General features: G+C 37.3%; 2 protein-coding genes and 1 pseudogene across 4 annotated transcripts in view; 2 read left to right on the top strand and 1 right to left on the bottom strand.

Annotated features, from left to right (window-relative positions):
- Window positions 1-21,011: 21,011 nt before the first annotated feature.
- Window positions 21,012-49,790, bottom strand: LOC129262462 (uncharacterized). Of its 2 annotated transcripts, XR_010293614.1 has the most exons (7): window positions 49,684-49,767; window positions 42,431-43,926; window positions 41,230-41,340; window positions 39,108-39,191; window positions 38,260-38,367; window positions 22,737-23,950; window positions 21,518-21,910 (listed from the first exon to the last, which is right to left on the bottom strand). XR_010293614.1 is itself a non-coding variant. In XM_064099764.1 (6 exons), the coding sequence occupies exons 2-5, from the start codon at window positions 43,821-43,823 to the stop codon at window positions 38,294-38,296; spliced, it is 1,662 nt and encodes a 553-aa protein (XP_063955834.1). In that variant the 5' UTR covers window positions 43,824-43,926; window positions 49,684-49,790; the 3' UTR covers window positions 21,012-23,950; window positions 38,260-38,293. The 2 variants fall into 2 exon arrangements, 1 of the variants encoding a protein (XP_063955834.1); XM_064099764.1 differs by having other exon boundaries at window positions 21,012-23,950; window positions 49,684-49,790.
- A 2,100-nt stretch (window positions 49,791-51,890) lies between these two features.
- On the top strand, window positions 51,891-52,870 carry LOC129261834 (uncharacterized; annotated as a pseudogene).
- A 13,515-nt stretch (window positions 52,871-66,385) lies between these two features.
- The window catches only part of LOC129281729 (uncharacterized), an 8,845-nt gene continuing 3,141 nt past the window's right edge, over window positions 66,386-72,089 (top strand). For both annotated transcript variants that reach the window (XR_010293613.1, XM_064099763.1), the window contains exons 1-2: window positions 66,386-66,994; window positions 67,607-72,089. The exon at window positions 67,607-72,089 is cut by the window's right edge. Coding sequence is in view for 1 of the 2 variants with exons in the window: in XM_064099763.1 (XP_063955833.1) it covers window positions 67,885-72,089 (4,205 nt within the window). In the remaining variant the exon portion in view is untranslated. The remainder of the gene's footprint in view (window positions 66,995-67,606) is intronic.

Here is a 72,089-nt window from a genome sequence, read left to right as displayed (position 1 = left end):
ATATATATTTTTCAAACGCATATTTCTAGCTGCTGATTAGCATATTGATACGTTACTCTTCATTAATTTTTATAAACAGTTCTGAAATACATATTTTTTCTGGTTAAATTGTTAAGGGCTCTCATCACGCGTTGATTTGATAGAGGAGATACAAACACTCTTCATTCATTTTTACAATCAAACATTTGTAAGAAAGTTGAATATGGAGGATGTGTTTGAAATCTAAAATGACCCCCTTTTCAATATAAAAATCTATTTAAAAAATGTTTAATATCAAATATATTATTTTATAACTACATTGCTTATTTGAACTCATATTTCGAATTTTGTAAAATAAATTAATATCAAATTACATTTTCAAGTTTTTAAGGAAATTATTACCATTCGTTAATTGACAGAAAGATATATTTTCATGATTAAGAGTCAACATTGTATTTTAAGTTTTAATTAAGATCCCTTTTCAAGCCATATACGATATCATTCTGAAAACGGAAAGTGATGTAATGATTAGCCTATATAGTAATGATTGATTTATGATGATACTTATAAACCAATCAATATATGTTATCATTAACGATTATGAATATGATGAGTGGTTGAAAGCGAAGGTCATGAGGATTTCCTGGAAGGCTGGTTCCACTTTCTTTATCAGATGATTGTGAAGAGGACAGGGTTGTCAAAAATCTACAAGTGGCTGTCAGAGACGGCTGACATGCAAATTTGGGGTAGAGTAGTAGTGGAGGGGGCGTTTGGGGCATGTACACTGCATGATGGGATGGCTGAATGGTGATAGAGAGAGAGAGTGGGAGAGGGGGGGGGGTTGAGGATGTGCATGGAAAGGAGGGGAATGGAGGTGCCGTGGTCGAAAGCACATGCCATTAGACGCTTGCAAGTCCGGGTTCGATCCCCGGCCCGTGTTCAAGCATTTAATCGACAGAGCTCTTGCAGTGTCTTGTATCCATTTATCAAGTAAATGGAAATGCTTTAAGCGTTCTTGCTAACTAATTGTGCACTTGTTTTTTGTTAATACAAAGCATTTAATTATGTTCACAATGACGCCGTTTTAATAAACAATTGGAATACATTATGAATTTATAGGTTTAAAAACCATGATGGTCATTTTGATCCATATTGAAAAGCAGAGAGAACTGGAAGCATACTAAATTCATATTACTTTAGTTTCTTTGCACAATGTTGTGGTACAAATGTGTAGGGTATTATTCTAGAGGGCATATATCACAGAAACGTAATGGACAAAATGTTGCAATGCATCCTGGTTAATTAATTTGAGCAGTTAAGGTCTCGAGATAGCTCTGGTTCTGAGTGGCCCATGCTTCGTAGTTAAAGTACTAGTATATGAAAGCTTTGGGAACTGGAAGGCTATATTTTTTGTTGTCTTTCTTGAAAGCAGAATTGAAAGAGGTTGAAGTACTTTCTTGTTTCATCTAAGTCTGCGTGCAAGGATGTGGAGAGTACAAGTATATAACGTTTAATAATTGATGTTCAAAAGTTTTTTCCTGGAATTTTCATTCCATCTAGTTTTGAAACTCCATCGTAACTATCAAAACTTGACGAGTATTCAAGAAATCTGACACATCACAAGCAAGCATCTCTAATGTTATCACGGAATGAAAGAGAGTTGGGCAGTTCAGTGGCGGATCCAGCCCCCCCCCCTTCCCCTTTGAGAGGCACCCATTTTATTTTTTCAAAATATGTCATTCATCGGCGTGATGACCTTTTTTTTGCTTGTCAAATTGTTCATGGAGCAAAATGACATCGATTAGGTAGTGAATACTTTTTTGGGGGGTTGTCAAAATTTTCGGGTAAAAATCCCCCCCCCCTCCTTTGGAAAATCCTGGATCCGCCCGTGGAGTTGGATTAATGACTTTTTAAATGACTTCTCTTATGATTATAGAGTGCTTTAAAGATATATTTAAAGGAGGCATTGCAAAGGTAAAGGGGGCACAGACAGGCTGATAAAGTTACATTGAAACAGAATATGCATGGCTGTATGTACAAATACAATATGAAGTGCTAAAATGATTTTTTTTTAAATTTGACAATATTCTAATACTTTCATCTAAAATGCTTTACATTGGCAATGTGTGTTAATAATATGAACATCAGCAAATTTCAACTGATGGATTTGTGATTAAATACGATTGATACGCCGAATTGGCTTGCCATATTTCAGTCTATTGCAAAGTCACTCACAACTTTACCAAAATTTGTGTGAAACAGACCCCTGGTTACAATGCAATGACATGAACTTAACCATGTTAAAGGAGGGTTCACCCTGAAGAAAAGTTTGTTGTGAAAATGGCAGAAAAAAAAAATATTGGTGAAGGCTTTGAGGAAAATCCATTAAATATTAAATTATTAGAATGTCAAGTTTTGGATTTGTGACGTCATAAATGAGCAGCTAACCCATATGTTATGTAATATAAAATGCATTTCAATTTTTTAATGATTTATGATGACTTATTTTTGTTTTCGTTGTAAGAACGGGTATGAAATGATTTGTCTATTGATATACTGAAGGTATACAGTAAAAACCTTTTTCAATTTTCTGAGAAAATGACATTTCATGGATTTTTTTACCATACGATATGAAGAAAAGCTGCTCGCATATGACGTCAAAAATCAAATAATAAGAATTCAAATAAATTTTCTTTGATGGAATTTTCTCAAACCTTTGGCAATAATTTCATTATTTTTTCTATTTTTACAATCACCTTTTTATCAGGGTGAACTTCTCCTTTAACACCTCTTTGACTTTCTCTCAAGTATTCACACACAAAAATGCAATCATCACAAGTTCTGATAAATATGCAATACAAGAGAAAATGACAAATAAAAAACCAAACAAACTTAATTCACTTTGAGGATTTGTGCACAGACACAAATATCATATTTAGTATAAAACCCAACTACTATTGACTAAGATCCATTCCAAAAAGCGCACAAATTTCAGACATATTGTAGGTAGGGTAACAGAAGATTAATCACGAGTGATATTGAAATGGGACGGTACATTGATACAGCACAGACAAGCACATGTAAAATAAAAATAGGAATTTATAATATTACCAAATATATACAATCCACCACATACATAATGCTATGTTTATACAATGTAAAAAGCTATAAATATAGTAATCAAACATCACAAAAAACAGAAGTATTCACATTTTATTTAAAAAATAAGGATTAATTTCAATACTAGGTTTAACAAAAACATTTTTTTTCTTTATTTGAAGATTGTTCAAATGTGTAATGCCTTCATAGTTCATTGGAAACTGTTGTTCTGGCTTTGCATACAAAAATACTGGACCTGAATACATTTGCAAATCATGCACATAAAATACAGCCAAACAATAGAATCACAAGGGATATCATCCTATTTGATAAACCTATTATGTTGAGTAGGCGTAATAATATAATAATCCTCCGTGAAGGCTCGAGAATCAATGGCTTTAAAGTCATTATAAAATGGTCAGGCATAACATTATTATAATGACTCATAGCAATTAAGAAGTAGAATGAGGTGAAAGAAGATGAGGGAGGAGAAATGAAGGATAAGAGGGAGAATAACAAAGAGATAAAACTGATCAAAGGGGAAAGTAGCATGTGTGAAACACCCCCCCCCCCCCATGCACACACACATACAGAGTTACTATTTCCAGAAATGAAATAACTAATCATAACATTTCATGAAAATTTCCTTGCATTGTATTTTTGGTAAATTAGGACATATTACACGAGTCTGTGCATGGTTAACCAAAACTATTCAACCACAACTATTTCTTCTTTGTTAAAATATTGACACACATCACAATACCAGTACATAGATCAATCTAATTATTGTGTATACAATGACAAGCTGTTGTTCAATATTACAGCTAGAATATCCATCGATTCTACTTGAAAGTTTCCATGACGACTTTTTACACAACCCTATGTAGGGGCAGTGATTTTCCGTTTCAAATAATGGTCTGTTTTTTTTCTGAAAACCTGTAATTTTGTTTCAGACTAGAGGAGAGCTAAAATTGAATTTCAGATTTGACATCCAAAATGTAGGCAGCAAAAAAAAAATAAATGTCATGAAATTCAAAGAAATTTTACATGAATAGTAAAGAACCAAAACAGATTTTCAATTTTGATATACATGTATATTAAAAGAAATGTAATCCCTTAAATCAACACTGGATAACCCCCCCCCCCCCGGAAAAAAAAATACATACACTCATTCATTAATGTTATTCTGCAGGCACATAACCTTGGTTTTCGCAATCTCGCATAGTGCATAATGCAGAGTCTGAATTAGTGAGACTAGATCCCCTATGTACTGTGGCTGGCTCTACAAAGGTCCCCCTCTCACGTCCCTGTTTGACCACACAGAAAACTTGGGCATCTAGTCTTCACTCCAGACATGGTATAATTGGTTTGAGTGTCAAATACAAGTCTGTGCTTACTTGATGAAATGAGTATCGTAGAAATTCTTGAAATCTTTGGGCCTTGGGGTAACCTGCACCCTACTTCAGCGAACATTAACCTCTACTTATCCCCAGATCTCTGTCTTAGTTTCAAAGAAACCATTAATCCATCAACAAAGATGATACCTCGGTCCTTCCAAGTAGGAGGATGAATCAGAGACACTTCTCATTACAGTCATAAAATCTAATGGTTCAGGAAACCAGTTTGGAAAATCGCTTTGCTAGCGTTCCATTTGATCACCCAAAAGTGTTTTTCAAAACTATTTCACGGAAAGTGACCTTGTTGCTATCGGTACACTCTCAGTTTCGCGCGAAATTTGAACCGCAGCGTAGGCATTCTACACACAACAGGTGCGAAGATCGCTTCCCGAAGAACGGTTGTGTCCTCACGCTAAAACCAGGCAAACAAGGTTTAACGAGGCAAAGTGATCTTTAAAAATACATCGCAAGGTGGTTTTCCAAACCGGTTTGGAAGATTGCTTCAAAGACCGCTTCGACCATTCTCATTACACGTTAAACTGGTTTCCAGTATTATTAGTTTTAAGTCGCATATTGCCTTATTCTGAGCACAACATATGCCATGGGAAAATATAATTCACACCACATATGTCAAGGTCAGGAGGAGATGTGAAATGCTGTAAAATAAAGGGGAAATTCTAAAAATTTGTGTACAAAACAAATAGAGGGTTGTCCACAAAAGATCAGCCATTTTGAAGTATGTTTGCCAATTTGAGGAACCCCATAGAAAGTACAAGACTTTTCAAACATCCATATAACTTGCCTATTTCATAACCGATTTTGATGAAACTTGTTTTAAATTGTTCCTTTTGTTTTACTCTTTCCAATAAGATTGCTTCTCTTCTTTTTGGGTTTTGGTTTCCTTTAACAGGCGCTAAAGCGTTCATTCACCTCACTTGGGTCGAGTGCAGCACAATGTGGATAAATTTCTTGATGAAGGAATTTATGCCATGGCTAGGATTCAAACCCAAAACCCTCTGTTTCAAAGTCCGGAGACTAATCCACTGGGCCACAACGCTCCACATTTGTGACATTGTAACCTGTATTTTGAAAGATGGCAAGGATTTATGTATCTGCGCTCATCTCAGCAAAAGTCTACTTGAATTTCCATTTTAATGATAGCACATATTAGACAGGGTTTTGATTTACGGTACTACACATCACCACTATGATGAATTTCTTTGAACTAGGTGTGCATTTCACCAAGAAGAAGATTCACTTACATTGCATCAACCTATATAAGGCCACCAATTCCATATTTGAATTCATGTATATGGATTTCACTCTCATCTCCCCCCCCCCCTCTCTCTTTATCTCTCGATCTCAATGAAGTGGTGACCAAATAAAAGTCTCAAGTTAACAGAATTAACCCTTTCGATGAAATATTTATACAATAAACTATGGGGGATTTTTTTATGAATCTTCCTTTTTTTTCTCAGTCTTACTGATACCATTGGCATGCCATACTTACTGGACATGTCACTGCAATTTGGATCTATTTTGTTTATCTTATTCTTTTTTTTTACACCCCAATCTATGTGGTATCCACATGAAATGATAAAAGTACTGATTCATTAGACTTACAATTTCTTATCAACAAATCTACATGTACATACTACAAAATCTCTCTAGAATCATGAAGCAAAAGTCATCTGCATATCTTCCACTTTGTTCTGTTTACATTTCATTTGCACATAGTCAAACATTCTGCATTTCAAATGCTAGGACACTGACAGACTTGCTTTGTTCATTCAATTTTTCCACTTCTGGTAACATGTTTAACTGTAAGCATAAATGAACACGAAGCCATGATTGACTATACTGGCAGCACCTGAATCAGGATTTTCCATGAAAAACAACATGATGCTGACGAAGGGGGTTGTTCAACCTACATGTATGATTCTTAAAATAAAACACATTTCCAAATTGTGATGTTTATATCCTAATTAAAACTAAGTAAGAATGAATGGCTATTCCATTTTTCACATTATTTTTGTTATTTATGGATCTTTTTATTTATGCATTATAATGCCATTAAATAAATACCTCCACATTATTTCTAGTCAAAGGGAATTTGCTTTCAATATAAATAGTTAATATAGGTGTTACTTTCTTGAAGCATAATTCAAATATCAATCAACATTGAGAGAAATTCATTGAAGAATATTGAAGTATGAAATGGGTTCAGCCAATTCATTTCTTTCAATAAATTATATTTTCATCACTCTATAGGTCAAAATACGGCTATGAATATTGTCCAAGGCATAAGAAAATAATAAACTTTCAATATATTTAATGGGAAAAATCAATCTACTAATTGCCTTGACCCTATTTATCAGCTGTAAGTACAGCCCATTATCCTTTTACTAAACCTTGATAAGAACCCTGAACCAGTTACTAAAACAGTAGAACTGTAAATATGTAGAACTGCAGGTGGGCAATTCCATGAAATAAATCAACCTTTTACTATGTCCAACCCTAGCTTTTTTCTTTATTCTTACTTCATGATGTCATGATCATTCGAGAGGGAATCCATGACATTTGCTCTGGACAGTAAAAATTGCTCCGCTACAAATTCCACACCCCAATTGAACTAACTTCAATCCTATACCCTACCCTAAAGTTCTTTAATCCCAACCCTAACCTAAACATAAAACCCTATTACAAGCCTAACCCAAACCCTACATTTTGGTCAAAACACAGCCCAGAGCCCAAGAGTTGCAACTGTTGTAACTTTGCCATTATGGCAACTATATGGCAACTACCATGGTAACCTTGATTTTGATTGACTGCTGAGCCCTGTTGCCATGGTAGTTGCCATTATGGCAAAGTTACAACAGTTGTAATTCTTTATGAAACGGGGCCCCAGAGCAATTTGTGGCAGAAGAACATGTAATGTAGCCTTTGAGAGAATTACAGACTTTCATGTAAAGTAGAAAAAAAATATTTTTTTTTCTCTAGAAGGTCCCACAAATAGGGGTTGGGCACACATAATTCAGGGAATTGGCCAGGTGGTTCATTTTATTGCCAAACATACTTCTTACCACCTGTAATAAACATTTGCAATTAAAACAATATCGTAGTACAATAATCATTTTCCCTTTTCAATATATGGTGAAAAAAAACTACCTGCACTTTGGTGTTCTTAGATTGGTCAAGGCAAACTTATCAGAAGGTATCCTTGCTAATAAGTTGTAAAGTGAAATTGATCTGTTATGGCCACTCAGAGGAAACGTGCAAATTGGTCGTTAAAGACAGGTTGTCTTCATCTGTAACTATGAAGAAACTAGCACATCAATGATGTGGAGCTCATCCGGCATCGCCCAACGAAATTTAACACAATTTTGATTTCAGCCAAGTTGACACTGTAGTGAATTATATTGGTGACATAAATTGAGGATATAGAATTGAAATTGATGAAGAAATGACATACATGTAGAAGCATTTTTTGTGATCTATGAATAAATTTCATATATATTAAGCATAAATAATTTTCTAGTCAAAATTTCTAAACTCTGTGTAGGCTTGGTGAACTTCATGTAGCTCTCAGATGGAACAAAAATAATCAAAATCAATCAATAAATAAATAAGTATTTTTTGTGAGTTTTGAAAATATATGTATAAATTAGCATAATGAGTTTCAAAATTCTGTGTTGAAATTTTGTATCACCACCTCGAGCTATCAAGCATAAAAAAATTGAAATTGATCAACAAATGAAGAAGAAAAAACATTTTTTGTGATTTATGAATAAATTTTGCATAAATTAGCATAAATAATTTTCTAGACAAAATTTCAAAATTTTGTGTACAAGTTTGGTGAACCTCATGCAGCTCAACAAGATGGAAGAAAAAAAAATCAAAATTGGTCAACAAATAAATAAGAGGCATTTTATTTGATTTATGAATAAATTTCGCAAAATTTAGCATAAATAATTTTCTATTGAAAATTTCAAAATTCTGTTTAAAAGTTTGGTGAAACTTATGAAGCTCTACCAGATGGAAGCAAAAAATTCAAAATCGGTCAACAAATAAGAAGCATTTTTTGTGAATTTCGAAAAATTTGCATAAATTAGCATATTTAATGAGTTTCAAAATTCTGTGAAGAAGTTTTGAATCCCCACCTAGTGCTATCATATAAAGCAAACATAATTGAAATCGGACTTGAAATGGCGAAGAAGAAGCATTTTGAAATTGTGGACGAACAACAGACGACGAACGCCACGCCACGGCACAAGCTCATCTGGCCCGAGCTAAAAATATCAAGAGCAGCCTGCAAATTTGGATTTAATTACAATTTAATTACATGTAGATAGATAGGTGGGGCTAAAGGTAAAGTTTGACAGTAATATCGAGTGATGATATGAGTTGGATAGTCATATCTTTCTTTTTAAGATTTATAAAATTTGATTTTCATCTGCATCTTTCTTAACTACTCATACAGGTAGCTTTGCCTTAGTCGACTCAAATTTGTGGGGACCACTTAAATCTGTTCGTCTTTGGAAAAATTTGACTAAGAAGAAGAATATACCGAATGTTTTGCAGAATATGCTCGTATTCTGAACTCTTTGGCCCGTATTCTGAAGTCCGGTTTAATTTAAACCCTGATTTAAAGTTGTGGTTTAACTATGGACAGCCAATAGTTGCATAAATCTCTAACAATATAACATAAATGTATCAGGTCATATTTCCCTAAAATCATTTTTAACTGTTTCGGAAAGATAAACTTTCTTCACCATTCACGAGTTAGGAAAGAGCACAGTAAGCATAAGAAACATGTTATGTAAGGAAAATTTTGAAATGTTTGGCTTTCCATAATTTTAGCACAGAGTTAGACCAAGGTCTAAGTTAAACCTGACTTCAGAATACAAGCCCTAACATTTAAACTCCGGTCAACTATAGAGAGCCAATTGCAATATTAATCTCAAGCAAGTTACATTAAATTCATCATCTCATTTGACATGCTAGGCATTCATAACTGTCACGGAATGATATCTGCTGAAATAATTTTCTTGAATATTCACTATTAAAGCATAAGGAAAGAGCACAGTAAACATTAGACCAAAAGCTTCAGTCTCTGTACAATATTGGGTTGTTCCGCTAAACTACGCTGGCTGTCACAAATTGTTTTTAAAAAATCCCCAGAAAAGACGGCCATTCCTGTCTAAGTAAACATAAAGGTCCATATTCTGAAGTAGCATTTAACTTATACTCAGGTTTAAAGTTGTGGTTTAAGTATGGAGACCCAGTTGTTACATAAATCACTAACAGTAGAGATATAATATTTCAGCTTATTTGGCTCTCAAATCATTTATAATTGTGTAGGAAGTATAAATAGATTATTGTCTTCACCATCGATGAATAAGGAAAGAGCAAAGTAAACATAACAAACATACAACTTAATACAAATTTTGATACCTTTGGCTTCCCATAATTTTAGCACAGAGTTAGACCATGGTCTAAGTGGAACCTGACTTCAGAATACGAGCCCTAACATTTAAACTCCGGTCAACTATGGAGAGCCAATTGCAATATTAATCTCAAGCAAGTTACATTAAATTCATCATCTCATTTGACATGCCAGGCATTCATAACTGTCACGGAATGATATCTGCTGAAATAATTTTCTTGAATATTCACTATTAAAGCATAAGGGAAGAGCACAGTAAACATTAGACCAAAAACTTCAGTCTCTGTACAATATTGGGTTGTTCCGCTAAACTACGCTGGCTGTCAGAAATTGTTTTTAAAAAATCCCCAGAAAAGACGGCCATTCCTGTCTAAGTAAACATAAAGGTCCATATTCTGAAGTAGGATTTAACTTATACTCAGGTTTAAAGTTGTGGTTTAAGTATGGAGAGCCAGTTGTTACATAAATCACTAACAGTAGAGATATAATATTTCAGCTTATTTGGCTCTCAAATCATTTATAATTGTGTAGGAAGTATAAATAGATTATTGTCTTCACCATCGATGAATCAGGAAAGAGCACAGTAAACATAAGAAACATACAACTTAATACAAATTTTGATACCTTTGGCTTCCCATAATTTTAGCACAGAGTTAGACCATGGTTTAAGTTAAACCTGACTTCAGAATACGGTCCATAGAGACATATCATGTAAACAAGATTTTGACATTTCAGCTTTCCATAAGGTTAGCCCAGAGTTAGGCCATGGCAGAAGTTAAAGCATGGACCTACTATAGTATTCTAAGAGGTAGGTCCATGGTAAAACTGAACTGCAGAAATGGGGCCGAAGATTTTGACAAAGAATAGCTGTAGCTCCTCAAGGTTGCTTTCATGTTGTACTAGCTGCTGCCAATAAATCAACCTTTGAGGGACTTTTGTCTGCTAAAACGCATTAATATATGAGGGTACTTTGCCTCTATCGTTGGCACTAGACTCATCAAATTCCAAGAAACCTCGGTGGTATTCCCCCACGTCCTGGAGTCATGAATGATAAAAGGGTCATTAAACCAAAGGTTTATCTCTTCTTATTAAATAAACATTACTGATTTCATTTCTAAAATAATGGTCATGTTGATGTTTGGATGTATCATTGTGCTTTCAAACCCAACAGATAAAAACAATTTCCTGGTACTTTTCTGATCAAGAATTCCACCCATGTCAGGAGATACGAACCGTTGGGCAGTGTGAAAGCAAAGTGTTTGTAATATTGCTTGAGTTAAAGCAGATACGAACCAATAGCGCCATATCGAATCCTCATCTACTCATACCTGGCCAGTTTCCTGACCCATAATGCTAGTGTAGTCTAGTAATATAGACCCACTTGAATGATAACATGCTAATTAACTACTCAATACATTTATACTGCAATACTTGTGTTACGAAGTAGCAAATAATTACTTTTCCTCTCAAAACATTTTAGTTTCTCTATACAAATACAATTATAGGTCAATTTATTCTCTGTAGTATAAGTAGATATCTGAAAACGTATATTTTAAGACTAAGTATTTATAACACACAGTCAATGAGAGACCACACGCAGGAATATTAAAGGAATATACCTGCATGTTTTCTACACAACTGCCTACGTGTAAATATACCATGTTTTTGCATTTATTTATGATATTTAGTCACTGTTCATATGGTAGACCAATTGAGTATGTTTATTACATTTTCAATCAATAGTTACATGCTAAATACATATTTCCCCTGCATTGGTACATGTATCATTTATTATCTTTTAAAAGTCAAATACAGAGGCTACAGATTACTGTTGTTGATCAGTGGCGTATGCAGGCGGGGGTGGTTACAGGTGTTCAAACCCCCCTTAAATATTTTTGATACCCACCCCCCCCCCCTACAAAAATGTTGAGGACCTTTATCTTTTGGCTTGTCAAATTTGTATTGATTAGACGTGATATTTTCTTTTTTCATTGATTACCCACAATACATCTAGCATACTGATGAAAAATATACTGTATTGACCCTTTATGTAGCTACTTCTAATAAGTGTGTTTACTAGATTTCTACTTGAATTTTTTTCACTGCAACCCATTTATGCTAGTACTATGCCCTTCTTGAAGTGAAATACAATAATTCATTCCTAATTATGGATGCAAATATGGTTGTATTTTAGGCAAGTACGTGGCATACTAATCCGAGAAAATTTTCACAAAGCAAAATTAGGAACAAGAGACTTATAAAAAGTGTTACCCTTGTATCAAAGGGACAGTTCATCCTAAGTGTAGTACGGGGTTCTGTCAATATCTCATTTCTAGTTCTCTAAACACAGAGGCAGCCCAGCAGACATGTTGTCAGGTTGATAACTTACTGGCCAACTCCCAGTTTTTAATATATTAAAGCCTTGTTGCATTCTAAGCAACATTCCATTCAAATTAGTGAAGGCATATCAATATTCATATAAATGTAAATCAATAGAACAAAGTATAACTGAATATTCAAATACACAACAAAAGATATATATTGACTATTCAAACAATATGCAAATTATTATCTAAGCTTGAGTGCATCAACTTAACATTATAACCAATCAGAAGGAGAGAGGTGGAAGGAGAGGGAGAGAGGAGTGAAGAAAGCTGTATGAAGAATGGTGGAGTGATTTAATACAAAAGAACCTTGTGTGAGGAGTGTACAGCAGATAGTGTATAGAGAGTTGTACATAAAGAATAGAAAGTTAGGATGAAAAGGGTGAATATAAATGAGGGATGTTCTATTAGAAAAAAGGGGATGATTCATGAATAAGAGTGGAAAGAAATAACAGTTCAAAATCGATCCCTACAAACTAGACTTTCCTTCACAAATAAAATGTCCTCATTTTATAATTCGAAATATCTTTAACTTCGAAAATTTATAACATCATAGCTATTGAAAATGTACCATTGTTTTGTAATAATTGGAAAATGACTATCAAGCTACAAGTATGTCCTTTTCACTAAAAAAATTAAATTGTCATTAGTCGCTATAAAAACACTGAAATTCAACAAATGCAGTACTTTCATTTGTATACATGTAAACTTACCCAAGTGATTGACTTATATCAACGATACTATCCATACACCTGGATGGAACTATTCTTTCTTTCTTTCTTTCTTTTTTTTTTTTTTAAACAGATGATTCAACTTTAAGATCTATTTAAAAAAATTACCTTTTATATTTTCCTTTGTTATTTTTTTGTTTGTTTCATAAAAGAATATAAAATTTTTCTTTTTCAAACACCATTTCTGCATTTTCTTCCCTTTCTTCTTTTTTTTTGTATAAAATAAAATATCAATGTAAATAACCCTTTTTTTTTTAAACAAGATCATGTCTGTACCAAATATGAAATGAAATCAATACATATATATGGATAATCTGAGAATTTTTTTTAATTTTCCAAAGTTACATGAATGATTTCAGATCTCCATGATTTTATCATTTAGACACTATTATCAGTGCAAAAATTACTCCTTTTTTTCGACATGTATTAAACCATCGATATTAAAGTTCAATAATTATTTTTTTTTTAAAATTTGAAGTAACCTGAGTTATCCTTGTACTCAATAAGTAAACTGATTAATTTTCCACTTAAAAAAAAAAAATCAAACTACCAACTATCCTGCTATACACAATCACTAAAATGAGATACCGTGAATCATTATCATCACTATCCTAACATTTTATACAGTGATTGTACTGATATATTTGAAATATAGCACAAAACTATTTCATTTTAAATATGACATTTCTTTTTTTCACTTTTTTTTTTCTAAGCACATAACGATTTGATTAGAGTAGTACCTTCTGTGCAGGACTGAAATCAACTCAATGTTTTAAATACTCTGCACCACTTATCACATTGAAATATATTCAAATGTTTTTTTTTTTCATTCTGACAGGCATTCTTTTCCTCTTGATTTCTGGAAAACCATCAAAATATTATTTTTCCTATATCAATAAATTTACAATTATCATTAACAATTTTGACCAACAATATAACATAGTATGTAAATTGCTGTCTGTCTTTGAAAAAAAAAATTTTCCTCTGGAATCAAAGTTTTGCATGTATAAGTATGAATAACAGTATAAAAGACAATCTTATTGTTTTGTCAAAGATTTCTGGTTTAAATAACATTTCTATCTAACTATGTATTCTATATTGTGTCACGTTAAATGTTTGACTTGCAATATTTTGACAAAGAAATAACAGTATTTTGCTCAATTTTCCTGTCTACAAACTTTGCATGTTAATAGTCAATCAGTCAGATGAAAAATAAACCTAGTACATGCATGATTTTCAAATTCATATTCTGATACTTTGACTTGCACAGTATAACAACTATCGACGTTCAAATGTTGTCCGTATTAAAAATTTTCTGTTTCAATGATTAATCCATATGATTAAAGTTCATTGGAATTCCTTCATCAGCATGTTGAAAAAAAAAATATTCAGTTCATATGCTGATGTTTTGACTTGCAGATTAATAATCAATGAAATAAGAGTTCGTTCAATATCGAATCATGAAAAATCATGTTGTATGTGATGAATTGTTGACTCTTCTAAATATTAATCTTGGTTCGTAGACGTCTCTGTCCGATATAACAGTTCATTAAAAAAATATTCACTTTTAATGTCAATGTCAGTGTTTGACGCGTCCAGTTCAGTTTTCTCTTCTTCTTGGATAAAGATGTCAAATTTGAATTAATTAAATGTTCAGCTCTTTCCTTCAGGAAATATTCTAAAATTACCATCGATAATCATAACATCTCCAGTTTGATGAAATGCAAAAATGTCTCACTTCCAGGAAGAATCATAATTGATAATCGCTATACTTCTTTGGTTTATGTATAGAACGGCCTGAACGAGTCCGCGAAATTTGTGTCGAAGCGGAATCTTCTCGCATACAAGTTACGCTCTGGCTCACAGATTCATCAGTTGATGGTCGAGGGGGGTGTTCTCGATTGGTGACCTCCGGGTTGTCACCTTCGTTCTCTTTAGAGGGTCCTGGGATATGGGATTGGTCAGGAGAGTTATCTTGTCCTTGAGAATTGACCTGGTTTGGTTCCAAGGGTTGAATGGATTGGTTAGCCTGCTGTTGTAAAGACTGAGTGGACGACTGTCTCATTGACTCTGACCATGGTGGTTGGTCAGAATCATCCAACATCGGGTGTTGATTTGAGGATTGGGTAGATGATTGCATGGGTTGGGTAGATGACTGTATGGATTGGGTAGACGACTGTCCTTTAGACTTCTCTGACCCTGATGGTGGATCAGAGTTGTCTAACTTCTGGGGTTGAATGGATTGGTCTGCAGATTGAGACAATGAGTCTGACCGTGAAGGTCGATCAGTCTCACTTCTCACGGGATGGATTGGTCGTTGAGGTGGAACCTGAAGATTTTCCACAGGCTGGATGGGGACCTGATCAGCGTGTGTTTGAGATTTTGCTGACCATGGCATCTCTATCGAAGACTGAGATGCTAAGTTAGATGGAGGAGGAATATCAGGCTTTGCCTGAGCACTTGAAGGAGGACGAATGGAAAGATGTCTTTCCTGACTGTCTGAAGAAGGACGAGAGGTAGGAGTCTTTCCTTGAAGATATGCTTTTGACCTGAAAAGTTTGAGCCTATTGTGATGAACAAGTTTCTTCACATTTTCATTATGGATGTCGGCAATCTTGTAGTCAAGTTCATCAGGAGAGGATGAGACAATGACGAAAGGTCCCTTCCAGTTAGGCTCTAATTTATGTCTAGCATTGACGGGATCGTGCAACCAAACAAGATCTCCGGGAGTGTACTTGATGGTTCTAGTTGAGACATCATAGTCTTTTTTCTGTCTAAGTTGAGCTTGGTCTGTCTTCTGCTTGGCATGTTGGAAAGCCTTTCTCAGCCGAGAACATACATCGGTGACGTACTCTTGAGGAGAATCATATGACTGTGTCATGATAGGACAAGTGATACTAGCCGGGGTCCGTGCTTCACGACCATGCATGACGAAATAGGGTGTCATACCGGTGCTCGAATGAACACTGGTATTGTAGGCTAGTTGTAGTTGATGTATATGTTTGTCCCAGTCACCTCCCTGATCGGCTATGTACTTTGCAAGCTGTTCCTTAATAACTCGGTTCGCTCTCTCGACGATACCTGCTCCTTGTGGATGGTATGGAGACGAACGAGATTTGCGGATACTAAGCTTCTTGCAGAGATCTTGAACAAGTCGGGATTCGAATTGTCTTCCTTGGTCAGTGTGTAACGACTCTGGAACTCCGTGTTCTTTGATGTATTCTTCAAATAGGTGTCTCGCTACAGTCTGGGCGGTCTGGTCTCGCATAGGGTAAATATTGGTGTATTTACTAAAGTGATCAACCACGACCAAAATATAGTGGTATCCACTTCTCGAAGTAGGAAGTTCCGCTATATCCGCGAATACAATTTGAAGAGGGTGGTCTGTCTTGATGTTCTGAAGCGGAGCTTGGTGCTTTGGGTTCGGTGATCTTATCGACTCACAGGCATGGCAGGTTCTGCAGTAGTTGGTTATATCTTTGTGCATGAACGGCCAATAGCACATAGCTTCAGCTCTGTGTAGTGTACGTTGAACTCCGAAGTGTCCAGAAGATGGGTTACCATGTATCTCTTCTAGCACTCGAGGGATGAGAGATTCTGGTACAACTACCTGAAGTGAGGATGTTCCAAAGTTGTCTTGTCGTCGTCGGTATAAGAGACCATTCTGAAGTACAAATCTTGGGAGCTGCCATAAAAGACGTCGAAGACGGGGTGATTGTCGTCTTACTTCTCTCACTGTTGGATGATGGTTCTCCTTGATGTACTTGATTATCCTTTGAATGTCCATGTCATGTTGCTGGTGGTATTGTATATCAGTATGATGGTTAGAAAGGATAAAGTTCTCATTAACTTTGTCTTCCATAGAGTCACATGACTTTGGATTGGTAGATGCTTGGTCGGATTGAGTTGTAGATCGATTTCTCGTAGAGGAGCGTGTGTTTACCATGCTAACAAGGGGTGCTGTCTCTTCTGGCATGCGTGACATAGCATCGGCATTACGATTTGCAGTGCCCTTTCTGTGATTCATGGTGAAAGAATATGCATTCAACTCTACGATCCACCTTGCTCTGCGTCCTGTGGCATCATCTTGTATCGGAACCTTGTGGTAGGCTAAGAGGGGTTGATGATCCGTATGGATTGTGAATTCTCTGCCCCTTAAATAATGCCTGAAATGCCGAACAGATGAAATTATGGACCATAGTTCTCTGTCATATGTCGACCATTTCTGTTGGGCTGGAGTTAGCTTTTTACTGTAGTAAGCAACTACTCGGTCATTTCCGTCTTGTGACTGAGAGAGTACGGCCCCAATAGCATCTTGTGAAGCGTCGGTCGCCAAACTAAACTTCTTGGCAAAATCCGGATATGCAAGGATTGGTGGGCTTGTGAGAGAAGACTTCAGTTGGTTGAATGCTTCCTCGCATTCAGCGGTCCAGATAAACTTCTTGCCTTTCTGCGTCAAGTCAGTGAGTGGTGATGAGACTTGAGCAAAGTTGTGTATGAATCTCCGGTAAAAGGAGGCAAGTCCCAAAAATGATCTAACTTGGGTTGGAGTCGTTGGTCGAGGCCAGGATGACACTTTCTTGGTGTTCACTGGGTCGGGGAGAACTCCGTTGGTACTAATCACATGTCCAAGATAGGTTACTTCCTTTCGAAAGAATTGACATTTCGAAGGTTTAAGCTTGAGGTTAGCATCTCGGAATCGTTGCAATACTTCTTGAAGATTGTGTAGGTGATCTTGAAATGTCTTGCCAAGTATTATGCAATCGTCCAAGTAAATGAGGCATATTGACCAATGTAACCCATGGAGAACTGCTTCCATTACTCTCTGGAAAGTCATTGGTGCGTTAACCAAGCCAAAAGGCATGACCTTGAAGTGGTAGAGTCCAGTTCCTGTGGTGAAGGCAGTCTTTTCTCTGTCCCGTGGCTCAACTGGGATCTGCCAATATCCAGATGACAAGTCGATAACGCTAAAATAGGAAGATGATGCTAAAGCGTCGATGGAATCATCAGAACGTGGGATAGGATGGGAGTCTCTGACTGTGATCGCATTTAATGCTCGGTAGTCTACACAAAACCTGTAGGTATTGTCTTTTTTTCTCACCATCACAATTGGGCTGGCCCATGGACTGAAGCTTTCCTCAATAATGTCTCGTCTTAGTAGCTCATCGACCTGAGTCTGTATTTCAACTCTCATAGTAGGTGAAGTTCTGTATGCTCTTTGTCGAACTGGCGTCTCTGTTGTTGTGTTGATTTCATGATAGGCAAAATTAGTCTGTCCAATATCCTCAGATGTGCTGCTGAAAACATCAGAATAAGAATTGAGTAGACGTTCAGCACTTTCATACTCAGTTTTGGACAGGTTCGAAGTAGGGAGCATTGAAGAAATGTCAAGAGGTGAATTTTCCTGTGTGCCGGCTACAACACCGTCAAGAATTTCGTACTCTTCCTCTTTGTCTCCAGTAGTAGAATAGAATTGCCCGAGCGCAGTGTTTGCTGACAATTCTACCATCTCAGAAGTAGGGTTTATCAGCCTGAGTAAGATGATACCATCTTGTGGTCGAGAAAGGGATCTCGCACCCGCAATATTGAGATGTTCATCGATAGAGGGCTCAAATATTCCATTGTAGTCTTGTGGAACTACATCAGGTTGTGGTGATATCAATCGACCTTGAACATGCACCTCACTCATTCCAGGGAGAGTTGTCTTTCCAATCAGACAAACATTACATTTGAGTGGTACTTGGTGTTGATGTCGTTCAACAAGTGGAATACTCATACCAGGCATATTGAATGTTGATGTACGAGCAGAGATGGAGGCATCATGTTGGTCCATGAAATCCCAACCAAGGACGAAAGGGTGAGTTATGTTTCTCGCTACTCTGAACAGATGCTTGACTGTCTTGTTTCCAAGATGGATGGTTGGTGAGGTCGTTCCAATAATGTCAATACCTTCTCTGGTTATCGTTGAAGCCAAAGTTATTGTCTTGTGCAATGGACTTCGCTGGCTCTCTGGGATTGAGTAGTAGAAATCTGCACTCATCAGCGATATAAAGGAACCACTGTCGATGAAAGCTAAAATATACTTGTTGTCGACAATTGTGGGAATGTATGGCGGTGGAGGTGATGAAGACCTGCGATCGACAGTCGAAATAGATGAAGGATGACATTCATTTTCGGTTTGGGTCTGTTTATCAAAGAGGGATGAAGTTGATGGTCGACCCTTGTCATCAACTATGAATAGTTTCCCTGGTTGTGATCAAAGTGAACTTTCCTCGACTGAGCACTGTTCATCTGACGATAGGGTGAATTTCTCACTTCAGAGGGATGGCGATCATCAGAAAATGTAGGTAGCCAGTTTCGTCGACTTGAGTATTGGCGTTCTTGAGGGCTGGCCGATCTGCCATCGTAAGTGTTATATCTGTGTGGACTTGATCGGGAAGGGCTGCGATGAAAGCGTTGAGGGCTTGGTGACCTAAATCGTCTATGGTGTGGAGAGTATGGACTGGGTGATCGATGATGTCCAGACGACCGATGCCAATGATCATCTGAATTTTGGTACCTCGATCTAGATTGATGTTCATGTCGGTTGCGTACAGGGCTTGGTGATCTAGACTGCTTCTGATGCCCATCGTAGTATCGATGTTTGGGTTCAGATTTGTATCCTTCGAATTTCAGTTCGAGATTGTCTAATCGTTTCATCACTTTCTCCAATAATGCCGAGTTGGGATCACTTCTTTTCGGCGAAATCGAAGCTACCGTCTCATCTAGCGGTTGCCCAACTTGATTGGCTCTTTCGACTCGCACGGCAATGTCTAATGCTTCCGCAAAAGTATTCGCACCCATCTCGTATATCTTTATCTGAAGAGATTTGTCAATACCCGCAAGAAATCTGCGAAATTTCTCGCCGTCCTTTCCTGCAGCATCATAGTCTGGAAAGGCCTCTTCGACGAGAGTGGCTATTGCTGCTGCAAATACTTCTAGGGCCTCGTTTCTATGTCTTTTCCTTGCATCAATGCAAGATTTGAAGGAATTCAGGTAATTTGTATTCCCAAACACCGTCATCAACTTCTTCTTTACTATGCTATAGTCCTGTTGGTCAGAGGCTGTTATGCTCTCCCATACCGTAAATGCGGCGCCAGCAAGTCTCGATGGCAGAAGAAGGTGAAGCTTCCTCTCTGCCTGTGGGAGGACTTCGGCAGCAACTTCTAATCTCCTTGCCCATTGACCGAAATTTCGGCCATCTTCTCCAGTGAAGATTTCAGGGAGATCAAGTCGAAACATGATGGTAGGGTGTTAACAGTGTATAACAGAATACAGCTACATATATGTCAAATTACCATAGATTGACTCTCAACTTGCAAGTCAATAATAATCACACTCAGCTATCAGAGCAGAAATAGCTCTTGCTAAATGAAGGAGGGTGAATGTATGAACAGGAGTTAAAGCTAAGTGACTCACCAATATTCAAAAGCCAGTCTTTAGATACAAGCCTTGACAAACTTGAGAGTACACATCCAACTCACTATAGAATGTAAAGTACATTCAGTTTTCAAATGCAAACATGGATACAAATTAATGTAAGTGGAGGTAGCAAGATTGTAGATTTAACTTCAGATCATGAAAATAGAACTCACATTAATGAAGAATTCTCATGAAGCAGGATGAAAATACAATCAGTAGGTGCTTTATGGAAGCTGTATCCACAGAAGAAGGGTGTACTGATAATGTATCCACAGAGAACAGAAGAAGGGTGCAGTAAATCACTCGAAGTAGGATGTAAATCACTCGAAGGAGGATGTAAATCACTCGAAGTAGGGTGAAAAAATTCAACTATCAGCTGCTGGTGGGTAAAACTGCCTGAAGTTCTGGGGTAGAAGAGCACTAGAAAACACCGCTGGCACCAGTGTAGTACGGGGTTCTGTCAATATCTCATTTCTAGTTCTCTAAACACAGAGGCAGCCCAGCAGACATGTTGTCAGGTTGATAACTTACTGGCCAACTCCCAGTTTTTAATATATTAAAGCCTTGTTGCATTCTAAGCAACATTCCATTCAAATTAGTGAAGGCATATCAATATTCATATAAACGTAAATCAATAGAACAAAGTATAACTGAATATTCAAATACACAACAAAAGATATATATTGACTATTCAAACAATATGCAAATTATTATCTAAGCTTGAGTGCATCAACTTAACATTATAACCAATCAGAAGGAGAGAGGTGGAAGGAGAGGGAGAGAGGAGTGAAGAAAGCTGTATGAAGAATGGTGGAGTGATTTAATACAAAAGAACCTTGTGTGAGGAGTGTACAGCAGATAGTGTATAGAGAGTTGTACATAAAGAATAGAAAGTTAGGATGAAAAGGGTGAATATAAATGAGGGATGTTCTATTAGAAAAAAGGGGATGATTCATGAATAAGAGTGGAAAGAAATAACAGTTCAAAATCGATCCCTACACTAAGTTTAAATATTTTTTGATAAAAACAGAAAATGTAAGAGGAAAATTCTTTTAATGAATATGAATATGAAAAGAATATCCCTCGGATAGGGCGTTAAATGGAGGCCCCGTGTAGAGGAGTCACCACCTTTGCATGTTAAGAACCCACTGCACTATTTGTATAAGAGTAGGGGGAAACCCCGGTGTAGTGGTCCACCTGCACTCCCCCCAATCAGTTATATCAGGAGGAGAGACCTGCGGGTCATATAGTGATTCAGTTTGCTTTTCGCGTCCCAGGCACAGGTGACGCCAAACAAAATAATAATAATAATAATGATTGAATAACAACAAAAAAAGGATTTTAAAAATCAATGATTTTGTTGGTAATATTTCTTTGATGCCTATCACATGCAAGGTGATTTCTTTCATAGGCCTGGGGTGGTATTCTGAGATCCATTTTATCTCAGATAAAATAAAATATTTTATCTCCGTTAAAATCAGTGAGATAAAATACCCTTAAAATCTCTCCGAATTGGTATTCTGAGAACAATTTTATCTTCATTTTATCTCTGTAAGACACACCTATTTTTAAATCAATATCCAATAAGAAACACGCTTTTATAGCTCTCTCATATCACTCAACCAATGGAAATCCATTCCGCTAGGAGGTGTGGCGAAGAGGTGAGATTGCGTCAATTTATTGACTTCAATACGCTTGCACTATACGCTTGCGCGTCTTTACAGAGATTTCTTTTTAACAAAAATGGCAATACTCTCATCTTTTTTTCGAAGTCTATATCGCATCTTTTCAAGCATCATTTCAAAGACAATATTAGTCAAGAAAAGTCTTATGAAATGCTTCCTGATTGTACAGGAATAACTTTAAGGTGTTGTTCTCAATGAATATATCATTTTTCTTAATTTTCATGCCAACATTTGGAGTTAATTCACTTAAAAATATTGACGAAATCAACGTCGCGGAGAAAAAATAGCCCCTACCCTCTTTTAAGTTTATTTTATTTTTTCTTCAAAGAAACTTGGGCGCAAGCACATCACCCGCGTTGCAATGGCCAGATACGCGATGGGTATGTCTACGCAGCCACTGCTCTGTTGCGTATCATCATAGATACGCAAGATAAAATTTATACGCAAGATAAAATTGTAAATTTAATCTGAGAGATAAAATGTCATCTCAGAATACCAATTTCATTTTAAGAGATAAAATAAAATATTTTAAAGATAAAATGACCTCAGAATACCGCCCCTGATTTTTCCCTGAGAAAAAAATATATTATATATATAGATCGATTGCTTTTGCATGCCCCACTTTGTGGAATAGCCTTCCTGAAGACATAAAAAAATGTACCTCTGTCGAAACTTTCAAAAATCTTCTAAAAACTTTTTTTTATTTAACTCTTAGTTCTTTATGCGCCTTGAGCACTCTACAGAGTGGATTTGGCGCTTTATAAGTCACATTATTATTATTTTCAACACACACATCTTCGCTCTTCTATGAAAATGATGCATTATAAATCATTCAGTATATGGGAGCAGTTCAAAATATTTCAAAAGAATGAAAAAAAACAAAAACCTCTTATTAAATTGATTTATAGGTTTCTCCAATTCTACAGCTTTTATCCGAACCGCCTTTATTTTGATTTCCCCTTCGAGGTGGGATGATATTATAGAAAATATGATTAATAACAGACAGAATAAGTTCTCACACAATAAATAAAATCACTTATAATAATAATAATTATTATGATAATGATAGAGTTGCACTGCACTGCATTACATGTAGTTAAAATATAAGATTACTGAATACTGATATCTCATTGGAAAAAAGGTGATTAAAATGTTAAAAATATACATGTATCAAACAACTCTTCAAGGTTAAAATAAAAGTAAGACCATACAGATGGAAGAGTTCATAGATATGAGCTCCATGGAGGACAATAATCTGTAAAACAGAATCTAGTTGGAGCAAACAATTATTTCATGAGAAAGTCTTTCCAATTCTGATTATCACTAACACAGAAAAGCATTTGTAGGACCGTGAATTAATATTGCTTGGAAAACTACATGACATTTGATGGAATTCAGTGCTCAATTTGCTATTTTCTCAAGAATCACATAATTTCTTCCACAGCCATTTGCATATTTTTTTTTTATACATACAAACAAATGGGTGAGCATTTTATTGGATTTTGTTTGAACTCATTATGAGATCGTTATTTAACACAACTGGCATTTATCTTTAAGATAATTTCATAATTAGCATATGATAACAAATGACCTTACAATGACATTGGAAACACTGATCCTGGACTTCTGACCCCAACTTCAACATCAAGGTAATCATGGCTCCAGAATGTATTCAAAGCAGTCGTCCTGAAGTAAATTGAAAATTTCCGCATCCCGGCACCTCGATAACCGCATCTCTCATCACCTTACCACCCCAAACCGGAAGAGTCTGAATGGAAGAGTGGAGATAGAGAGAAAGAGAGAGAGAGAAAAAAAAAGTACAGGACAGGTCAATAAAAATGGAGTGTAGTGTTTACATCGACCAAAGCTGGCTTGTTTAATGACTACGTTTCTAAAGGTGTTTGTGGCGGTATGCCATTGTCCATGTATGTGAAGCGACGGACCACAAAGTTCGGAAACGCATCTATTATTCAACAGGAAATGCGACATCCAGTTTTGGCAAGGTACGGGATGAAAATATGGCACTTTGTAGCCTTGGCGTGCATTTTAAATGAAACAGTCTCTCCTGTGACAGCATGCACTGCAGATGGTATGATGTGGAAAGCTATTCTCATTATTCTCATTAATCTTTGTAAATGGAACATTCATAGGAATCATGTCTAATGCATCCATGATACAAGTAACTTGTTTATCACACATGGTTAGCTCTTTGGCCGGTTTCCATTTACCGGGGGTATTTGATTTCATTTCCATAAAAAGACAGATAAACTCATAATACACTAATATTTATGTAATTAATGCACTGAATCAGTTGTCAATCCAATTGTTTTAGTTCTTGGTAGAAAAAAATTGGAATAAACCCAGTTTCATATAATAGTGGGGATATGACATCATCAACCCACCTAATGAATATTCATAAAGACATGCCTAGAACTGTTTCACCGGAATAATGCAAATCTTTAAAATTCAATAACTTCGTTATTTGTTATCCGATTTTGATCAAATTTTCATCATTTTTCTTTGTGAATTTTAGGGGTGACCGGGGTTAGTTGGAAGTCTTGCGCATCATTTGCCTGGGTGCACGGTTTCGGAATTACGCAACATTTTGTACGTGCATGTCGGACCCAAAATTGCTCAAAAACGTGATTCCATGTACAAGGTCAATGAAAATTGTGTTTTTCAACCAAAAATCATAAATGTATGATTATTTTTTACTTTTGTTGGTTCAAATGGATTTATTTTATGCTATTTTATTTATGATCGCAAAAGAGTCTCCAACAAAGTACATTGGAAAAAACAATAAAAAACAAGGGTTCGAAAAAACTAAGAAATACAAATAAAAAAAGCAAAAAATACATAAGAAATAATATTTTTTTGCAATTTTTGGTGGATATTTGATATAAATGTGAAAATTGATACTCTCACCAAAAATTAGTATTCTACTAGCTTAATAAATAGAGTTAAAGGCCAAAAAAAAAAAAAAATACAAAATTATAAACAATTAATTTTTGTCTTGTAAATTTGATGCAGAAGTACATGAAATTGCTGATAATTGCATGTAAAATCAAACGCACACAAATATGCGGAATTCTACTACACAGTGTGCTTGCGTGAGTGGCTGTATAATAGAAAACATAAAGTTCAACAAATCCACACTTTAAATATTTTGAACTTGAAAAAAATAAAGCAAATAGGCTAAAACCATGTAATATTACAGTTTTAAGTAGTTTTAGTATAATTCTTAATTGACCATGCAGTGTTCCAACTTACCCCATACCATGTTCCAACTTACCCCATAATGGTCTTGTTCAAGGTGGATTTTTTCAGTAACTATCATAGAGTTAACAATTTTATGGGGTATATTTCAAGCCCTTAGATATATGCTTCAAGCTGATATATTGATTGTTTCTCTAATAAAATCTATTTGGATTTTACAGCCATTTTTGTCAAAAATGCTCCAACAAACCCCGATCTCCCCTACTCTATTTATTGAGATACAAATATCTACAGCCTGGACCATCCCTTTAATTAAATACATTATTAAACATAGTCGGTTCATACTTTCATATACATTATGTGTGTGTGTGTGTAAAACATGCCTACCTTATAACAAAGTAAGTTTCAGCAATGATTACTAGTAAATCAGTAGTCAATCAGTCCAAATAAAAATAAAAAACACCCAAAGTCATATAAAAAAATACAAAATAAGTGGAAAGATGATATTAGCTTACTCAATGCACATTCAAGAGGTCATGCATAGAACTGTTTCAACCCCCCCAAATGAAATGCAAAACTTTGTTTTTCCTTTTCCAAATTTGATAAAAATTCCCATTTTGTAGGATTTCACCCTTTCTGTTCAAATCACATAATTTTCAGCCAAGGGCACCCCCACATCCCATCGTTGAAAAAATCAGCAGTTTTAGAAGAGCGAGTCAAAAATTAGAATGTTGGTATAGACAAGGGCAGGTATAGTTTATTATATTACGTGGTTTCATGTAGTTACCATAAAATTTTGTTTGGGGTATTTTTTTTATAATTAGATATTTGTTTGTGTAATATTGTGTTAAGTTGTTATATTCTTAATGATTAATTATTGAAAAAAGGAGATTTTTTATGGTGGGCTCGAAATAGAAATGGAAGCGCCATCAAGAGATTTTTGAAAGCCGTATTGGGCCTTGAGGTGAGGTGGGTTGGAAAGCTCTGGTTTAGAATTATAAAGTCATTATCACTGTGTACTGTGAGGAATTAGTGCCTATCTAGCTCTGACCAAGGAGAGGTGATATCTCCTTGCTCTGACCAGGTGATATCATTTATTGGCCTTGGGTGATAGCTTTCTGTCATAAATTATTCATTCAGCTTGTTATTGGGGTAATTATAATTTAGACACCTTGAGTGCAGAAGCTGGATAATTAAGGAGTGGAATTGATGGGATTAAAGATAACTATCCACTCTCTTTAAAGGACAAGTCCACCCCAACAAAAACTTGATTTGAATAAATAGAGAAAAATTCAACAAGCATAACACTGAAAATTTCATCAAAATCGGATGTAAAATAAGAAAGTTATGATAGTTTAAAGTTTCGCTTCATTTCACAAAACAGTTATATGCACATCTCGGTTTGTATGCAAATGAGGGAACTGATGACATCACTCACTCACTATTTCTTTTGTATTTTATTATATGAAATATGAAATATTTTGATTTTCTCGTCATTGTCATGGGAAATGAAGTTTCATTCCTCCCTGAACACGTGGAATTCCATTATTTTAACATTTTGTGCTTCAGGCAAGGAGGTCCTAATCATCAAATTCGTAAAAATTGATATATTGTAGAATTCAAACAATAAAAAACAAAAGAAATAGTGAGTGAATGACATCATCGACTCTCTCATTTGGATGTAACTGGCTCGTTCACATAACTATTTTGTTAAAAATAAGCGAAATTTTGAAATGTCATAACTTTCTTATTTTACATCCGATTTTGATGAAATTTTCAGCATTGTGCTTGTCTGATTTTTCTCTATTGATTCAAATCAACATTTTTCTGAGGTGGACTTGACCTTTAATAAAAATAAATTTATAAGTTATGTATTTGATATTTTCTAAATGAAAACTGACTATAATATGAAAAAGAAAGCAATATTACCTGTGAGTAATGACTAATGAGGAATCAGAAAGTGGGAAATACATTTTTTTTTATATCCCCCCCCCCCATATCACCAAATCCTTTGTGTGTGTGTTTGTGTTAAATGTGAAAGCTAAATCATGAATAATTTCACACATCTTTAAAATAAAAAAACCCTGTACATTACACAAATATATATATTTTACATGAAAAACATTGGAAGGAATTTCATTCACTGATGTCTTCATAAATGTATAGGCACTCAAATATCCATGATAACTGAAAGCGAGTGAGAGCAATTCATGAAATAAGTTAAACATGTAGCACTTTATTACGGCCCTGAAAATCATGAATGAATAACGCACAGCGATGGAGCAAAAACACGATGAATCATAATTTTGGTGAGAAAAAGAAGACGGATTGGGTAAATACAGATTTATAACGGGAACGTCGGGACGTGACCTTTAAGTCTGAAATTACATTTGGGCAGGGAGTGCGAGGGAAAGAACGATCGCTTCGTGTCGCTCCGCTTCTCTACTCATCCTCCTCGTCTTCCCGCATCACTGAGCAACGGAAGTTTTCTATTACTACGCCTCCATCTCATCACGCACCCAAGGGAATGGAAATTGGATGGAGGGGTACAGAAAGGGGATGGTAGAGATGAAGAGGAGGATAGAGAGAGAGAGAGAGAAAGAGATGGAGATACAGGTGGAGAGGGGAGAGAATGGGAGAGGGAGAGAAGAGAAATGGGGTAGGGTTATTTCCAATTCGTCTAATGCCAATTCCTCCAATAGCCAACTCGTCTAATGTCCACTATCCACATGGTCTATATTGCCAATTTGTTCACTCACCATTTCGTCTAATAACCAGTTGGTCCAATAGCATTTTGGTCCATATTCCATTTGGTCTAATTGGACAAAGTGTTAATTATGCAAAATGAATTAAATTGAAATGGATATTATTTATTAGACCAACTGGTTATGAAACGAAATGGGGATTAGACGAAGTGATGATTGGACCGAAAGGTTACTGGACGGAATGGCATTAGACTAAATGAAAGTAGACCATGTGGAGAGTGGACGAGTTGGCAGTAGACGAATTGGCAATTTACCGTAGCAGAGGGGGGGGGGGGGGAGAAAAAGAGAGGGGGGGAGAAAAAGAGAAGGGGGAAGGAGAGAGGAATGCAGAAGCGAGGGAAAAATACAGAGCAGAGATGGGGTAGAGAGAGGAAAGAAAAGTGGAGAAAGGGAGAGGTGGGAAATGACTGAGAGTAGTCATCATGAGGAGAAAGTTTGGACTGATCAGGACAAAGGCAATGAGAGATGAAGAAGACAAAGAGACAAAGAAGATGTGTGTTTGACAAAAGACTGAGCGGCAGAGAAGAGAGAATTATATCTTTTTGATGTATACATTTTCAAGACATCAAAATTAGAATGAATTCAGTGATAATTGAAGAATGAAAATTTAGGAAAATGAAGAAAAACCTGAAAAGAGAAAGAGCACTACATTTATTCAATCCATGTCATCTTTAAAGAAAGATGTACACTTTGAATTGAAACGAAAAGGCTTTTAACATGCAGCATACTAAATCAACTTGAAAAAAATTGAGAGACATGTATTATAGATACAGACTGAACATGATGAAGAGAGAAAGGGAGAGGGATAGAGACAGTGAGAGAGACCAAGAGAACGGTTGTACATAGGAGAGAGTGATAACAACATGTGAGACAGAAGGGGTGTGTGTGTGTGTGTATGTATGAGGGTATGTGCGTGTTTATATGGAAGGGGGATCGGCAAAAAGAAATGGAAAAAAGGTGAGTGGATGGAGGATAGAAGAAAGAAAGAGAGAGAGAAGAGAGAGACGGGAGAGAAAAAAGGAAAAAGGGAGAATGGGTATGGTTCACGCCAGGGAGAGATGAAGGCAGTGTAATCAAGCGAAGGGCAAACGAAGCTAATCAAGTAAATTACAGTCAGACATATTATTATCACTCTCCCAGCCGACCAATCAGCATTGAGCTCTCATCCTGGCCCCACTTCCAATTGAGAGACCATCTGTTTTAAAGGGCATTATCACCCACAGTCCCATACATTATAAAATACAGAAAATCTACTGACTAGTGTTGGGTTGACTGTATCTGGTACATGAAAATGGATGTGATAATTGTATTCTTGCACATTTTTATTCAATTAGAAATATGCAAATAATCATAGATACTATGCACAATAAAAAAAAGGTTTACAATATAAAATGTGACAACATTTGATGGAAACAGACTCAGTCAGTCAGTTGTGCATTCTGAGTTGAAGGTAGAACAATGTACATGACTACATATAAAACTAGTATAAAATCAAATAGCTCATCATCATTGTAACAAAGTAATTAAAGTACCTTTCACTTTTACTGATGTATATGTAAAGATATTCTCAGAACAAAAATATATCATAAAAATTCACCAAAGCATAACCATTGTACTGAATGAAGAGAGTAATGAGGTAGACCTGTATTAGACCTCTGACAAAGAAATGTCTCAGTCATTCCTGTAATTCAAGTGCTAGTAAATATCTTCTTAACAGTAGAAGTTTGCATTATCACTATCAAAGATTACTTACATGTAATATTTTCCTTTAGATAAGTTTATAATAATAATTAAAGGACAAGTCCACCCCAACAAAAAGTTGATTGGAATAAAAAGAGATGTAATCGGATGTAAAATAAGAAAGTTGACATTTTAAAGTTTCGCTTAATTTCACTTTCAGTTTTTATATGCACATCCTGGTCTGTATGCAAATGAGGAGACTGATGACATCCACTCACTATTTCTTTTGTATTTTATTATATGAAATATGAACATCCCTGAACATGTGGAATTAGCATTGTTTAATACTTTATGGAATCGTCAAGTTGGTCCTTATTGTCAAATTTGTAAAAAATGAAATATTGTATAATTCAAACAATAAAAAACAAAAGAAATAGTGAGTGAGGGACATCATCAACTATCTCATTTGCATGTCACTCAGTTGTGCATATCACTGTTTTGTGAAAAATAATCGAAACTTTAAAATGTCATAACTTTCTTATTTCACATCCGATTTTGATGAAATTTTCAGTGTTGTGCTAGTTTGACTTTTCTCTATTTATTCAAATCAACATTTTTCTGGAGTGGACTTGACCTTTAACAAAAAAACCCTTGGCAAAGCAAACTTATAACTAAAAGAGATACCACCTTGAAAAGCATAAGGTAAAACCATGGCATGCTTACCGTACAGCATAAATTATTAATTCCCAATGCAAAACAGAAACAATACGAATAATAAAATAATTTCTCGGAAAAGCAATTATGGAAATGAATAACTATATATGAATTATGCATTGCTGCTACAGGGAGAAAACACACAGTATGAACAGCTACTGTATTTCTAACCCATGGATAACAAACATATTTTATCACAGTAACTAAGGCTTCCATACCAAAATGTGTTCCATATCTACTTCTGTGAACCCTCTGTATAATTTATAGTGTGAAAATATCCAGCCAGGTCTATTCCTCCATTTTCAGTTCCTTCAGTCAAAATCGCATTTTGTATTGAAGCCAACATTATTTACAAGGGGTATTTGGGATATTTAGGGCCAAACCCCTCAACTATCGTCCACTTATAGCTAAACCAGTGTATAAAGACTACTCCTGAACCCGAGAAAAAAAAGAGGGTATTTTTTTATCAATCTTTATGAGCAAACCCGATATATTTTTCCCCCGATACATTTTTCCATGATCAGAGAGCTCAGTGAATAAATTATGCTGCCCTCTATTACATGCAGTTGCTATGATACACTTCATGATATATAGAGGATACTATCCCTTTCCATCGATAATTTCTTTGGTTAACATAGTGTGTGTTCAATGTTGATTTTAAGATTCAAACAGCAACATGAATCATGATGGAAAACGGTATTACAAAACACAGAACACAAACACGATCAGGGGTGCACGTTCAGTGTAAAAAATATAAAGTTGATTGAATGTCGATCGTCAATAAATTACTCGCTCTCCAAAGGTTCTAGTAGGATCCATGGTATCTGCTTGTGTAGGCTTCCACTGCGAGAGCAAATTGAAAGACATTTCAAAACTCAATTGAAATTGAATCTGAGCTGATCGTGTTTCAATACTCATCTTTTTCGGCGTTTAAATTTTCCACTGACTCGTGATCTGAAAGAGTTTTACGACCGGAAATAGATGACATTGAACAAACCATTTGTTTCTCATTATATCCATGTTTTGTGATTGCGTTTTCAATCATGTTTCATGTTGCTGTTTAAATTTGAAAATCAACATTGAACACACCCATAGAAACATTGAAATACACTCTATCCAGATCGACTGGCCCATATTCTCAAAAGATTTTTTTTTAATTGGTCAGTATTTTTTATGTACCCTCCACAATTCTTAGGTAAATATTTCAGAGTCAGAATGAATTCAAAGTTTATAATATTAACTTCTTCGCTTTATTAATCAAGACAAAACCACTTAGTTGATTGTCAATATTTACATACATGTACATGAAAATGAGGATGTGGGATTTTTTTTTACCACAAATATTTTCTGACAAATAATCTCAATTAATGAGGCCTTTTGTTCCATTGCTGCCTAATTTCTGATCCAAAGTATGCAAAGTGTACTGATGCAAAGACAAAAATCAGCAAATATGGTACTGATCTGTACGGTCTTAGTGGTCTTGAACTATATAGCTAATATCACCACATTCAGGAAATTGTGGTATCATTTATTATCTATAAATAAATTTTATTTTGTAGTGGATTTACAGGGAATTTCACTTTCTAATTGATTAGCAGCAATACACATTGGGGAACAGATTTCCGCAAACTTCTGAATAGATCACGGATAAATCCTCATAAACAAGAGACATGTATTGCCTTAATATATCATTTTCAATTCATATACAATACCCGGAAAATTTTCCCCTAATTTAGTTATGAATAAATTTAGTTTATCATTTGATTCATAATGTTTGGGATAATGATCATATAACCAATGAGATACATGACAGAAACTCAAATAATTCACGGTCCACATATCAAGTCAAGTGTTAGTTTCATCAATCTCTTGTTTCAGATACAGAATCATTTTCCAGAACTAAACTATTTCCTCATGTCCTGTTTAGAGAGCGGGACAGCCCCCAACTTATTATAAAATCTTTCTTTAATTTTCTTTAAAGCAGAAACTGCCAGTTAATGGTGAGTGGGCGACACTTCTCTTGAGAGTGAAAGTATAATTTTCCTGGTTTCCCTTTCTTTCATTATACTAAAAATATCCTTCATCCACAGTCCCAAACGCTTCATGACTTGGCGCAATGCCAATCAAAATCATTAAATTGTAAAATATAATTTTTTTCTCTATAAATTCCGTCAGAGGCTCTTTGATCCTTCTCTCATTCACGATTGGATCTATCTTTTAATTACAACCAGAAATAGATAATTTCGATGCAATCCGCTAGCTTGGAGGCCTTGTGTGGGATTCCATTAGATATCTCCAAAGGAATATAATCCTTGCCATGGTCACTGTGATCAAATATGGATAGCAATATCAAATTGTATAAATTTCCCTATGTAGCTTCACAATTTTGTATGACTAATGGCCTTGCTCATCCATTCATTCTTTCATTTATTCATAATCAAACAAATAAGCCCAAATAACTTTCCAGTCCTCGGGATTGGGAAGGGGGGGGGGGGGCAGGTGGTATTTAATTTTAATTCAAATATTTCAAGTCATGTTATTCATAATAAATAAATAAATAATATAGGATATGTATAGCACACGTATCCACCTTGCTCGGTGTTCAAGGCGCTCCTAAATTAATTATAATAATTATTTGATTTATTTCATGGTACAATACCATCATACACAATTTAAACAAGGAGCTAAAAGGGCTCAGACTGGTTTTTGTGGAAAAGGCAGACATATTGAAGCCAAAATAGAAGAAATTATCAAAACTGAAAATATTGTTGAAGTGTAAAAGCTGAACAGTTCCATGTGGGCAATTATATGAATGTAAAGATAAAGAATGTGCATTATTTTTCTCATTATCTTTGTCATTTGATATACCGGTATATGTAAATCATGCTCATCTCATAATTATGCCTGCATTGCCTGGTAATTTTACTCTACTCATGCACAATGAGACAACCACACAATAAGTTTTCTGAAAACTGATGCCAGACAACAAGCTATACTTCCAGTAATGTTCCTGTTTCAATTGTAAGTTGAACTCACAAGGACCCGTTTGTTCTAAACATTTTGATAAGTTTCAAAAGATTTTTTTTTGGAGCTCACATGACATTCAATCTTGACCCATTTACACGTGGAGAGTGTTTTTATCAACATTTTTGTCTCACAAGTTTCAGATCTGACAACCAGTGGTGGATCTAGGGGTGAGGGGGGTTAGGGGTGTTAGGGGAAAATTGAGAAGTCAATATCATGACTGAATTTATTTTTTGCCCTGAAAGTTTGAACAGGTCGAATATAGTTCAATAAGCCCATCAAACTTGAACTCGGGTAATACAGGTGGGATCACACTACTTAACATACTGGTACAAACAAGAGTGAATACAGTTCAGGAAGCACAGGATATAATTATGTAGATACCAGCAAAAGAGGTTGGTTCAGGATATACATTCAAATTACCTTCCGAAACATGTAGCTGAAAAGAACTTTTCCAACCAGTATTCCACTAAACATCTGACTTGCAGTGCGTGACACGGAGGACCCTCAACTCAATAGGACAATTTCCCACTATTATACATGCTTTTCACACTGCACTTTTTTTCCTTAACCCCGGGAAATTGGCGGGGCTAAGGGGGGTCTTAGTCCCGCCAATTTCCCGGGGTTAAGCTTAGCCCACTTCGTTTTCACACGTTTTAGCAAAGTGGGCTAGCACGGTAAATAGTACGGTACTATCTGGTCATGCAAAAAAAGCAGGGCCAGCCGACTTATTGTGCACCACAACTGCGGAGCTAGGAGATGCAGTGTGAAACGAAACTGGGCTCAGGAAAAGTGGGGCTAAGCATTAGCCAATCACAGAAGTCGAAATTGCACGTTAATCGCACTCTGTATGGTAAAATCATCAATATTCATGATCTGTGTGTTAGTCCAGGGTTAAGGCGTTAACCCAGGCGAAGCAAGTAGTATGGGGTTGAGAAAGACAGTGTGAATCCAAAAAAAGATAGTATGGGGTTAAGGATAGTCCGGGGATTAAGAATAGTATGGAGTTAAGGAAATACAGTGTGAAAAGCATATTACAGTACCAAAAGCTTTTGTTTACATAACACTTTACACCTTAACTGTAGACAAGGGCTGAATTGTGCTCTCTGTAATGTAATGTGGGTGAACAAAGTCCCCTTTCTTGTTGAAATGTCACCCAAGGCAATACAATACGGAAAAGGGGATTTAGGAAATGACAATCTTGAAAAAAAAAACACTGCTTCACGTTCAAGTTCCAACCAAAATATTGTGAATATGACTAAATTTATGGAGAATGATTGATATGGCCCCCCCACCATATTTCTTCGGGGAGAGGGAAGAGTCTCACTCCATGTATTCAGACTGACTCCATCACCAGAAAACCTTTTAAATTGCGAAAAAATGCTCAAGCCTAAAAATACCTGATAATTATTTCCCATTTACACCGGCCCATGCAGACGGTTTCGGGGCAAGTTCTCATAGTTACGATCACGAGCACGCGTAGTATGGTTCGATTAGCAGGCGAGGCCATGGGGCTCAAACCCAACTACTCGCTGGGTTGAGAAAGTTCTTGCAAGTTGCTTTCACACCGCCAAGATACCTCTGACCTTCAAAAAATCCCTGAGAAAGTTCTTGTTATTTTGACAAGTACCTACAATTCAGCAGATGTATTTTCTGTCAGGTACATAGTCAGGCAGCAAATTACAAATTGGCCAAGTTTTATTTTTCACTTTCATAGGTTCATTACATCACAAGGAGCAATTTTCAACTTGGTGTCAAATTTCTAATGGTCATCTTGACCATGTGAGGGTCAAAATGGGGTCAATAGGGTGCAATTTTTTTAAAGAGTATTTTGCTTTCACACACACTGGCAAAATACCTGATATTTTCTGATCAGGGTCGATCAAGGCATAGACGATACCTCTGTATTCTGAGAACACCTTGCATTCCCTAAACTTCCAGCCTGTCTGAATACACCTCTTATTTTAAATGTCTGGTCAATTTTTTGAAAGACTCTATGAGATTGATACAGTGAAGATTGAAAGCTTTGTGTGTTGTAGAACCATTTCAAAGTCTTTTTCAAGAACGTTCTGGTAGGATCATTTCGGAATGCGCAGGATTTCTCAAATTCTGGAAAGAACCACACAACCCACTTGTGAAATTCAGTTCAGGCTGGATAAGCCAATACACTGCTTCTAAACTCTAGAGGGCAGTATACCACCTTTGGTATCAATTGGCAGTGGACTCTTGAGTGGGTGCTGCAAGAGGTTTTTTTTTTGGCCATAGTTCCGTTCATTATTAAAGAGATTGAATTTTTATAGATGTTTCCCTACTGCGAATATATTCCTTTCACCTTTTTATATATTAATTAGATTGAATTACCAGTATGGAATCCATTACACTACTTATTTTATCATTAGAATATAATTACATTTTTTTGTTGCAAGAAGCAGACCAGGGCCCCGTCGTACAAAGAGTTGCGATTGATCCGATCAATCGCAACTATGGAAAGCCAGCAAAGTCAACATATTAAATGCATGTTTGTTTAAAAAAAATCTAGATATGAATGTATATCCATAAATTCATTGATTTCTTGACAATTTGGTGTGTTCTCCTTTGTTTACAAAGGACATTTTGCAAATTTTCTGTAGAAAAAATTATGACACTGATGGATTTCCATAGAGTTACGATTGATTGGATCAATCGTAACTCTTTGAAAGACGGGGCCCAGGGTCCCATCTTACAAAGAGTTATGATTGATCCGATCAATCGCAACTATGGAAAGCCAGCAATGTCAACATCTAAAATGCAAGTTTGTCCAAAATATTTTCTAGAAATGACATATATTCATACATTCACTGTTTTCTTGACCATTCAGTTTGCTTCTCTCTGTTTTCAAAGGACATTGGGCAAATTTCCTAAAGAAAAATTATGGCATTGTGGATTTAAATATATTCCAGATTGAATGATTGGATCAATCATAACTCTTTTTTTGAAAATATTGCAAAAATGCTATTAATGTATGTGCAAAATTTTGAATTTTCTATCAGGTAAATTTTTGCTTGTAAAATATATACAAGACGAACCAATTTTTCTTTTCAGCATGAATACATGCAGCTTTGGCAAACTATCTTATCACAAGTATGTCAGTCTTTAGTGACATTTTATCAGTACATATGAAAGAGAGAAAAAAAAGCATAGCAACAACAAAATACATTTAGCAGCATCAACATCACTTCAGCATCATCTTCACTCTTACCAAGCTGTAGAAAAATAAAAACTGTCCTCAAAAAGCTGATTTATTATTACAGAACATGTTATAAGCAAAAATAATCACAAACACTAAAGTATGTTCTGTTCACATTCATGCAAATAAAGAAGATTTTTAATTACTTGATTCAAACAAATTGATTTAATTTTCAATTACAGGAATTACAAGAATTGGAAACTCATGGTTACCATGGTAACATTTCAAGTTGTATATATGTTCATGGAGATTCAAACAGAGCAGGGGCCTGTTTCATAAAACTTGTTATAGTTACATATTTCCAATAACAGTTAAAAGCTACTGAAGTCCTTCAATCTGATTGGCTGATAGTCAATTTGCTATACAAATAATGCCTTTGTTATTATAACAAGGCTTCATGAAACAGGACCCGGAAGATTTGCCTTTCGATTCTTATTCAACTTTATTGACTTACAGTAACATATAACAAGTGGAATGCCTCTGGCCGTCTCACCTGCATCACGCGATTCAATATAGCAGCAGTGCTGATTTTGAAAACTACTATAACTCGCACAAGATGTTCAGTGATACTTGGTTACTCTTATTTCCACGTTTTATGAACTAGACCAATACACTTATAGAGATATGATGGCAATTCAACAAATACCCCCAGCGTGGCCAAAGTTCTTTGACCTTACATGACCTTTGACCTTGATCATGTGACCTGAAACTCGCACAGGATGTTCAGTAATACTTGATTACTATTATGTCCAAGTTTTATGAACTAGACCAACACACTTTCAAATTTATGGCTGTAATTCAACAAATACCCCAATTTGGCCAAAGTTCATTGACCCTAAATGACCTTTGACCTTGATCATGTGACCTGAAACTTGCACAGGATGTTCAGTAATACTTGATTACTATTATGTCCAAGTTTCATGAATCAGATCCATAAACTTTCAAAGTTATGATGGTAATTCAACAGATACCCCCAATTCGGCCAAAGTTCATTGACCCTAAATGACCTTTGACCTTGGTCATGTGATGTGAAACTCAAGCAGGATGTTCAGTGATACTTGATTAACCTTATGTATAAGTTTCATGAACTAGGTCCATATATTTTTTAAGTTATGATGAAATTTCAAAAACTTAACCTTAGGTTAAGATTTTGATGTTGATTCCCCCAACATGGTCTAAGTTCATTGACCCTAAATGACCTTTGACCTTGGTCATGTGACATGAAACTCAGGCAGGATGTTCAGTAATACTTGATTAACCTTATGGCCAAGTTTCATGAACTAGGTCCATATACTTTCTAAGTTATGCTGTCATTTCAAAAACTTAACCTCAGGTTAAGATTTGGTGTTGACGCCGCCGCCGCCGTCGCCGTCGGAAAAGCGGCGCCTATAGTCTCACTCTGCTATGCAGGTGAGACAAAAACTTTACATCATCAGGTACAAGCATACTTACATTGGGGTGTCCCGAAAATAAGTTGAGGATTTTGCTATCTTTGCAGTTTCAATGCTCTTAGTTGTATTTCCAGTTCTTTGCGTTGTTTTTGTTCTTCTTGCAGAGACTCTAAAGTGAAATCAAAGGAATGCTTATATTTATGATAAGATATGACTGTAGTCCCTCACGCCCCCCCCCAAAAAAAAGTGAGTTTGAGAGCAGTTTTTCTTTGAAAAGTGTATGTGGGGAAGTGCATTTAAAAAATAACTTTTAAAAAATGCTGCAGGAAATGAGATTCCTTGCAATTGTATTCCATCCAATCCATAAATGTTACTTGCTCACATGGCAAACGCTAATCAATGGAGAAGGCGCGCTGCACAACGATCGAAGCCATGCGCTCAGATAAAGGACTTCAGTTTTCTATGCCAAGTTTACGCCAAGACCATTTAGATCTACAGTCCAACCATGGATCACGCAGTGTGATACCGTGATTGTGCTAAACTGTCTAGGGTTAATTTTCCCTCGTGATTACCTCAGATTTGCGCTTTGTCCTTTGTGCCAAGCCGTCTAAATCTGCGGTAACCTCCGGAGGCACACCAGATTTTTGGCAGATCTAAACGGGGTATAAGATTTTATCCTTCCGATTAGGAGAGAAGAGTCTGAACTACTACAGCATGAGGCTTTCATTGTGAAGTATAGGCTCTCTCAACCACTTACTGGAATTCTCTCGAGCCTCTCCAATTGAACACAGACAGCAATCTCACAAATTGCACTTCAATATGTCTAAACCATGCACACTTCATCCTGGTTTTGATAAATCAAGCTGAAAGCCCTGTCAGAGTCCAATCCTTAATGTATACCATACATACCCTGTAATTGCTGTATCTGAGCCTCAAACTTTCTTCGCTTTGATCGTTCCTCATGGTATAGCTTTAGGAATTCATCGTCTCTTCCTGCATAAACACAGAGACAGACCATAATTAAAACGTACATACACGCATCAGTACTACAGCTTACAACTTAACCTGAAATCCGACACTACATGAACCAAGTAATACAGTTACTGAATGTAATCTTCTAAACGTGAATGATTCACTAAGAATTTTGCCTCAAATCAAAGAAGAGATCTTACTCTAACTACCAGTGTCAAAGTTGTGAGTTGTGACTGAAACATATTTTGTGATAGCGATATATATTAAAAAAATTACTGAAAATTACCTTCATTTTTTGCTAGGTCCAGGCAGAACATTTGTATTTTATTTTGGGGGGCTTTTTTTTTTCACAATCACAACGAACTGCCTAAATCTACAACATTCTACAATCATTTACATTGCAGCGAATGGGGATTTTCTGGGGCCCTTTTTCATATCCCAGGGCTCTTTCGAGCATTTGTGCCATTTAGCCCCCGAGCCCTCATGTAATTTTTCCCTGCACTGTATACCATTTCATTTTTTAAAGAACCATGCGGTATACTTGTAAAGACTTAGGGCGGGGGCTCACTATTAGAAATGTCATACAAACTAATTAAGATAGAAGATAATAATAGTAACAATAGTACAGTTCTTTATAGACGCATAACACCGTCTTAAAAAGAGTTATGATTGATCCAATCAACCACAACTATGGAAAGCCAGCAACGTCAACATCTAAAATACACGTTTGTTCAAAATATTTTCTAGATGTATATCCATACAATCATAGTTTTCTTGAAAATTCAGTGTGCTTCTCTTTCTTTACAAAGCACATTGTGCAAATTTCCTGAAGAAAAAATTATAACGTTGATTGATTTCCATATACTTGGGGTTGATCGGATTAATCGTAACTCTTTGTAAGACGTTTGTTAACACACACAAACTTGCCCCTCCAATATTTGCATTCCCAGACAGTTCTGGTAAGTGTTTCATAAACCTTTTCTTAAGTTACGAGCGACTTTACAAAGGACTGGTGATCCTTTCTTGTGGTAAATGATATACACCAAATTTTCATTGATGTTGATTTTGCGCCCTAAGAAAGGATCACCAGTGTTTCGTTAAGTCGCTGGTAACTTACGAAGAGCTTTATGAAACCCCTACCTGGTTCTACTAATGGTCTGGGAAAAGGCTTCAAGAAGAGTCTGGTAATATTTACCAATGATTTTTCACCAGCAAGACTTTAAATGCTTCAAGATCAACCCATTACATCTCGATTAACTCTCTTAAATGTTTGGTATTAATTAGTATAGCTTTGTGAATACAGGTTTTAAGCTAGCCAAGGGAATTTGGCCCAAATTCACATAAGTGGTTTCAATTGTACCACGGTACAAGACCATGGACTAAGAAGAATTTGTGTACACAATCACACCTATTTCATTGCAGACACTCAGAAAAGTCCCATTACAAATGCGAGTCTTTGACAAACGGTACTGTATGCTGGAATGAAGTGTGATAATACGAGAAATCTGCTTAGTCCATGGTTTTGTACTATGGTACAAATAAAACCACTTTCTGGCCTTTGGGTCTCAGAAAGGGGTATCAATACACCATTTTCAACGATCACCTGGGAAAGAGTTCCATATGTACCCCCCACCTAAAAAAACAGAAGATTGTTGAGACTTCCCATTCGTTCACTTCAGAATTTCTATCATTTTTTTTTTACTGTTGCTTACCTTGCTTTGAACTCAAACTCAGCTCGTTGTATCTGCAGTCAAGACCTCTTCCCGCTATGCTAGCCAATAGTGCTGATATCAGAAGGGGTTTTGTAAGGATTATCAGCAGATAGTTCAACTAGTCTAGACTCACAGACCCTTTACTGACTAAATAAACCGATGTCTATGGACAATTACATGCACTAGATCCTGCTCAAAATTTGACGGAATAAAGCCATATTTTGGTATGTATTGCCACTCCCCCATCATATATGTTCTATATTAGGGCTAGATATATTATTTTGAACCTTCTCCATGTTTTTATTTTCAATTTTAGTGGGGGGTGCATATGGAAGTCTTGCCCTTACCTGGAGACTTTGGGACTCCATTCCCTCCAGCTGCCACGTCTTTCAAGATCTGGATCCGATGAGAAGCCAGCGTGAGAAGTTCTTGGGCAGTTTGCAAGATGAAAAGAGGATCTGAGGAAAACAACCAAATCAGTTGGATTCTCTGAAAAATTCATGAGCTGCAGCATCAACTGGAGCTCCAACAGGAGATGTTGTTTTGAATCACTATCGGATTTTAATTAATGTTCATGTCTATGCTTATATTACTTTCTTTCTTCATCTTGTATGAATGTCAATGTGGAAAAACTCTCTACAGAGTATTCAAATCTTTTAGTGATCCCCCGGCACTGGCTGGTGCTCAATATCATCCAATTCATTTTTGTATCAACCATGCGATGTTTCCGTTGTAATTTGTTATCTTGCGTGGAAATTAAAGAAATCAATGAAATAGATAAATAATTTTTCTCATTCACGAAGGCATTATGATCATACATGTAAATCAATAAGATACATAAATATATTTCCTCATCTATGAAGGCGTTATGACCACACATGTATTTTTACTCATAGATCTAGTTTTAAGAATCTGATTTCAGAATTTAAAGGGATGGTCCAGGCTGGAGATATTAATATCTTAATAAATAGAGTAAAATTCACAAAGCAAAATGCTGACAATTTGATCAAAATCAGATAACAAATAACGAAGTTATTGAATTTTAAAGATTTGCATTATTCTGGTGAAACAGTTCTAGGCATGTCTTTATGAATATTCATTAGGTTAGCTGATGATGTCATATCCCCACTTGTTCTTTTATATTTTATTATATGAAATTAGGTTTATTCAAAATTTTTCTACCGAGAACTAAAACCATTGGATTGACAACTGAATAAGTGCATTAGTTATTTTTGCCGCAACTTATTTCATCATAATGAAGACACATCATTTACACATATATGAAAAAATGAAACATTTATGATTTCATGTAATAAGAAAAAGGAAATTCGAGATGTGACATCATCAGCCCACCTAATGAATATTCATGACGATGTGCATATAACTGATTCCACAAAATATTGATAAACTTGAAAATTAAAAAACTTTGTTAATTGTTATCCGATTTTGATGAAATTTTCAGCATTTTGCTTTGTGAATTTTACTCTATTTATTTAGATATAAAATATTTTCAGCCCGGACCATCCCTTTAAGACTTCGAAAGCTCACCTTGTTTATCTTTTGTGCTGTTTTGCTGGTTCTGTTCTTCAAGCAAATCACCATTGAGTACAGGGAACCTAAATCTTGATCCTGCCTCACCTTGGGGCAATACTGATGAAGCAACCCTCATTGCATTTACAGAGCTTGGATTGCCTTGTGATGTGGAACGAGTATCTGGGTTTGATGTGTTGGAAGGCAGATCACCTCCAGCAAAGATCCTACTGTCTTGAGGAAATCGAGCCGTTTGGATCCCGTCAGTATTGCCGTTCTCATTCTGAGTTCCTGACGGAGAGAGGATGGCCTTGGAAGAATGTTCTCTCGGGCGATTTTGCTGGTGAGGTGCTACGTGCGAACTCTGCGAGCCGAAAAGGGATCGAGAGGCTTGGGATTTTCCCTCCGGATGTTCAGACTTTGAGTGAAGGTCCATTGTGATGGATCGGTTCCTTCTATGGCGTGACTTCTCTGTTGAGGCAAGATACTGTGAGGTCTCCCTGAGGAGACGTTCCGATGCATCCACGGTGTTCTGAATGTTTTTGTTGAGGTCTGAAATCGAGCTCGCTTCTGATGAACTATTTGGGGGGCTGTTCCCTGAAGGACCTACAAGTTGGGATCCCTTGGTGGTGGGCAGACTTCGCTGAACCCCACGCATGCTGGTCCGAGGGCTATAATGCATTGCAGGCCTTCGAGGTTGAATGGGTTGTGTCGAGGAAAAGGAATCTGAAGATGAACGATAGTGGTTCCCCTCAAGAGCTACATTACTTGTTACGCCATTGAGGTCGTATGATGATGTACGTGGACGTGCATGTGATCCTTCCTCTCCTTTCAGCTTTGCCAGGAAGTCATCCCACAACTTCATTTGTTGGACACCAGGGTTATCTACACCAAGTTCAAGCATTGATGACTGGCAGTCTGTACGGCGACCTATATTGTCATGGAGGTGCCTGAGAAATGAACCATGGGAGAAAAATATTCCACAGTCACGACACATAATGCACTTTGACTGTGGATGGACGTGGTATTTAGGTAAGAGTATACCAATCTGAGTCCCGATTTCATTGGTGTGCTTGACTGGTAGTTGTACACCACGCGTCTTCAAACTAAGTTGTTCTACTGGGTTTGGCAAAAGGTGCGCTCTGGTTGATTGCGTAACTGGCATATCATTCAAACTGTCATCGTCTGTGATGTCATTGTAAGACGGATGCGAGAAAGGACCCGCTAGGAGAGAGTCAACTGATGACGTTGTGTCTCTGGAATCTTGGTACGCTCTCATGGGAAGTGTTCCAGGATAGGGTTTGGATGGGAGAATGCTCTGACCAGATCGAAGATCACCCAATCTATAGGAGTAGTTGGTGTCCCCAGCACCAGGTCCTAGACCACTCCCGTAGTTCTGAAGATCATTCATGATCAACCTCGTTCTTCACAATTGTTAATAGATCAGAACAGTCAACGGTGGATAAACCATATCACCATTACAGGAATGAAGCATCCTCACTTTTCCCAGGTTCCTGCAAAGAGAGGAAATAACAAAAAAAATAAGAATACCGACAGGAAAAATGATGAAAAGTGTGAATAGGCATGAACTACTGGAATGATTTTGATAAGTTAAGTTTCTGGAAATAAAAAATAGTCATATAAAAATCACCATCAGGGAAAAATATGGATTGGGGCTCAGGGCGATTTCACCCCCAAAAAAATGCTCAAAGGAGCCCTGGAAAATCCCATTCACTGCAATGTTATTGTTAAAGCTTTTCCAAGCAAGTTCAGTAAGTTGGGAAATTTAAATTTTATTATTTGTTAAATAATATTTTTTTTCATAAATTGTTCTTCAAAACGGCATTTCGTAACATCGCTCATCAATTTTACGTCATAACGACGCGGTTCAAGGGCCAAGCCACTATAATAAAATTTTTAACTTGATTATAAATAATTATCATTATATAATAATTACTTATAATCTTATTTATAATCAAGTTTCAAATTTTATTATTTGTTAAATAATAATTTTTATCTATAAATTGTTCTTCAAAACGGCATTTTGTAACATCGCTTTTCGAAGCTACGTCATAACGAATCGGTTCAAGGGTCAAGCCTATTATATTTGCGGTGTTTACAAATGGATCGAGCACAGTGGCAAATTGTATAGAACGGATAGCGGTGCATTCAACGCTAGCGGGCGTGTACATTTTGCTTATTACATGACGTCATCCAGCCACTGCCGAGATCCAATTTATGAATGAAAATATAGTAAGCATGCGCAGTGCAAGCCTTCCTTTGCCTCACACAGTATTCCACCAAAACAAGTGTGCAATTCTCTATCACCTTGTACCAAAATCAACCTAGAATTTCACTTTCCTATATTTTATATGAATTATGAAAGGTTTTCTCGGAGGATTTCTCACCGATACCGCAAAGGTAAGCGAATTTTGATTACTTCTTGCTTTTCCGTCAAAATCTTACGAATTAGTGTTTATAATATGGCATCAAGTTCGTTGGAGTTTGTAGAGTCTATCGCAACGTGCACAAAGTCAATTGATTTCTGGGTTTCTGAGCGTCACATGAATATGCATGAAATTGCCGAGTTTCGATCGATACTGGAGCGATCCGATCACGAACCAAGACCGTTTCCCGCGTAGACAATGTGACCGGATTTCGTTATCGCTATTGATACTTTCGCACGCAGTCCGAAAGAATTATTTTGGCGACCACGTAGTCAGGACTTGATCTGCGCGATTGACCAATCAGCGGTCTCCAATTCGCTAGGAAACGGTCTATCCATTGTACAAAGTCTATGGACAATTTGCCACTGTGTCGAGGGATCTACATGAGATCGGTCTGGCAAGAAACCTCTCATTTTTCATATTTATACTATTACTAACAATATTTTAAGCCCTTCATACGCATTAGGCATATGAAGGTTCATAGATAAATAAAATCAAGAGAAACAAACCGATTTCCTAGGGAAATCCATCCTTGTATACAAATCTCGCTCATGCTAATATGGCAAGCATTTCAAGGCTCCGTGATGAAAAAGTATGTGTAAAAATATTTTAAAATATCATCACAGAGTCCTCAAGGCTATGGCCGTCATCCGTCTGTGTAAGTTATAACGTTAGGACAAAAACTAGCACATCAATGATGTGGAGCTCATCCGGCAACAAAATTGAACACAATTTTAATTTCAGCCCAGTTGACACTGTAGTGAATTATATTGGTGACATAAATTGAGGATATAGAGTTGAAATTGATGAAGAAATGACATAGAAGCATTTTTTGTGATCTATGAATAAATTTCATATAAATTAAGCATAAATAATTTTCTAGTAAAAATTTCTTAACTCTGTGTAGAACCTCGGTGAACCTCATGTAGCTCTCAGAAAAAAATTAATCAAAAATATCAAATTTGGGGGGAAATATTGTTTTGGCCCATTTACATTAGTTTGGGCTCAAAACGATTTATACAATCTGTGATTTAGATCTACTGTAACCGTGGGAAATCCTAGCCTCTACAGAGAGGAATGATCCCCAGGCCCAGGCTTCATGCGGGAGTAAGCCTACGTATAGTAGATGACTTTTACTCCCAAGAAGCCTCCAGGCTACTCATACACAGACGGCTCGCTATCGTGTAACCCAGGGAGCATTTTTGTTAAAAATCGTAACAAAATGGCCGATCGAGACTGGGTAGAAGGAGAGAACTTTTTGTTTTTTTGAGGTTCCAGTCTGTGCCCAGATGTCAGGAAACTGCCACTCGTTAGACCTTCATCCATATAATCGTGGTAATTGTATACTTTCTGTTTTCACAATTCATTTGGAGAAATATTTAGACCATAAAATCACCCTAGTCCGGTGACTATGGTCAAATACACGCAGGCGGGAGCTCCCTGGGTAAGCTATCGTGCAGCCACCATTAGGGGACTTACAATGGAGGCAGCGTAGCTCAGTCGGTTAGAGCGCATGTTTCGGATAAGATCGAAGATCTCAACGTGAGGGGTTCGAGTCCCGCTCATCTCATGCCGAAACGCGTCTAACAAAAAATCTGATGCTACAGCGTTGTGTGTTAGCGTGCCTCACCACGGTATTCAGTGCAGGTGTGTATGCTGTTGGAAAACACTCCGTCCATCGGAAAGGACGCAAATGTTGGTCCCGTGTATAGGAGAGTCACAACCTATGCACGTTAAAACCAATACACTATTCGTCAAAGAGTAGGGTGTTCACCCGGTGTATTGCACCTGCCGGCCCCCGGTACTACAATACTGCAAGAATCTTCAGGATTGAAGGAAGCAGTGAGTGTAGGTTGAAGAAGAATGCAAAATCCCCCCGTCGGGGCTCTTCAATTTTTGTCTTTAATGAATCAAACATTTGAAAATTAACGCGACCGAAATACAAATTAATATTCCCTCTTGGCATTAATTGCCAAAAAACGGGGAAAATCAAGTTAAAAGGAACAAAAACAGTGACTTACCTCGGCTGTCGCGCAACTTCACTGCCCTGTTTTATCCGAACTTAATACACATAAACATATGGCCATTGAGTCCCCTTTACAGATCGCGCAAGAACTTCAGTCTCTGTATTTGGCGAGTGAAGCCAACGGAATTAAGTTCAGCTGGGGCCGATTGCACGAAAGGGTCTTTCCAAGTACCGTCTTTCGTGTCGCCCATCTTTTATGATGCGCTATAAGCGGGGTGTTTCTGAAATTTATGATAAACAAATAAAATTCGTAAGCTTGCTTTTAAATCAAATTTTATACAATTTCATGAGATATCACATCATTTTATAAACAAATATTTTGTTTATTTTAACGGACAAATAAAATATATTTGCAGATAATTTATTTGAAATGCGTTTCACATGGCGTATCATAAAAGATGGGCGACACGAAAGACGGTCCTTGGAAAGACCCTTTCGTGCAATCGGCCCCAGAACAACCAACATAACACAGAGACCGAAGCTTTTGGTCTATCTCAGAGTCAGAGACCGAAGCTTTCGGTCTAGACACTAATTAGACAGGAATAACCGTCGTTTCTGGGGATTTATTCAACAATTTCTGACATTTTACTATAATCCCCATTTAGTGAGCCAACGCAGTTCAGCGGAACAACCAAAATACCACTCATTCAATGAACAAGGTTATGATATAACCTTGTTCTCAGTTATAATATCTCCATGTGTGGCAAAATAAGGATGGCAATGTTTGGCTTATTTTCTCTTTTTCTTTGGGACAAATGCTTGACATTTTTACACTGACAGTTTCCATTACACCTATTCGTCATACAACTTGGCCCTTAATTAATTTGGTTCTTTAAATTATTTGTTTCTTAATTAAAAATAGAGATTAAAAAATGAAAATTTTCTTGCCATATTATTTTCCACCAATAGAGGGCGTACACAAAAATTTTCCCAAAATTCAAGTTTTTGAGCGCTCTAGTGAATACAAAAATTATTCCTAAGTTACAAATGAAAAATAAATTGCAACTGTATGGAAATTAGTAATTTTGGTCACAAAAGTGATATTTTAATCATTTTTTAATAAAGTGTGTGCTCTGTACAGCATTGGCATGCCATAGTCCAACCTGTAAATTCCCCACAGGCAGGGGTCCCACGAGCCTAATTACATCAGGAGGGCTAAAGATATTCGTTCGACCCAACCCATTCGAATTTTTGTCAATTTGATATTGCTGATTGACAAAAATGTATGAATGTGATTCAAAATCTAACACTGATTCTAGAAATGGTAACTACTGAACTAGACCAAAAGCTTCGGTCTCTGTGATGTTGGTTGTTCCGCTGAACTACGTTGGCTCCACTCACCAAATACATAGACCGAAGTTAAACCGTCGTCTGTACAGGGGCTCAATGGCCACCGTTAATTTCTTGTTTTTCTCCTCGATACCGCGATATTTTCCACCAAAAGTTCATACATATGCACCTATAGCTGAAAATGTATAAGTAACGACAGTTTCTTACCCTAAATTCCCGCTTTAAAACTGGCAATCAGGGGATTAACTCTGAAATTTGACACTTGCGACTCGGACTAGTGGGCAGCCATCTTGGTAATGAATAATTCATGAAAAAGTGGCCAACGAAAGTCAGACTCCGCCCCATGACCTTTACGTCACACATTACAGAAGGGGAAAGAAAGGAGCAGTTAAAGAAACAAAAGAAAAAAGGGGAAATAAAAATTAAAAAGAAAAGTAAAACAAAAAAGAGAGAAAATGAAAGAGAAAGAGATAAAGGAAAATGAAAAAAACCATCTAGAATTTTAGTATTCATAAACCCGACGTAAAAGAGATGATCTGATTGGCCAATGGTTTTGATACGCAGTTGACCCGGAAGTTCTTCCAACGGCATATGTTTGTGTGTTATATCGACTTCGGATGAACAAGTGAACTAGGAGCTACACGACAGCCGAGGTAAGTCGCTGTTTTTTTTCCTTTTAACTTTATTTTTCCCTCGTTTTTGGCAATTAATGCCAAGAGGGAACATTAATTCGAATATTTGTCCATTTATTTTCATATATATTTATGAAATAAAGACAAAAATCGATGAGCCCCGTCGGGGGGAATTTGCATTGTACCTCCCCTAATGGTGGCGACACGCTAGCGAGCCGTCTGTGTATGAGGAGAAATTTAAAAAATAAAAAAATGTTGAAAAACTCCTCGAAACAGACGGCTGCCAGCTGTCTACTACTGAACTTACTTCACCCAAATTGGGAAGATAAATAAGTGACTTGGAACTATTTTTTGACTGGCGGAATAATTAGGGCTATTTTACTGTTTCAGTTGATGAATTCGATCGATTCATAGTTATCTTCATAAATGGCGATTTATTTTTAAAAATAAAATGAGCTGGCTACGCCTCGGACTCGGTACCCTTTCCTGGTCAGATTTGGAATGTCAGATATATATCCTATCCATTGGTAGTAAACATTCCACCCTCTAATTTCACATTTATTTTTTATGAATTTTTCAAAAGTGCCATTTTAACACACAAGTCTAAGGGGAATGTTTTACGCGCGTGACACCCAGGGTGGTTGCAGTGAACAAGTGCAAAATACAGAGACTGAAGCTTTTGGTCTAGACACTAATATAAAGGTATGGGACTGAGATAAACGGTAACTTCAATAATTAAACATGATAAATATGAAGCGTTGTGTTACTACGTAAAATCATATCAATTAATTCATTATCTTTACAGCAACTAAAATAATCAGCGTTCCAAATAATCCTTCAAGACATTGTATACGGTAAGTCCCATACGGTACTTACTCAAAATAGATTGTTATGACTTCAGCTGGAACGGGCGCCACAACTTTGAACAAGAAACATACACGGACGTAGAGGGCGCAAACAATCGACGAGATTATTTTAGAAGCAAAGAAGCGAGCGATAGCTGTCTGGAGGAATATTTGTAAACTTTTTTTTTTATTTTCAAACTTTTTTACTTTTTAAAAGTTTCTATGTAATTGGTGGGTGGAGCCAACGGACTGGAGTTCAGAGTAACAACCAATGTACAGAGACCGAAGCTTTTGGTCTAAAGCTAGCACTCCGGACTAGCACTGCTGTAAAAAATGTTTTGTGTTGATATCGCAAACAGAAACTGTAAATACTTAGGCCTGTATTGTTTGCCATTATTATGCATGACCACTTTTCATCCATTGCTGTTCAATCAAGGAGAGGTGATATCTCCTTGGTTCAATCAGTGCTAGAAATGTAATACATGTAAAGCTAGAATGAAGTGCACGCTAGTAGTATAGGGTTTTTTTTTCTCCCGGTTTCTCCCATGTTTTATTCGCCAGAGCAGCCTGCACCTGTATGCAATCATGGACCTACTGATGCAATCAACCATGCATGGAGGAGGAACAGTTCGCAACTACAACATCTTCAATGCTTGAGCAAGGATCAATTGCCCTTCCGACCAGAGGCACATGCTAGATTCTGTCTTTTTTCAGATCAGAGACTATAGGGTATAAAACATGTGTTCTTTCATTGAAAGAACATGCAGAAACGGAGAGGGAGAAAGTGAAACGAAGCTAGAAGTAAAATGGAGGGCGGGATTTCAGCTATGAAAGAGGAAAGAGGAGAATGAGGTTCAAGGAGAGAGAAAAAGAAAGAAAGGAAGAAAGAAAGGCGAAAAGAAAGAAAGAAAGAAAGAGGAAGAAAGAAAATGTAATTGGGGAAAAGAATTAGGGGGGAGAAAAAAATGCAAAGGGGGAAAAGAATGAAAAGGAAAGCGAGATAAAACGGAAATTGGAAATTGAACCGAAACGGCCGAATTAATTTGCCTTAAAGTCATTTGCACGTGTAGTATTATTACAGAAAAATATGACATAATAAAGTGCACTTAATGAATCATAGTCTACTAATTATATCATTAACAGGTTGGACCAATCAATTTCTTTGTTATTCACAATGACATCGACCAGCCTTCGACATCCTATCCGAGAGACGAAACAATCAACGCACATGAATTCCTAGCTCATCGTAAGTTGAATGAAATATTATTATTATTATTATTATTATTACTTATTATTTGTACTGTGCTTTTCCCATTAGGCCCAAAGCGCTTACAAATATATGCCAAATGAGCAATAGACTTCCCCCAAATATCTTGTTGAATCGCGGGGGGCGGCGGGGGTACGTGTAAGAGATATCACATGACATCAATCATTTTCTTTCAAATTTTGAAGCTTTTGGAGCTCCCCTCCAATCTTCCCTATGCAGGTGATATAATTTAATAATTTTCTAAAAATGTTTATCATGGAAGTTGCAAGTTTGCAGAAAAGTATGGACGAAATATATTTACAGTAAAAAATAATGAATGTAATTATTTTTTATTTCAGTTCCATAATTACAAGGAAAACTTTATGGAATACCATGGTGGAAAATCAAACGCATAAATTTTATTTACGTGTGAAAAATTATTATGAATGCATAACAACCTGCTAAACACTCGGGTTTTTGCTTCCTTCGTTGAGGGGATGGTTTGTCTATTTATTTACTTAAACCTAATTTTTATCCATTCATTTATTTATATCTTTGTTTATATAATGATGTATTTTGCTACATCTATGTATTTCATACATTCATTATTTACATTTCACAAATCGTTTGCCCATATTAACACTTCGTTGCCTTTTCTATGCCTTTTTTTTTTAGAACGATTCTTGGCCGGTACTGTTATTGATGACAACGAGCCCTACTTCGAAGACGACGATGACATCACCGTCAAGCAAAAGCAGCCGTCAATATCATACCCACCAGGAAAAGTCAAGAAGACTAATCCTCGTCATTGGTAGGTCTTTCATTTCTCTCCCTGAAGGGCAGTAACACAATAAAAATACATTTTTAGAATGGAGAAGTAATGATGGTCAAGATCCGTGGCACGGAACAAGCTTTGAAAATGTAACAGCATGACAGTGACTCAGTATAGGGGTCAAGGAAATCCTCAAGCTTAGATTATGGATGTACGAGTAATGATACCACCGTTTTTATTTGCAGATCATCCGACAGACGAGGATAATTTTGCACACATCACTAAAATCAAAGCACACCCTGGGGGTGTGGCCTTCGAGGTTGCAAATAACTTTGATCCAACCACAGATGAGGCAGATATCAAAGTCAGCCGAGGGGGCGTGGCTTTCGAGATCGCAGCTGACCAATCTGTAGCTCCTTCCCCAGAGAGTGTCGAAACATCGGAAATGTCCCTTAATCCTTGCTCACCAATCATAACCATGAGCTGCACACGTCGCGCCAAGGAGGGCATGGCTTTTGAGATCGACTTCAGCGACAACGAGGAGCGCGGCAAAAGCAACAACTCAAGACTCTGAGCAAAGTGACGTCACTTATCGCCACAGAGCGATGGAGCGAGCGTGATGTCATCAAGGGAACTGACGACGTATGGGTGGCCAACAAAGTTCTTGCAATTAATGTAAGTGGACCCAAAAAAGAATCCAGATTGAATCTAAAATTTGTAAGTATTTTTTTTATTCTGTAAGACATGGTCAAACTTGTCATGATCCGATTAAAAATATTATATTGTTGAAAGAAAGACATAGAGATGGAAAGTTCGCTTTCAAAATGTGTTGGAATTTCTGCATGAAAAATAAGCACACGTCAACAGATTTCAGTTCTGGAATATAATTATGTGAAGTGTGTTGGGATAGGGTTTTTTTGTAACCAATGATATCGCGGAAAAAAGTTTCTAGGAAATATCTGAGACTAAATAATAATCAAACGAATATATTTCCTTTGTTTTAAGGACAGGGCAAAGAGGAACGAGAAACGTTTGGCTTCTCTGAGGAAGGCTGATGAAGAGTTCGACCTGATGACAGCCACTATGACAGAAAGAGCCCTGGACAACTTCCATTACATTCTGGTGAAGGAGACTTGCACAGAACACAGTCTTCTTAGGAGGGCTCAGTTCAAGGCTTGGCAGAAGAAGATGATGCAGTAGACTGAGCGAGGGGGACTCTTTGATCTGATGACAGGTAATATGACAGAGAGGGCCCTTGATGGCAGCTTCCACTACATCCTGGTGAAAGAGATCTGCACAGGACACAGTCTTCTCAGGACGGCTCAGTTCAAGGCTTGACAGAAGAAGATGATTTAGTAGACTGAGCGAGGGGGATTCTTTAACCTGATGACAGCCACTATGACAGAGAGAGCCTCTGGAAAACTTCCATTACATTCTGGTGAAGGAGACCTGCACAGAACACAGTCTTCTTAGGAGGGCCTATAGTTTAAGGCTTGGCAGAAAAAAGATGATGCAGTACGTAGACTGAGAGAGGGGGACTCCTTGACCTGATGACAGCCACTATGACAGAGAGAGCCCTTAAAAGCTTCCACAAAATCCTGGTGAAGGAGACCTGCACAGAACACAGTCTTCTGATCTTATAGGAGGGCCCAGTTCAAGGCTTGGCAGGAGAAGATGATGCAGTAGAGTCACTGATAGATGATCCACACGAGATAGACCAGATAACTGCCATGATCCCTCTATAGGCCTGTATTCTAGAAAAGGAACCAGCCCAGTCTCATGACTGTGACAGGTGCGGTTGTCATTCTAACCAACCAATCTTGAGGCTAAACTAGGGGACATGCAGTATATACCCGTCTGCAGTCCTCCATGTTGGTAAAGGGAACTTTCCTGGGATATGGTTTTCTAGGAACGCCCAGTTTCAGACCTTTGAACTGAAATAGAGTAAGTAGAGACAAGGACTAAAATGTCTTTCTAAAAGGAAGGGTTCATAATTATGATAATGAAACTAACGGAAAGTTGACCGCTTTATGATTCTTGAACTAACTTTGGACCAACATACCCTCTTTCGTGACAGTAGCCATTTCTAGAAAATACAAATCTATTTAAAAACTCCTACAGACATAATTTATACTTCCTTTATGATTAATCATTTCCTTTATTTCTTATTATGTAGTTGGTTACTTATTTTCGTAAAAGTTGGTATCTACGTAGGGCATCCCTAAAATTGGTTAGTGACAATGTCATTATTATCATTATTTAGGAAACATTCCACTGACCAGAAAGAAGAAACTATAGATGTAGGCAAACATATACCTAGACTGAAAAGGAACCATGAGGTCGGATATGTCCTTAGCAAGACCGTCAATCGAAGGCATGAACTGCTCATGTTGCACCGAGAACGGTGCTTCTTCTGCCCTTTTTTTGAGATCGGCTTCAGTGATCACGTCTTGAGAAGGGAAGTGACGTCACTATGGCTACAAAATTTAATGGTTGGAGCGAACATCAATCATGAAAGAAACTGATGACCTATGTTGCTATCAGACTATTTAATGTAAGTGAAGAAAATTACTCGAAATCGATTGTAAAATGAATTATGTATCGTATAAATGGATGGATCGTGCTTCAAAATATTCCTACTTATAAAGAAGAATTGAAGCAATATGAGAAGTTTGATTATTATCCATCAACACACAAACTCGAAATGCAATGTAACAAGCACGAAAGTCTGAAAAAAAATTGATGTATTATCATGTTTTAAAAGGCAAAACAAGGTGCAAGCATGGAGCGCTTATACTTTTCATAATCAATTTTTCATTTAAGGATAAAAAAAGAAGGAAGAAGACAGAATAATTCTACTTAGCTTCTTGCCGAGGCCCTGGTGGGTGTTTCATAAAGCTGTTCGTAAAGTTACGCACAACTTTACGCACGATTGGAACATGATCTTAGATTCTAAGTTAGCTACATAGGGATAGTGTGGCACAAGAAAGGTCACCAGTCGTGCGTAAAGTCTTGCGTAACTTTACGTAAAGCTTTATGAAGCACCCACCTGGCAGCTGATCTTATACAAACTGAGTTGGGCCTGATGGGGCCTGGTGCGAGCCAGGTTCACTGCCAGGTTTGATCGGGGTCGTAATCGACAAAGAGCAACCGCCAGGGCCTCGACAAGAGGCTACGTTCTACTAGGCCCTATATAGACATCACTATTTCAAACACCATGTATAGGCCTAAACTGATCCATTGGTGTTGAACCATTAATAGAGTGTCCAGATAATAAGAAGTGACCAGATTAAATGGAGTTTCTCTTTCTCCTCCCTTCTTTATCCTCCTCCTACCCCTCTCTTTCTCTCTCTCTGTCGATCTTGTAGCAAATTGCGGAGAAGAATCCAGAATTCTCAGATCGAATTGGGTTCAACCCGATGCCACAGCCACGATCATGACGATGACAGAGAAGATTTTGAAGGTTGATACCACTACATCTTTCACAGAACACAATCTCAGCAGGTACAGTCAAGCCCTGATAGACGGTGCAATTATGTACTGAGGTAGGATTCAGGCGAGATGAACGAGACGAATACCTTGTTGGATACTGTGGTCCTCCTACTATCTGTGGTGAAACACCACCAGCCAAGAATGTCGACTCCTTATCGATTAAGGCAGGTTCTGCTTCTTGCCTGAAAGATACAAAAGTCATGTGGTATACACAAATAAGTAATGCCGGCTGCATGGATAAATTGGACATCATGATCTTCAACATTCAGGCAAAAGACAAAGGCCGTAGGCCATCCCTGTAGGAGAAGCCGAAGGAGTTACTGAGCGATGGGTTACGTCTTGCATTGAGGAAAGCCCCGGGGGAGATGGGCCAGAATAGCTAGTACAGTTAAATTCAAGGGGAAGTGGGGAACCATTCATGAACTCGTTGAAAAGTCTGACATGATCTAGGCCTGAGCAACAAAACAGGCTCACATAAAGTCTACCCGGCCTCACAGAGCCCTCGATCAATGCTTCCGGGAAAACAATTGGAAAGTATCCTGAAGTTCATCTACAAGCTGGAAATTGGAAATCTATACACTATACCAATACCTCCCTAGACCAAAACAGTATCCGAGGCAGTTGAACTCCTTGCATATATTCTGTCGAGTCAAGTTAGCCAACACAACTGATGTTATACTTGTCAATGATTATAGTTATGAAGATTGAGACTCGCACGAACCACAGTTACCAAAATAGAAAGGCGCGGTTCTGGAAAAAAGAAAGAAAGAAAGAAACACGTATTAAGGGTGACCTTAAATTCAGTCCAAATGAAATTAAAAACATTTTGGTTCATCTTGATGAAAAACATACTGTATAAAAGAACATAGTCTCCATGACCTTCGGCAGACTACACGGGGTCGATATTAGGAAGAAGATACTCCAGGACCCGTTCACAGTTATTCAAAACCTTGACCAAAATAACTAAATGACTGACATACCCGATGAAACACTCGTAATAGAAAAACGTCTCTGATTCTATATAGACTTGTGGAAATTCATCAATAATAAAGAAATAAGTTTATTCGGAATAGATATTGAAGAGAATCTAAAAAAAATAAAATAAACAAAGAGGTCATTGAACTTAAATATTTAAACCGGATGTTCTCATCAATATGGATAAATTATACCTAATCATTTTGCTCCTAATGAATTACATATTCATGTAATGAAAAAAAAATTATTTGTTATTCTTCTTTCCTTATATAAAAGCATGTTTAAGTAGTGCAGAATAACCAACAACAAAAAAGGAAATAAGAGGGAGAGCAAAAGAAGAAGAAAGCTTACCAACACAAAGGTTAGCAATCACTTTTATTGTACAATTGATTTTTACGATTAATCATCAATTTTATTGTACAATTGAATTTTACGATTAATCGTACATAGTAGTCAATGCAGTCAATCGTAGAAAATGTTCTACGATTGATTGCTAAGCTTTGTGTTACGGGACCCAGGATCTGTAACTCTATACTACCACGAATCGAGGGGCGTATAGCCACCACCCACCCCCCCCCCCCAATCAAAATACCATGACATTGCCCCTGCTTTGGGCTTATAGACATACATTTTTATAAATACAAGTAACATTTATTTTATCATAATTATAAATATTTAAACTCTACATCCACGGTGTTATAAGGGTATTTTGATAGGGTGGCAGAACGGTCCATTTTTCTTTCTCAATTGAAGTATACAGGGGTAATATTGAGTTGCATGACTATAACACTCCTCCTTTTGATGCCCCCTTTTTTTTCCTTATCTTAGTTTTTTTTCATATTTTGTTTTTATTTTTCCCTTCCTTCTTTTTCCTCACTACTTAAAACAAAAAACATAGCATCTGTTGCAAGCCCCCTACCGGCCTACCCCCTGTAGTTCTAGTGACACTGACAATTTTGAAAAAAATATTGTTTTGAAAAAAAAGAAGGGAAAGGGAAGAAAGGAAGGAATATGTGTATAAAATATAAAAAGTATGGGCTAATTAGCTATCATAACACTATTATTCAATTGATAAATGATAATTGAATATGGCGTCATCTGTCTTGCCTTCGATTAAATGGGACCCCGTTGCACAAAAAGCTACTATTATAATAACTTTGGCATCCAATGGGAATTACCATGGTAACAATGCTCAACATCCAATCAGAATCAAGGATTCCAGGGAAGTTAGGCTAAAATTGGATGGCAAAGTTAATGTAATAGTAACTTTTATGCAACGGGCCCTGCATAGAGCCATCCCTGTACAATGACATGGCCCTGTGAAGCGGGGGTGCTGTTAAGAGCCCCCAAGATGTTCCTAGGGGGTGCTGCGTGTATTATTCTCCATAGGCAGCACCCCTGGAATTCTGGTAGGTGTGGAAAAATTCAAAAATGTAACGAAAATTACGAACTTTTTGTAGTGAAACCTTTTTTTTTTGGGGGGGGGGAGGGGTTGTTAAATTTCTCTGGACCAAAATGACCTTCAATTTGTAGTGAACCCCCCCCCCCTGGGTGGGGGGGGGGGGGGCTTGTCAAAATTTTCTGGCCCAAAATGACCTTCGTTTAGAAGTGAAACCCTTTTTTTCTTTCTTTTTGCTTTTCAAATTTACATCAGCACCCCCATGCAGTTTTAAAAAATCGTGCCCAGGGCCCTGTACAGTGAAGGGTAGTAGCCAACGCATTATTTTATTTCTTGAACCTGAACTGAAATAATAAGAGGCTTTCCAAATATGACTTGCATTTTATGTTCTATATATCATTAGCATATTAAAGTAAAATGAACCAGTTTTCACTTTTGAATAAATGATCTCATGCAAACAAACATTAATGTTACTACCTGAGGGATTGTACGGAGCCTTTAAAGTGCCATCAACTTGACGACTTGGTGAGATACTTTATCTCGCCAAGTTGACTTATAAAACGTTTTATATAACTCAAACGAAGATTCTTGCCATCTGATTGGTTGAAAGGTGTTCAATATTTGGTCCATTTTTTACTGCGTGCATTTTGTAATTTTCCATTGCACGGTGACCGTGCATTTTTTATTTTTCCATTGCACGGTACGCGCGCTAGCGCTCCCTCAGTATAATCCTTGTATGTCTACTTATTGTGTATGTGTGTGTGTGTGTTCGCGCGCATGAAGTTAGCGCAGATCAAACTGACTGTGCGCACTCGACTCAGATCCATGAAGCAATGCGCGTCACAAACATGAAAGCAAAGGGCCAGGCTGATGAGCTGTCGATACATGGTGTTGTCCACCGACTAGCAATTATCAGAGAAAAATTAGTTGCTGGAAATAGGCCAACCTAATCTTTATCTTGTTATTCCTTTTTTTACATTTTTAAAAACTTTGTAACTTATATGAGTTATATAAAACAAATAATGAATGTAAATATTTGTGCAATGGAAAGAATATTTACATTCGATGAAAGATTAAAAGTTCCATTCAACTCGGCTAACGCCTCGTTGAATGGAACTTTACATCTTTCATCTCATGAAAATATTCTTCCCATTGCACGCATACACATTCATTATTTGTATAATATGTCAACATAGCGATATATTTTATCTTGCCAGGTCGACTTATAAAACATTTTATACAACTCATACAAAGTTTCTTGTAATTTGATTGGTTGAAAGCCATTCAATATTTGATCCATTTTGTGCTGCATGCAAATTTTATTTTCCATTGCACGGCGACCGTGCATTTTTTATTTTTCCATTGCACGGTTGAGCTTTCTCCTTGAGTGTGTACCACTAAGCATGTGTGAATACTTACATTTTGTATGTGTGTGTTTGCGCGCATCGAAGTAAGCGCATCAACAAGGCTGGCTGTGCGCACTGAGATTCATGAATCAAAGTGCGTCACAAAAGAACACAAACAAATAACTGCTTTCATAAAACGGAAAATCAAAAATATTTTCAGAGAAAAGGAAGTGTCAGACAAAGGCAAAATATGTCTTAATTCCATCTGCTTTTGTTGATTTTTTTTTATTTATTGTCAAATTACAAAATCTAGAAAATTCGTCGTATAAACCAAATGATGCATGCCTTCATTCGTCCATTATGCGACCTATCCACTCTCGTTGAGGCTGTGTTCACCCCATTGCACTCAGCCTAACGGCTTCGTGCAATGGATTGAACAGAGCCTCAACTCGCGTGAGGATAGATCGCCTAATGAACTCATGTGCATGCATCATTTGTATAATATGTCGACATGGCAAGATATGAAGTGTCCAAGGCCCGGCGAGAGTCCAAATATCTCGCCAACTTTTTATAAGTCGACTTGGCAAGATAAAATATCTCGCCATGTCGACATATAACTTTTTATATGAGTCGACTTGGCGAGATAACGTATCTCGCCATAATAATGTTATTATGTCGACATGGGAAGATAAAGTATCTCGCCAAGTCGATGGCACTTTAAAGGCTCCAGTACGATTGCCAGGAACATGGGCAGGCATTATTTTTTCAAACATCATTAGTGCCAGTTCATATCTTGGCAAAATTTCACCACTATCACCATCATCCTCATTCTTATCATCTCCATCTTCATCATTATAAAATTTATGGACAAAATAACATTTCCATTCGGCTTTATAAATGTATTCATTAATTTAATGAGTTTTATTCCGGGGTTGTCATTTTTTTCAAGCAATCTGCTTATAATGACAATCTTTCTCCTACAAACTTTAAATGTTATAACTTTTTTGTTGGTAGTAGATCGTATTTGTTTAGAAATACTTTTTTATTTTTATTTTTTCTTTATGATTCATACCAAAATCAATTACCAATATATCATGTTAGTTATGTTATGAAAATTGTATTGTATACGAATGTTATGAATGCAGACGGAAAAAATAAATCAAATCAAATCAAAACAAAACAATATCATGTATACTGGAAGGTAACAAAATGAACAGTAGTTTGAAATTCGAGTACACCTTTATTTTTCTTGTTCTTTGCAACAACGTCTTGTCTGACGAAGGCATATCATCACTTAATATATACCATTGCGTTATAAGTCTGAAAAAGAAATCTTCTAAGGCCAAACTATTTCTAAATGATTTCGGGTAGATAATGATTCCACTCAATTCTTTCCAGTCTTATGAATGAAAAGGGTCTATATATATATAGGCACAAAGTAGCAGTATAGTATTGATCTCTTAAAGAGTCAAGTGGTTTGGGGAGCAAAATAGGAACTATTTCATTATTTCAATCGCAACACATCATGGTCCGAGAACAACCCTTTAAAAGAATCCACGGGATGATCGCTGGAATCTGGTAGAGGTCCATGAAGATTCCCTGTAATTATATTAATTCGGAGGTGACTGCCGAGTATATAGGATACTATACCGATAGTCCGATAATGTAGCCAAGCCTTGTCGACGGGAGGGGCATCGGTTGTGGCCTGCGGATCTGCAAAGAGGTCTCCAGTCGGACCTCCCTTTGGTCTGAGGTCTGGTGTAGTATACAGAAGCCGGTCAAGTCCGTCAAGTGCCCATGACAAAAATGAGCGGTGATTATTTCAAACTGTGGCAGTCCCCGAGCTCGCTTGCCATGGCATGCTGGTGAGATTGAAGCATTGTTCGAAGGCTGGCTATTGTTAACTGCATTGTTGATCCTATATTTCTATCCAAAATGGATCCCACACAAGAGACACGACTATTAATGCCCGTTTTTCTCATTTCCCCGCGTGATGTGAAGTATAGCTTTTGCAGCCAGCAGGTTGAGTCCCTTGAGTAGTTGTTTTCTCTAACTCCTATAGCAAAGAATCATCTAGATTTGCTGGGTAATTTATGATGCAACAAAGATCTTTTGGATTGTAATTGTGCATTGATTAAGTAGATACAGTTTCTAAATAAGTTTGTTGGCAGTTTTTAACTTTTTAAATATCGTCGAGTATCTGGTCTCGACGTCTGAATGGTTTTGGCCAAGTACCGTCTATGCATGGTCTAGTATGTATAAGAATCCTCTATCAAAACGATATATTCTCTCACTTTTAAGTTCTATCACCTTTCCAGTAATCATATGTAAGCAGATCTACAGGCAGACATGCGAATAGACCGATAAATCAGTCTATTTCGGCCAGGATATGCTCCGTTGCAGACTTCGCCTGGCTTGATCAGAAAATGGAAAAGAAAAAACTCATCCGAAACAGCAGATATTGATCAGTCTATGATGCGACATGGCATCTGACAGAATAGGCTAAATTATATAGCTCCCCGTCTCATATCAATAAAGCCGGTAATAGAAATGGTGAACCCCGGTGGTGAACTAGACAAGGGGTCGAACCTTGTTTTTTTTAGATATATACAATGTTTTTTTATGGTTTCTTGTCAATTCGAGGGTGCTGATTCCGAATCTGAATGATGCCACTCTTGTAACCTTGAGCATTTTCCGTAAATTGGCAAAATCCAATATGGCCGCCAAAATATGCAAATTACCCATGAAAATCATAAAATTGCCAACACATTAGCTATAAAATGCATGTAGTTGTTGTGCAGAAGTGAAATACCAATTGGAAAAGCGATATTTGACAAAATATTTATTTTATTGATATTCAAAATGGCCGCCATAACCCCTGTATACTTTATTATGTAGAATATGAATGGGGAAAATATTCATTTTTCAAACAAGAGCACTATTATTGCATGTGATTGTGACCTGCGAGTGGACTACTGTCTTAAAACATGACTATTAACAAAACTATGTCATTTGTATACTATCTAATGTGATAAATGCTGTATTATGATATTCAAAATGGCTGTCATAGACCCCTTATACTGTGTACAATATATAAAAGGGGACAAATAATTTTCACAACCTTTGAATTTGTTTGACTTTAAAATGCCAATAACTGCGAAATATTGGTGTAACACTGTCTGACAACAAGGATTTCTAACGAAACATATCATTTCCCTTGCAATTTCGGTAATTATGCTGCATGTTGACATTCAAAATGGCTGCCATAGGCCCTATCTGTATTATGAACAAAGCGAATGAAGAAACTAATTTTCACAAGAGTAAAAACAATAAAATGAATGTAATTGTAATCTATACGAGTGAAATATTGTCTAAACACATGATTTCTGGCGAAACATATCATTTCATTTTTCATGCATGAGATAAATGCTGTATTGTAAAATTCAAAATGGCCCCTATGGGCCCTTACAGTATTATCTACAATGTAAATGGGGACAAATACTTTTGAAAGAATTAGGATTTGCCTGACTATGAAATCCATATAATTCTGTTGTATAAGGAAAATTTTGTTTGAAAACGTGATTTTTTTAATGAAATATAACATTTCCTCTCCCATAGGTGATAAATACTGTATTTTGACTTTCAAAACGGCCGCACAAGCCCCTACAAATTCTGTAACATGCGTATAGGGACATTAATCATCACCAGAATGAGAACCAAAAACGCACGTAACTATGTGATATATATAGGTAAAATTTGGTCTTGAACATGATTTCTGACTAAATATGTATAATGGTTGAGAAGGTAATAAAGGCCTTACTTTGAAATTCAAAATTGCTGCCATAGCCCAAAGTAGTATGTACATTGTAACTGGGGACAGATAATTTTGACAAAATTTTTACTATGAAAATGGCTTAATTTTGATGTAAGTGTTAAGTATTGTCTAAACCCAATGATTTCTAACGAAATATATCATAGCTTGTGTCATAAAGGTGATGAATGCAGCCTTTTAAAAATGAAAAATGGCCGCCATAGTCCCTAGCTTATCTTAATATGTAAAATTTGAATGGGGAAAGATAATTTCCACAAAGAAACATATTGCAGCCATTTTGAAATTTAAATATAGCATTTATCACCTAAATAACATAAGAAATGATCTATTTGGTTACAAAATCATATTTTCAGACGATATTTCACTCATACATGCAACACCATTTAGTCAAGCAAAGCCAAATTCTGTTAAAAGTATATGTTCCCATTCACAAAGTACATAATAGGCCTACTGTTAGGGCCTGTAGCGGCCATTTTGACTTTCAAAATACATTATTTATCACCTACCTGGCAGAATGAATGATATATCTTGTTAGGAATTATGTTTTCAGACAATATTTTACTCTTAAATCACAATTATATGCATGTTATGGTGCTGACTCATGTGAAAATTGGTTTCCCAGATCGATTGTACATAATACAGTCAATGTCTTAATTTTGGCGGCCATTTTGAAAGTCAAAATGCGATATTTAACACAAATATAAAACCCGAATAATATATTTCGTTGCAAATTATATTTGAAGACAGTATTCCACTAATTTACCACAAAAAATACGTTTTAGTGCTCACCTTGTGATTGTTTTTGTCCTCTCTCACATCGTAGATCATAATTTTAGGGCCTTTGGCGGTCATATTAAATATCAAAATACAGGGTTTATCACATACATGGCATGTTAAATAATAAATTTCGTTAACAAAAATGTTTTTAGTCAGTATTCCACTCGTTTATCTCAACAAAATGCATTTTAGTGCTCACTCTTGTGATTTTTTTGTGTCACCATTCACATTGTACATAATAGTGTTAGGGCTTTTGAAGGCCATTTTGAATATCAAAATACAGGATTTATCACATAACTGACATAACAAATGATATATATCGTTAGCAATCATGTTTACAGACATTGCTTCACTCATAGATCATAATTACTTGCATTTCAGTGCTCAATTTTGTAAAAATTAATTTTCCCCATTCATTTTGTACAGGGGTCTATGATGGCGGCCATTTTGATATCAAGAAAATTAATATTTTGACAAAAATCATTTTTTCAGATATTATTTCACTCCGGCAGCACAATTGCATATACTTTAAAGCCAATGTGTGGACAATTTTATGATTTTCATGGGTAATTTGAATATTTTGGCGGCCATATTGGATTTTGCCAATTTGCAGAAAATGCTCAAGGTTACACGAGTGGCATCATTCAGATTCGGAATCAGCACCCTCGAATTGACAAGAAACCACAAAAAAACATTGTATGTATAAAAAAACAAGGTTCGACCCCTTCTATCCCGGGGGCCGTTTCATAAAGCTGTTCGTAAGTTAAGAGCGACTTTAAGAACGACTGGTGATCCTTTCTTACGCGCTAAACCGTCGCCAATGAATATACCATTTACCACAAGAAAGGATCACCAGTCGTTCTTAAAGTCGCTCTTAACTTACGCACAGCTTTATGAAACACCCACCTGGACTATAAAGGATGTTCAGGAGCTTTGCTTGCAGAGAGGTGAGAGGGGGAGAGAGAAGCGAGCACGATTTTCCGTAGTCACGCGCATCTTCGTAAAACACAAGAATCGCCAAAAGCCTAGCCTCGCCGCCGGCTTAATAGAATAAAAGGGAAAAAATGCTAAAATTATGCTGATTTTATCAGAGTGTTATAAGAAATTCTAAGTATGTATATAGGCATACCAATTTTTTCTTGTCATGATCTGGGTCAAGTGCTCGACTCGGTGCAAGACTGATTGACACAACCCTCTTAGAAATTTCATCAGTTTTCTTTGTCCCGTATTTGGAATCTTTTGAGGTTTTTCCGAGAAGCAGAAAAAGCGCAGGTTCTGAATAGTCCTGGTTCTACGAGGATTTACGCAATCTTTATGTATGGGGTTCTTGACTGTGTGAAGAACCCTACCAATTTTGTAAACGGTTCTATATTCGATGATACGACATTTGCTCCGGCGACAATTGCTCCAGGCTTTAGGGTTGTAAGGTTAGGATTGCAATAGGATAGGAAAAATACTGAGAAAGAAATGCCAGCTAGGCGAGCGAGTTAAGTTTCATTTTTGGGGTCATACAATTGCTAATTCCCTCCGCCCCCCCCCCCAAAAAAAAAAAAGATTAAATGAGAGAGGGCAGAAAGAACAAACGATTTAGGTCTACCTTTTTATTCACATTCATTAATTAATTCATTTATTTATTTATTTATTTGTTAAATTGTATTAATCAATTTACTTATCTATTTATGACATTATATTCATTTATTTGTTTGTTCGTTTACCGGTATTTATCATTATTTCTGTAGCCTTGTAGGCCCTATTTATTTTCTGAGTTTTCACCCCTCCGGATAATGGAAAAGTCCACCAATTCTCTTGTAGCTGGCCTGGATTTACCGGTATGCGCGCTGCGCGTTGCGTACCTGGATATTTTGAGCCTATTCGATCGAAGTACCAGGCGTACCAGGCCAGTGCATGCTGCTACATGCGCCAGGCCAGGCTTCGAACGCCGGGCAAACCACCCGGGAGGAGCGCGAGCCGGAGCTAGCATAGGCGCATAGCCGGATATGAATCTGGAGACCACGGCATGAAGAATTGAGGAGCACGGTAACTTTCTCTTGTCACGGTGTGAAGTTTGACCATTCTAAATAATGTCACAGATTCTGACTGTCGGAGCACAGGTAACGGATACAGCATTTGTTATGTTTTTTTTTTAATTAATCGATTTGTTACTCTATTGTTTGACGCGGTTTAGACTTTAGGGTTTAAAACAGACTGTGCACCCATTCACCTCCCACTCAATTCAGTGATTTTGATTAGAAAGGCCGCATTTTGAGGCTGTTACTTGAAATGCCTGAAATTCAGTATTTTCCCACCATTTGTATTTTTAAAATATCTTCTGTTTTGCACGTGGTGTAAAGTTTGTGGTCATTTCAGTTCTTCTTTTATTAGAACCGTGCAGGTACGCGTATTCGCAGAAAAATGAAGGGGCACTGCAAACAAAAGGCTATATTTTTAATCAGATTTTGATGGAATGTTGTGATTTCATTGGTCAGTTTTGCTCTAGATTTGATCAGTCTGTATTTGTGGTGGAATTGGCCTTCTTTTCAATGAAAGACATGAATGAAGCTAGGCATATTTCTTTCACCTCATTTTGCCATGTTCGCAAAGGCAAAGTCTACTAGATAGGTCCACAGAGTATACCCAGTTGTTGTGTGTCCGGACAGGTTGTGTGTCCGGACGATCAATTTTAGAAAGTCATTTGGAAAAATTTACAAGCGAAGTTTCATAAATTTTTAGTACAAAATGTAAGGAAATATTATAGAGAACAAAATGGAAGATGATTACAACTATTGAATTCATATTTTTAGTGTAATCCAACGACAAAAAAGAAGGCTTCAAAAATATAAAGTGTCTGGACACCCGACCCCCCATCCTACTGTAAATCAATGTGTCACTGCAGCAGTATGCAGTGAAGGTTTATAATTTTATATTTACATGTTTTTGATTAATTCAGTTTTTCATTCTTTAAATAATATTAATTCAGTGGTTATCTATAATGATATCTTTTAACTTGCTTTCAGTCTACTGATTTTGATCATGTTTAGATATTGAATTTAGTCTTATTGGTATATATCTAGTAGGCATATATAATATTTTCTTGTACATAAAGCTTTTCATATAGTATTCAATATGCTTGCATGTAGTAGATATATACTTGTACATATTTCAGTGTTATAAGATCGAGACACCCTGATTAAAGAGAACTATGTTCTCTGTGAAGGTTCTATTCATTCCCAGAGGAGCAATTGTCTGGACCTTCAGACCTTTAGTACACAAACTTGGCCACAGTAATTGTAGAACAATGACCCCCTTTCAGTTTGTGCAGCCCCCTTTTCTATAGTTTCAACTTGTACTGGTAGAGCTTGGCTTGGGTTTTAGCTTTTTGAGAAAGCCAAGTCATTACATTTCGGAAAGCCAGCGAGTTAACATCGTATTTTAGACACCTCAAGTATTAAGTTCGATCTTTCGATACCTTCGATTCAGTTTCAACAGTTCAAAGCCTCCAATTGGTAAGAATAGTTTTATACTTCACTATTATAGATATCTCTATATTAATTTCTTTAAAGCAGTAGCAATATAGTAAACTTATATGCATTTTTAGAACTCAGTTTAGGATATTTCTTATTGCAAAGTTGTAGCTTTATTTCGAGATCATCTTTATGATTAATAACTACATTACCTATATTTATCTTCACTTTAAATGTTTTGATTCGCAAATTGTTAAGTGAGTTTATTAATGTCTTCATTAATTTCTGTGTTGTTTTAACTAGTTTATGAGACATATTTGTTAGTAATACTTTCTTGAATGTTTTGTTATTCATATTATAAGGAAATTCCATTTAGTTACATTAATTAGTCTGTACCTATGTAATTGATGAACTTATTATCTTAACTTATTAACTTATTTCTCCTTTTAATGCTAGTTACATAATCCAGTTGTTTTATGTAGTTTGTTTACTTTATTCATATTTGTTTCACTTGTAGCTGTTAGAATAGTAATTTAGCATACCTTTTCTAGTATTTAGTCATAGCATAAAGTCGCATTATTTGTTTTCTTTCGTAATATCATTTGTGAATTGGAATACTAAATGTTCGTTCTATTTGTTCTCTTTTTCTCGCAGTATTCTATCTACTTACTACTTACTACTTACTACTTACTACTTACTACTTACTACATCTACTTAACTTGATGTTACACGAGAGTTTTGCAATTAAAATCGAATCGTCATCGGTAATTCTCTCTGTTCGGAATAAGTTTCTTTTGGAGTGCATTGTTCTTCGAACCCCCTTCGAACTCGACCGAAACTCCTTACTTAGCATCTCGTGTTAAGTGAGGCAGCCACAATAGAATACAAGGGACTGAAAATTCGTCGATGAAACTGGATTTCGTGATTTCGCTATGGAGAATCAAACAGATGCTGTGAGTGTTGTCAGTCATAAGTCAGCGCGGAGCAGAGCAAGTAGATCTTCTCGAGCAAGCAGTAGGAGTGATCACCTTATTCTACGTCGCCAGGAAGCTGCCATTAAAGCAAGTTCGGCATTCGATGAAGAAGAGGCTAAGCTGGAGTTGACACTTCGAAATTTAAGGACACAAAGAAAGCTAGCTTGTCTTCAAGCCGAACAAGCTGTTCTAGAGGAGAACGCCGAGTCTGAGTTTTCTCATGGACCCGAAGACAACCACGATCTCAAAGACATTAAAGAGGAAAACGAAGCAGAAAGGATTTCACGTTTTCTTAATCGCCAGGGAGAGGAGGAAACTCCAGTCGTTACACACCTAGAATTGGGACAGTCGTCCACAACCGTGAGTAATTCACCTGACGATATTCACAAGATCGTCTCCTCACTTGAGAAACTAGCACGGTCATCTCTCGAGCAAGGGGTGTTAAATCGACATATGTTGATTCAAGCCCAGTTACCAAAAGTTGATATCCCTTTGTTTTCTGGTGACCCACTATGCTACCCTCTGTGGAAAAACTCGTTCGACTCAACTGTACATATAAAACCACTCGACGATGGAGCCAAATTGAATCTGCTTCACAGCTGCGTCGCTGGGAAGCCGAAAGAAATTGTGCAGCACTTTGTTTTGATTGGCTCCCCGGATGCGTATGAACAAGCTCGGGAGACTCTTTCCAGACGGTACGGCGACCCGACGGTTGTAAGCTCAGCCTTTACTTCTAAGCTAAATTCGTGGGGACGCATCAACAGCCGTGACGCAACCGGACTTCAAGATTTCTCAGACTGCTTGGCAAAGGTCGTTGCTGCAAAGAAGTCAATAAAGAGCCTGGGGATTTTGGATTTTCCTCAAGAGAATTCAAAACTCGTCGAAAAGCTCCCCTCATACCTCGAAAGCAAGTGGAGGGATGAAATCGATCGCTACAAGGAAAGACATGGGAGACAAGAATACCCTCCTTTCATCGCCTTCGCTGATTTTGTGAGGAGAGCGGCGGACAAGGCCAATATCCCAGAGCTCAGTGCTTCTGTGCGGGAGCAGATAAAGCCAGTCAACCTGAAGCCAAGCGGAAAACACGCTCGTACTTTCGCAACTGAAGGAAAACCTTTCAAACCTTCAGGCAAGCCGTCCAAGGACAAGACCTGTCCATATTGTCAAGATAATCATCTCATCGAAGAATGCTCCAAGTTTAAAAATATCACCCTCGAAGAGCGGCGGGCATTCTTCTTTGAGAAGAAGTTGTGCTTTGGATGCGGGCTGCACAGCAACCACAGGAGCAAGCAGTGCAAGGCCAGGCGTTCTTGTGCTGTTTGCGAAGGAAGGCATCTATCCTGCTTCCACTCGTGGCAGAAACAGCCAGTCAAGCAGGAAGAAGCAACCGCAAATTGCACCTCGGTCTGCAGTCTCCAAGAAATTCAAGGAAAAGACCACTCGATGATTGTTCCTGTGTGGGTGAGGAGTGTCAATAACCCATCAAAATCATTCTTAGAGTACGCGATATTGGACGAACAATCCAATGTTAGCTTTATATCATGCAAACTGTACAATAAGCTAAACCTCCAAGGCCAAAAAACCAGCCTCAAGCTGACGACGCTGCATGATACTTCGATGATTGATACTTTCAAGGTGCAGGACTTGGAGTTGCAAGACCACAAAAGGCAAAACATCGTTCGCCTACCAGCTGCCTTTACCAGGGATGACATTCCTGCCACGAGGTCTCAAATCCCAAAGACTCAGATCGCTGAAAGATGGCCTCACCTCATCCGCGTGGCAGAAGAGATGATGCCATATGACCAGACTGTCGAAGTTTCTCTTCTCATCGGAACAGACTGTCCAAGTGCGATTCGACCTCGAGAAATCGTCGCTGGAGGAGAAGCGGAACCATATGGGCAGAAATCTCTACTTGGTTGGGGAGTTGTCGGACGAATCTGCAAGGATCCAATCGAATCAAGTTCAGCTAGCTGTCACAAAATAGCTGCTGAATTGTACCAGAACCTCGCATTCCCAACCAAGGCCAAGGAACTTCTCATCGAAGACAAGGTGATTAAAGCTCTGGAAACAGACTTCAAACATGACAACTCGAAAGAACCAATGTCCATTGAAGACCATAGATTCCTTCATCTCCTTGAGGAGGGAATAGTGAAGAGACAGGATGGGCATTATGAAATGCCACTTCCACTAAAGACAGATAATGTAAGCCTTCCATCAAACCGACAAGTAGCTGAAAAACGATGGAGACAGCTCACAGCTCGTTTCAAGAAAAATCCTCAGTTCCTGAACGACTATCGAGCCTTCATGGATGAAGTTATCAAGACCTGTGCAGAGAGGGCACCAGTTCACAGTGTAGAAGGGATGGTCAACTATGTTCCCCACACAGGAGTGTACCATCCTCGAAAACCGGGCAAGATTCGTGTCGTTTTCGATTGCTCGGCAAAATGTAATGGCATCTCCCTCAATGACCATCTCCTTCAAGGCCCGGACCTTACTAATGGACTTCTCGGTGTCCTATGTCGCTTCAGGCAAGATGATGTCGCATTCATGGCCGACATCAAAAGCATGTTCCACCAATTCTACGTTACTGAGAAGCATCGAGATCTTCTTCGCTTTCTCTGGTGGGAAGACGGCAATCCAAATTCCAACGTGGTTGAATATCGGATGAAGGTACATCTCTTCGGAGCGACAAGCTCACCAGGCTGTGCCAACTTCGGTCTCAAGAGGGCAGCAGATGACGGCGAAGAGGAATTTGGGAGTGAAGCTGCCAACTACATTCGTAAGGAGTTCTACGTAGATGATGGACTGAAGTCGGTATCGACATCGGAAGAAGCTGTTGCACTCCTGAAGTCAGCACAAGGGATCTGTGAAAAAGCAGGGCTTCGACTTCACAAAATCATGTCGAACAAGAAGGAAGTTCTGCAAAAATTTGCAACAGACGACATGTCCAAGGGCCTAGCTGAACTGAACCTCGATGTCGATCCTCTACCTCTGGAGCGTGCTCTTGGTGTAGTCTGGTGTGTTGAGAGCGACAGTCTCCAATTTCGCATAGAGCTCCACGATCGTCCCCTCACCAGGAGAGGTGTCTTGTCAACTGTCTGCTCTATATATGACCCTAATGGCTTCGCTAGTCCAGTGACTCTACGTGGCAAGCAAATCTTGCAGAGTTTATGCCGAAGCAAGATCGACTGGGATAGCCCAATTCCAGAAGACATCAGACCACAGTGGGAGAAATGGAGAATGGAAATAAGCGAACTGGAAAACTTAAAGATTCCACGCTGCTACAAGCCCCAGAACTTCGGTTCAGTCAAGCATGCTGAATTACACCATTTCTCTGACGCCAGTCAAAATGGATATGGTCAGTGCTCATACCTTCGACTTGTGAATGAAGAGGGTGAAGTATCGTGTTCTCTTGTCATCGCTAAGTCTAGAGTGACCCCTCTCAAGCACCAAACCATCCCAAGACTTGAATTAGCTGCTGCTGTTATCTCGGCCAAGATGAGTGCATTTCTTCGCAAAGAACTGACATATCATGAGATTCGTGAATACTTCTGGACTGACAGCAAAATCGTGTTGGGGTACATCAGCAACGAGTCCAGAAGGTTTCATGTATATGTAGCCAATCGAGTGCAACAAATACGCAACGTATCTGACCCTGCGTCTTGGTACTACGTAGACACTTCAACCAATCCAGCAGATGATGCTTCTCGAGGACTCACGGCAAAAGAGTTGTTGGAGAGCAGCACTTGGCAAGCAGGTCCAGGCTTCCTGCATGAGAAAGGACTATTTCATCCTCCTGAACCCATTCGAATTAAAGTGGAAGAAACCGACCCAGAAGTGAAGAAATCAACAACACTCTCATCCAGAGTTGAACTTCACAACACCTTCGACACCAGCCGGTTATCGCATCTCTCTAGCTGGAACCAAGCCAAGAGAGTAATAGCCTTGTGCGTGAGACTCAAGCAGCGTCTAAAGATGAGAGAGATCAAGCTCAAAAAATCGCCATCTTTGAAGAGACCAATACCCAGAATATCTCTGAGCGTTGCTGACCTCCAGGAAGCTGAGTGGGAAATTCTCAGCTTAATCCAGAAAAGGCACCTTGGTCGCGAGCGAGAAGTACTCGCCAACCTGGATGTGTCAGCTGACAACAATCGACAGATTGC

Source organism: Lytechinus pictus, chromosome 5 (genome assembly GCF_037042905.1).
Source record: "Lytechinus pictus isolate F3 Inbred chromosome 5, Lp3.0, whole genome shotgun sequence".
NCBI classification, from domain to species: Eukaryota; Metazoa; Echinodermata; class Echinoidea; order Temnopleuroida; family Toxopneustidae; genus Lytechinus; species Lytechinus pictus.
Note: the sequence above shows the minus strand (reverse complement) of the source record. Positions and strands in the feature narration are given on the sequence as shown.

What these genes read in the sequence shown, in the direction of transcription:
- LOC129262462 (XM_064099764.1), bottom strand. Translation starts at nt 43,823, where the DNA reads ATGAATGATCTTCAGAACTACGGGAGTGGTCTAGGACCTGGTGCTGGG. An exon ending in TGGAGTCCCAAAGTCTCCAG is followed by an intron (nt 39,192 to 41,229) that starts GTAAGGGCAAGA and finishes GTGTTTATGCAG; the next exon opens with GAAGAGACGATGAATTCCTA. An exon ending in TCAGATACAGCAATTACAGG is followed by an intron (nt 38,368 to 39,107) that starts GTATGTATGGTA and finishes ATTTCACTTTAG; the next exon opens with AGTCTCTGCAAGAAGAACAA.